At 46.1% G+C, this 69,187-nt stretch overlaps 1 protein-coding gene and 16 non-coding genes across 17 annotated transcripts; 4 read left to right on the top strand and 13 right to left on the bottom strand.

Annotated features, from left to right (window-relative positions):
- The first annotated feature begins 2,493 nt into the window (after nucleotides 1–2,493).
- Nucleotides 2,494–2,612, top strand: LOC138245361 (5S ribosomal RNA). Its single transcript, XR_011193971.1, has one exon. It is a non-coding gene; the product is annotated as a 5S ribosomal RNA (ribosomal RNA).
- A 7,611-nt stretch (nucleotides 2,613–10,223) lies between these two features.
- trnap-agg (transfer RNA proline (anticodon AGG)) lies at nucleotides 10,224–10,295 on the bottom strand. The gene has a single exon. It is a non-coding gene; the product is annotated as a tRNA-Pro (tRNA).
- A 15,345-nt stretch (nucleotides 10,296–25,640) lies between these two features.
- On the bottom strand, nucleotides 25,641–25,722 carry trnal-uag (transfer RNA leucine (anticodon UAG)). The gene has a single exon. It is a non-coding gene; the product is annotated as a tRNA-Leu (tRNA).
- Nucleotides 25,723–30,832: 5,110 nt separating this feature from the next.
- trnay-gua (transfer RNA tyrosine (anticodon GUA)) lies at nucleotides 30,833–30,920 on the bottom strand. Its single transcript is given in 2 exon segments — nucleotides 30,833–30,868; nucleotides 30,884–30,920. It is a non-coding gene; the product is annotated as a tRNA-Tyr (tRNA).
- Nucleotides 30,921–31,674: 754 nt separating this feature from the next.
- On the top strand, nucleotides 31,675–31,986 carry LOC138243180 (histone H4-like). Its single transcript, XM_069198695.1, has one exon. It carries the CDS (start codon nucleotides 31,675–31,677, stop codon nucleotides 31,984–31,986), a length of 312 nt encoding a protein of 103 aa, XP_069054796.1.
- A 310-nt stretch (nucleotides 31,987–32,296) lies between these two features.
- On the bottom strand, nucleotides 32,297–32,352 carry LOC138243800 (U7 small nuclear RNA). Its single transcript, XR_011192418.1, has one exon. It is a non-coding gene; the product is annotated as a U7 small nuclear RNA (small nuclear RNA).
- An 8,831-nt stretch (nucleotides 32,353–41,183) lies between these two features.
- trnav-aac (transfer RNA valine (anticodon AAC)) lies at nucleotides 41,184–41,256 on the bottom strand. The gene has a single exon. It is a non-coding gene; the product is annotated as a tRNA-Val (tRNA).
- A 109-nt stretch (nucleotides 41,257–41,365) lies between these two features.
- Nucleotides 41,366–41,441, bottom strand: trnaf-gaa (transfer RNA phenylalanine (anticodon GAA)). The gene has a single exon. It is a non-coding gene; the product is annotated as a tRNA-Phe (tRNA).
- A 1,705-nt stretch (nucleotides 41,442–43,146) lies between these two features.
- Nucleotides 43,147–43,219, bottom strand: trnav-cac (transfer RNA valine (anticodon CAC)). The gene has a single exon. It is a non-coding gene; the product is annotated as a tRNA-Val (tRNA).
- Nucleotides 43,220–43,913: 694 nt separating this feature from the next.
- trnah-gug (transfer RNA histidin (anticodon GUG)) lies at nucleotides 43,914–43,985 on the top strand. Its single transcript has one exon. It is a non-coding gene; the product is annotated as a tRNA-His (tRNA).
- Nucleotides 43,986–44,559: 574 nt separating this feature from the next.
- trnav-aac (transfer RNA valine (anticodon AAC)) lies at nucleotides 44,560–44,632 on the bottom strand. Its single transcript has one exon. It is a non-coding gene; the product is annotated as a tRNA-Val (tRNA).
- Nucleotides 44,633–44,741: 109 nt separating this feature from the next.
- Nucleotides 44,742–44,814, bottom strand: trnaf-gaa (transfer RNA phenylalanine (anticodon GAA)). The gene has a single exon. It is a non-coding gene; the product is annotated as a tRNA-Phe (tRNA).
- Nucleotides 44,815–46,047: 1,233 nt separating this feature from the next.
- On the bottom strand, nucleotides 46,048–46,120 carry trnav-cac (transfer RNA valine (anticodon CAC)). Its single transcript has one exon. It is a non-coding gene; the product is annotated as a tRNA-Val (tRNA).
- A 1,340-nt stretch (nucleotides 46,121–47,460) lies between these two features.
- On the bottom strand, nucleotides 47,461–47,533 carry trnav-aac (transfer RNA valine (anticodon AAC)). The gene has a single exon. It is a non-coding gene; the product is annotated as a tRNA-Val (tRNA).
- A 109-nt stretch (nucleotides 47,534–47,642) lies between these two features.
- On the bottom strand, nucleotides 47,643–47,715 carry trnaf-gaa (transfer RNA phenylalanine (anticodon GAA)). Its single transcript has one exon. It is a non-coding gene; the product is annotated as a tRNA-Phe (tRNA).
- A 1,228-nt stretch (nucleotides 47,716–48,943) lies between these two features.
- On the bottom strand, nucleotides 48,944–49,016 carry trnav-cac (transfer RNA valine (anticodon CAC)). Its single transcript has one exon. It is a non-coding gene; the product is annotated as a tRNA-Val (tRNA).
- A 694-nt stretch (nucleotides 49,017–49,710) lies between these two features.
- trnah-gug (transfer RNA histidin (anticodon GUG)) lies at nucleotides 49,711–49,782 on the top strand. Its single transcript has one exon. It is a non-coding gene; the product is annotated as a tRNA-His (tRNA).
- Nucleotides 49,783–69,187: the final 19,405 nt, after the last annotated feature.

Genomic DNA, 69,187 nt, shown 5'->3' with positions numbered 1-69,187 from the left:
TTTGGCAGCATTGAACAGTCAGAGGATAAATGTCCCTGTTTGCCACAGGTCTTGCAGCATTTCACAGTGCAGGACAATGCCAGGTGTCCCACAGCACCACAGCGCTGACACACCTTTGGTTGTCCCACATAAAAAACATAGCCATTGCAGGTGCCCAGCCGGATTGTAGAGGGCAGGTGCCTTAAGCCTCCATTTACATTGTCCGGTAGCAAACGAACCTCGAATTTCCTTGCCTCCTGTTTTTATACTGTCAACATCTCTAACCTCAGTTCCATGGTGGACGGTGCAGTACTGGTTAAGCCAGGTTTGAATGTCCTCCGTCTTTGCCAGATTCGAGAACATAACAACATGCACTGTTTTCCTCTCTCTCTGTGTCAGAGGCTGCAAGTTGATCTTCTCAAGGGCAGGAACTTTCCCTCTTTTTGCCTCAAACACATCCACACATCGTTCAAACAGAGAATAGGTAGCAAAAACAACCTCAAATGCTTTCTGACCTGGGAGAGCGAAGATGAAATCCAAGTGCCGAGGTTCAAAGCCAAGTTCCTTCTGCAACACTTTTCTACTGAACTGCATGCGATCCATGAAGAGGTCATCCAAAACCTCAAAACGCACAGCATTCTTGCGGGATCCAAAAGTTGCCATTTCGTAAACTGCAAAACAAACACTGCTTCCACAAAACAAGCAAACAATCCAACTACTCCACCTACAGGATGATCAAGGTATCTCCACTGCCAGGTAAGTATAAGTTATATAAGGCCCTGCAAGCGGCCCGGACCCACAGCACAAAGTGCGCAGCCTAGCCCAGCTCCTCGCCCCGCACGCCACTGCCTCCTGCTGGGCCCACTCTTTCGCACACTCACACGCCACACTAACACTCAAAAGGGTGGGCAAAACGAGAAAACGAGCACGCCGTTTCCTACACATCTGCAGTCGCCAATGCGCATTCGCTGCATGTCCCGGGATGCAATTCGGCCTCATTTGCATAACACCAGACCCACAAATCGCTACGCAGGCTCGCGTCGTGCGCCTGCCACGCACCGAACAAACACTGGAGCCTTTTCAGCAATTTCCAAAAAATGGGCCTGCTCGCCTGCTCGCCTGCCCACAAGGCTCCGTCTCTTACCCGCTTTCCAGAGCCTGCTGCCTTCTGTGCTGTTCTCTCGGCACCACTGCAGCGCACACAACACGCTCCGCCGCAGGGAAGGCTCGCTCCGTGTGCACACGTCCTTTCAATGCCAGTTCAACAAGTGCTCCGCATTAGCGGCGTCAGGGCTCCGGCGTGCCACACCTCACCTCGCACAGCCCCCTCTTCGAATGTCTGGTGCTGGGCATGCCCCACTCTCCTCCACCTTATCTTATCGCGTGTGACCACCGACAATGGCCACAATGTCGGGGAATGGCACCTGTAAAGTGTTAATTGGGGCACAGGAACAGCCCGTCTCGTCCTGGGGGCCGGCTTCAAAGACAATAAAGCAAACACAGCGTGGCGGGGGAAGAAGACGACACGACACATGCAGGTACATTCAGCTCCGGCGGGAACGAGTCATTTGTCGGTCTTTTCAAGTGCTGGGAGCCGAGTAATCCTTCGCTTGTATCGTTTCTCCCCTGTGACTAGATCTCACCCTGCGACTCTCGACTGGGCTCACCCACGGCAGCCCAGCAGGTGTGAGCCTAGCCGGCACCCGGATGGGAGATTCCCCCCGGAAAAGCTCAGGTTGCTGCTGCTCCTGCAAGAGGTGTGACTGGGACCAGTAGGGAGCGCTCACCCTGCGGTTTGTGTGGCTTTCTTATGCCCCAGCATCCTGATGGCGACCCTCCTTGGCCATTAAGAAATCCCAGGGCGTCTCTCAAAAAGAGCCGCCGGGGGTGTCACTCTGGTGTTAGTGTTCCCCTTTACCAATCAGTCGGGGTCTCCTCCTAATCCCCGTCTCTTATGTAACAATCAATGACGAGGCCCCCCTGTCCCGCGATATTGTATTTGTCCCCTGGCCGCTGGCTGGCGCCGTGAGATTTAGTACTCGCGCAAGAGAGCGCGAACGCGGTCCCCTGCCCCCCACAAAGTGTGCGCTCCAGGTTCCCTCTCGGGGCTCTGCAACACAGCGGAAAGGCAGCGAGAAGGAGCCTCTTGCTCTGACGCCGCAAGGCCACAAGAGGGCGGAGGTGCAGAGCGCCCGGCCGACATGTTGGACTGGTGTGCTTTATGTGCTGAAATAAACACGCGACAGCCCAGAAATGTTTTGAGTGCTGTGCACTGGAGGTTTTTGTCTTGTGAAGACTTGCCTTGTGCTCCTCCAAGCAGTTTGTTTGTTCTCCTCCAGTGCGGGACAAGCCAACACAAGGGAGCACATTCGCCAACATCCAGGTACGCAATGTGATTTGGAAAGCAGCTCCTTTCCAAAGAGTTGCACACGAACGATCCTTCAGTCCCGCTCGGGGGGCACGGAGCCCCAGCCACACACAGCTTCAAGTAGCGAGTCAGGCACCATAGCTTTCGCTTGTGGCCACACCACCCTGAATGTGCCCGATCTCGTCTGATCTCTGAAGCTAAACAGGGATGGGCCTGGTTAGTACTTGGATGGGAGACCGCATGGGAATACCAGGTGCTGTAAGCTTTTAAGCGCAGGAGGCGCCCTATCCCCGCTCGCTCGCTCATTCCCCTGTTCACACGTGCAGTGCGGCTTGTCCGTCTGTTTATTTGTCAGCTTTGGCGAGACACGGGTGCTTGTGTATTAGCGTGAGCGTTTTTTATTCTGATCATGAACAGTTTTACAAGTCCGCAAAGGATCGAGGAAAGGTTTATCGCCAGCTGAAAAGAGACACAGCGCTTCGGCTGTGGAGACTTGTTCGGCTGGCGTTCGGGGAGTCGCGTTTTTCAGAATTGTATTGAGATCGTTTTCCACAGAGCTCAGATGTCAAAGCACAGCAGCAGCTCTCCACAGCGATCCTCTAGAGCGCCCTTTCAGCTCCGTCCTCATTGGAAGGAAGCAAGAGTGAAAGGCTGAAGTGAAATAGAGCGGGGACGAAGGCAGTGAAGAGAGAGAACGTGGGAAGAAGAGAAAAACGCAAGGGAAAAAAAGCAGCGTCGCAAAAGAGGTGACGGAGCTGTCCTCTCTATAAGAAGGAGAAGAAGAAGAGGATTTGTTTGTCTTTAGTAAGACTTTGTTTTTTGTGAATTTTTGTGTTTTTTTGGTGTTTTTTGTTGATTTTTGAAGCCCTCCCCTTCAGCCTAGCTCTGTTTGGGGAGGGGAGAGACTTTTGGTTTTTTTTTTGTTGCTTTTTTGTTGCTTTCTGAGTCCTGTTTGTGTTTTAATGGAAGGAAAAAACATGGAGGCAGAGAATGTTATTGTAGTGGAGGAGGAGAGTGGTGTAGGAAAGAGAAGGATGAGGAATTCGGACCGACCCCCCCGGCGGGTTTTTGCAAGGGCGCATACTGTTGTGGTGGATGTGAGCGGTGTGGAGAAACCATCTGTGGGTGCTATTATCGCAGCTGTGCACGGCGTCTGTGGGGAGGGCTCTCTTTTTGCCTGCCACCCCCGGACGCCAAAAGAGTTTGAACTGACTCTGGACTCAAAGGAACATGCAGACGCGGTGGCTGTGGGGCTGGATGTGCAGGGCACACCCTGCTACTGACGCTGGCTGGAGCGGAAGGAGGTAGTGGTGTCCTTCCTCCATTTCCCGGCATATATCTCAAACGAGACTATCAAGGAGAAGCTGAGTAGCTGGGGGGTGAGAGTGATTTCGGACATCAGGATGCGCCACTACCCTGGGACCACCATTGCTGATGGCATGAGGTTTGTTCGGATTCGCTTTCCCGAGCATGTACAGATGCAGCCATTCAAAATGGGTGAGGTATTTCGCGGCATACCCCGGTGGGCGTGTCGCGGTATCACGCGGTATCACGCAGTTCACGTGTGTCACGTGACTAACTATCCGGCGTCGCCTTGTAAAACCGCCAGGGGGAGCTTAACCTCTCATGTACAGCATTTGAGCCTTTAATTTTGAACTGTGTATTACAGCATGTTAATCATCAGTCATTAAAATGTTGGTATATTTTATGAAAGCAAGATTGCTCAGTTGGACAAAAGTACACAACCTACCTTTATCAGAAATATTTATGCATCAAAGCCTTTACTGAAGATATTACTAATAGTATTAATAATGGATGACTTTGGACAAGCTGTATACTCAAAGTATAATTTCTTTAGCACATTTGTACAAGCACTTGGAATCTGTCCAAGCCATACTTTGTCAGGCATTTTGTTTTACTTCAACGGGCATAAAAACTTCCTTGCTTTTAACAGGGCGTTTCATAATTTCTAACTACGAAAATGATTTAAAATGCGACACCTATCATGAAAAGAAAAAAATACACACCAGTATTCCATTTCTCCCTAAACATTGTAAGCTTCGAAGTCTTTAACTAACGTGATACCGGAGTCAACAAGCATACTTTTAGAATTTGATTAAAAGGGAATATAATATGGAATCGCGTATCTCAAGAATTTAATAACGGTATGATTATATCCGTGTACTGCGGCAGAGCTGTGTAGGGCTGTTTCGCCTGCTTGTTTATGCGAGCTGTCTTGTAGCCTACTGGTCTAGGTGCGTGACTACCAACTGGTAGTCTGTGTGTTCGAATCCAGCTGGTGCTGGACCTTCCAGTTTTATTTATTTATTTTTTAATCGCGTAACACAAACATATTACCGTATGCAAACTGTACTGTATACAATATGTATATGTATATTTAATGTCTTAACTGTGCCCGTTTAAGTATTGGATATTCATATCTAATTTTACCACTGAAGGGAAATCTTAACATAAACATACAGTATATGGCTGGTCTCGTTACTTTAAAGAAAAAAATACACACCAGTATTCCATTTCTCCCTAAACATTGTAAGCTTCGAAGTCTTTAACTAACGTGATACCGGAGTCAACAAGCATACTTTTAGAATTTGATTAAAAGGGAATATAATATGGAATCGCGTATCTCAAGAATTTAATAACGGTATGATTATATCTGTGTACTGCGGCAGAGCTGTGTAGGGCTGTTTCGCCTGCCTGTTCATGCGAGCTGTCTTGTAGCCTACTGGTCTAGGTGCGTGACTACCAACTGGCAGTTTGTGTGTTTGAATCCAGCTGGTGCTGGACCTTCCAGTTTTATTTATTTATTTTTTAATCGCGTAACACAAACATATTACCGTATGCAAACTGTACTGTATACAATATGTATATGTATATTTAATGTCTTAACTGTGCCCGTTTAAGTATTGGATATTCATATCTAATTTTACCACTGAAGGGAAATCTTAACATAAACATAATAATTAATAATAATAATTCCTTACACTTATATAGCGCTTTTCTGGACACTCCACTCAAAGCGCTTTACAGGTAATGGGGACTCCCCTCCACCACCACCAATGTGCAGCATCCACCTGGATGATGCGACGGCAGCCATAGTGCGCCAGAACGCTCACCACACATCAGCTATCAGTGGGGAGGAGAGCAGAGTAATGTAGCCAATTCATAGAAGGGGATTATTAGGAGGCCATGATTAGTAAGGGCCAATTGGAAATTTGGCCAGGACACCGGGGTTACACCCCTACTCTTTTCGAGAAGCGCCCTGGGATTTTTAATGACCACAGAGAGTCAGGACCTCGGTTTTACGTCTCATCCGAAGGACGGCGCCTGTTTACAGTATAGTGTCCCCATCACTATACTGGGGCATTAGGACCCACATGGACCGCAGGGTGAGCGCCCCCTGCTGGCCCCACTAACACCTCTTCCAGCAGCAACCTTAGTTTTTTTCCCAGGAGGTCTCCCATCCAGGTACTGACCAGGCTCACACCTGCTTAGCTTCAGTGGGTTGCCAGTTGTGAGTTGCAGGGTGATATGGCTGCTGGCCATGTTGCAGGGTGATATGGCTGCTGGCCATACAGTATATGGCTGGTCTCGGTACTTTAAAGAAAAAAATACACACCAGTATTCCATTTCTCCCTAAACATTGTAAGCTTCGAAGTCTTTAACTAACGTGATACCGGAGTCAACAAGCATACTTTTAGAATTTGATTAAAAGGGAATATAATATGGAATCGCGTATCTCAAGAAATTAATAACGATATAATTATATTCATGTTGCAAAAGAACTGCAACGGACATAAAAACTCCCTTGCATGGTTTCATTACGACCAGAATCGGTCTTGAGATATTTTTAACTTGATTTACAGTTTTTGAGAGGTATGTCTTAACACCGATACTACAGTGCTTAAGTACTGCTCACGTTTATGTTTCTAGGTTTATATTATGCATTTCATACGGTCAAATTACTTTTGAGCAACTAATAAGAAGCGCGAAACGGTATGCGTTTTACTTTCGTTTTGTGCTGGAACCCGTGGATTGATTAGAGATATCAAGTACATACAAGTCATTTTTTAAATGTTGTAGTTCGTCTTGAAAAAATGTTACGAGTACATCATCTATCAACAATCACACAGGTTCTGTTTCCATATTGCGGATTTTGGTTAGGTATTATCAAATCCGGTGGCGCTGTTAGTTTACTGAGTCCCATGTCACATGGTCTGTGATTGAAACCTGTAAAACTGGTTTAATTCATCACAGCCAGCACTCTTCAGGTGTGAGGGTCAAGGGGACAAGGGGATCGTGAGCTGTGTCTAGGTGAATGGTTCCCTCACGAGCTTCTTTCCAGTGACCTTGCCTGGGGGCACCGCCACCTCGTTGATCTACCAATATGCTGACGACACCAGACTGACGTTGGCGGAGATCTCGGCCATTTTAGAGGTGGTGCAGGCCTACTGCGCTGCCTCGGGCGCCAAGGTAAACTTGGAGAAGTCTGAGGTCATGCCGGTGGGGAGGGCAGACCTTGCCCCGCTCTTCGGCTACCCTTTCAGGGTTGAGACGGGTCACCTGAAGGTCCTTGGCGTCTACATTAACGCTGATGAGCAGGCCACTGGGCTTCTCCTGTGGAAGGAGAAGCTCATTAAGATGAGGGCCAATTAAATCGGTGGAGACACAGGTCCCTGACCCTAAAGGGAAGGGTCCTGCTCGTTAACACACTGTGCCTGTCCCTCTTGTGGTACCCATTGTCTGTGATGCCTCTTCCTGAACGGGTAGAGAATGAGATTAGGCAACTGGTGGTTGGATTCGTGTGGGAGGGGAAGCCTCCGCGGGTCACTCATGACATCCTTATTGGGGAAATCTCCAGGGGTGGGCTGAAGCTGTGTGATGTAGGCCTGAAGCTGAAAAGCTTTAGGCTGAAAGTAGTGAAGAAGTTCCTTGACCTGGATAATGTCAGCATTTGGAAGCTTGGTATGGCAAGCTACCTCGAGACTTGCGGGGGCTTGGGGCAGGAGACCCTCCTGGTGAGGCTCACTCCGGGGTTGATAAAACATCTGCCCTCCTTTTACAGGGAGGTCCTGCTGGCGAGGGGGTAGTTCATGTCCCAGCATGTCTCCTACACGTCGGAGACCCGGGCCCAGCTTCTGGAACAGCCTCTGTTCCTCAACCCCCTGCTGGTGTCTCGATGGAACAGGCAGCTCTACGGGGCTGGCATATCCAAGGTCAAGGATCTTCTTTATGAAGTAAAGGACGGATTTCTGCCCACCCAGGCTATTGTCGACGCTGTGCGAGAGGTCGACGACAAGCTGCCTGTCAGTAAGATCCGTCAGGATTACGAGCAGCTCAAACTCGGTCTCCCGGACAGTTGGCTGGAGAAGCTCCATCTACAAGACGGGGCAGCAGGCCCGGGCTGGCCGGAGCTGAGGGTGAAGTGGGGGGACCGTGGGGTGGACCTCCTGGGGTGCACCACCAGCATGTTCTACAGGCTGATGATGGCGAAACGCTTCAGAGTGCCGGTCTCAGAGGTGTTCTGGGGTAAGATCTTCCCCCAGCTCGAGCCAGGGCGTACTTGATGGTTCTGCTGGATGGCCTGTTTCGCTCTGTTCGAGGAGCTGTTCTTGACGGGGTGCCCTAGAAAGAGCTGTTCCTCTTTGGGTACCGCGGGTCTGAGGGGGGGGGTTAACGCCATTTTAGTGAACCTCCTCCTCAGCCTAACGAGGACAGCTGTCTGGGAGAGGAGGAACCTCATGATGTACAATGGCCTGAAGCCAGACCTTGTCAGGCTGTACATTGCCAGGGTGAAGGATTGCTTCTCTCTCAGCCTGGACTACTGCAGGGCTGAAAGGCGGATGGCCGACTTTCGCAGGATCTCCTTAAACAATAACATCTTTGTGGACCTGCGGGAGGAAGGCTTGTACTTCCGGCTCTGAGATGGGGGTGTCTTTGAACAAAAGACACACACGGCTCCACCCTTTTCCACCCCTGAATAGAATTGGACAGTTGAATAGCATTTAATTCACATCGAATAGCATTGGTCCCTGAATAGCATTGGTGAAGCTCAGCAGTGGGCCACTGGGCACAATTTCCCACCGTTTCCATAGTGTAGTGGTTATCACGTTAGCCTCACACGTGCAATGTCCCCAGTTCAAAACAGAGCAGCTTTTTTTGTTGCCACGCACACTGTTTGGGGATTCGCCTATGCGCTGTGATCGAACAGACCCACTCACCTCTTAGTGTGGCGGGATCTGCACAGTGCATGTCGCAGCGCTTTCTGCTTTCACTTCAATGTGCTTCCTGATGTCGAGTCGTGTGCTGTGCAGAGGCTCTGAAAGCGAGAGCAATGAAAAGGTGCACAGTGCTGTGAAAGAAAACACAGAGAAGTGAAAGGCAGTCCTTTCTCTAAGACCGGAGTAAAGTTAGCTTGAAGTTCGAAAACGATTTTGGCACGCCTGTAGTGTTTTCGCGAAATCTCTTAGAGTTACAAAAACACTTGCTTTGTGTATAAAATGCATTGTGAATGCTTTCTCAGCCTTCACTTTGTCATTTTTATGACTTTTTTTTACCACGCTCAAATATTGTTTTGTCCATATCTTCACAATGGAAGCACAGAACGTCTTCAAACCAAATGCATTTAAAAGACCACAACTTCTGGAAATTTCCACATTCTCTACATCAAACTTTCAGTGAGCTAATTTCGTTTTTCATTGATGCATAATTACGCACTAACTGGAACCCGGGGGACCGCTGTGTGCACATATTCACAATGCGAGAAATACTGTTCAATACGGCTTCATGCGAAAAACCCGTATATTACCTTAGGAAGCAGAACAGTGCAGTCTCCAATTACCCAGACTGTAAGATGACAAGATGAGTTGATGGAAAGAGCACAAAAGTTCAGCTCGTACAATAGGCAACGAAGGTCCCAGCGTCGTCATCGCACTTGAAAGGACTGCCTTGCAGACCAAGGGCAGTGGGCAGTGCCCGGTAAGAGGGGCAGAGGCGGTAAGACATGATGCCGAGAAGCATGAAGCGAGGAGGATGAGCTCAAATGGTAGAGCACTCGCTTAGCATGCCAGAGGTAGCGGGATTGATGCCCGCATCCTCCAGGTCTGAGTTTTGAGCTCCAGGAGCCTGGTGCTCTCATTTAGCCTCTGTGACTTCTGACAGGTGCTCCTCCGTTGCGGAGAGAATGTCCTTCAATTGTCAAGCGTTGAAGGGCCACACCTCCTTCCCAACCTCAGTCTGCACTGAGTGCGTCTCCGGCATTTTCTCGTCCAATTTGTCAGCTTAGCAAGTGAAAAGTATATCCGAGTGAAAACAGTGCTGATAATACTCTCAGGAATTGTTAGAAGACGTGCTTTTGATCATCGATTGCTTAACAATCACATTCGTTCGACTTGAGCAATCAAGCTCGTAGTTTTCCTTCAAATCTTGAAAGCTCTCAGTGAGAACATCATAGGCTGCAGGACGCCCCGTAACTTGATTACTTCAACAGAAAGAAGAGCAGACAGCTCCACAAATATGCGAGGCGCAGAGAGCGCAAGGCGAGCCGCACACGTTTTGGTGGCTGAGAGAGGGCAGTTTTTGCTTCTGCATTTCCCAAGTAAGGACGCATGACAACAAGCGATCGCGGTGCTCATCTACGACATAGTGGTGATGAGTTTTCAGTACGTGTTCTTTTGAACGAGCAATGAGGTTGCCGCCTCGGACAGCTGACTGCACGCTCTCATTGTGCCATGTGATGAGAATTCACCAGGCTCGTTCAGTCATTAGTCACATTCCATCGTTTGCCATAAGCAGATGCTGCGAAGTGATGTGGATATCAGTTCCCAGTCTTGTGGAAGAGGAGGAAAAGAGCACACAAGGGCTCGTCCGGGAGTTGAACCCGGGACCTCTCGCACCCTAAGTGAGAATCATCCCATTAGACCAACGAGCCACAGCAGCACTTTCCGTTTCAATCTGTCAGCGAGCTTGAGGATGGGGGAGAGGCGTCATTCGCTCGTCCAGTCAGACCTTCATCAATAAGTCAAGAAAGCCGCAATTACACGACTGCCTTGTAGACGAAGGGCAGTGAACTGTGCCCGGTAAGAGGGGAACAAGCGGCACTAGGTGACACTGAGGCATAAGCCCCAGCGAGGGGGATTGGTTTGTATGGTACAGCGCTTGCTTTGCATGTGGGAGGTAGCAGGATCAATTCCCGCATCCTCCAGGTGTGTGCTTAGAGCTTGATGAGCATCGTGCAGCTGTCAAGCGTTTCGCTGCCACTCCCCCTTTTCATCTTCTCTCTGGCTTAAGCGTCACTCCGCCCCTCTCTCTTGACATTTCATGTCAGCTTGTCAGAAGTCCGAGTGACATTTTTAATGGCTGAGTGAGGGCACGATGCTGAAGCAGAGAGGCCACTTCAGCCAGAGAGACTTATGCTAGGTGAGATCTGAAAGACGGACTCGCAACAGAAACAGACCAAAAATGTATCGGTGAGATCAAAAGGCAAATGCAACATTCAGCAGAGGGCGTCTAAAGATTAGGGAACGGGCGACTGAAATCCATGTGAGGCAAACTTTCCGGTGTGTGTCCTGCAGCTGGGCTTGTTGGCGTAATTGGTAGTGCGTCAGTCTCGTCATCTGAAGGGCCTGAGTTTGATCCTCACACGGGGCAGGGCTGCTTCCTCTCTTGCTCTTTTCAAACACTTGCGGCAACTGTTCGCTCATAACCACGTCTGGAATGCGTGACCTTTACACGGGCGAGAAGCAATGCCGCATCCCTTTTCTAAAGAACATTCACATTCAGAAATAAGTCAAGAAATTTGCCATTACTTTCGCTCGCACTGCTGTCAGCCTGCCCATGTTGCCAAAGAAAGATTCACTCGGCGTCACCATGACAGAACAGCGATCACTTGAAAACAATGTTCCACACTCCGTAAGCAAGAACTTCAGTGTTTGCAGTCACCCGATATGCCAATAGTCAAAGGAGCGCAAAACACGAAGCGTCAAAAGACAAGATGAGTTGATGGAAAGAGCGTTGAATTGATGAGCACAAAAGTTCAGCTCGTACAAAAGGCAACGAAGGTCTAGGCGTTGTCATCGCATTTGAAAGGACTGCCTTGCAGACTAAGGGCAGTGGGAGGTTGCTGTTTTGAGACTGAGGCATTGGGATGGTGGGCCGAGATCTATTCTTCTTAAGGAATTCTTCATCGTGAAAGATCGGTCCACAGGTCATCCAACGAACTCAGGGAATCATGTGCTACTGAAGGGAGTGAAGTGCTGAAACACATGACATGCCCCCATGATCTCACATGCACAATTCTGCTGCAATATACACAGCTACCGTCCACACCAGGCAGTGGGGCTTCAGCAGATTCTGCTACGCCACCTGTAATTACATATCCAGCTGCACACATATACATGGCCCTTCTGTCCTTTTCAGGATCTCAAAAAAAAAGCATAGCGTGGTTTTCCTGCCACATGATTGACCTCATCTCCCTCAGAATGTGCCCCGCCACATTCATTGCTGAAGCAGGACGGAGGCTAACGGACATGTCAGAACAGTGAGGTTCAACGATCTCTCCAAAATATTGTGGTTGTAGTGGAAGAGATATGTTTTAAATTGTACCTTGGTATTTCAAACTCTCTCTAGAATGTTATCCATTTCTATTTTATTTTGACAGGAACTGTTAAAAGGCTAATGACACTAGATGAAAAGAGAAGAAAGAAAACACAACGTTTCAGCTGTGGAGCCTTCTTCAGGTGTGAGGGCTCCACGGCTGAAATGTTGTGTTTTCTTTCTTTTCTTTTAAGCATGGAATAGACCTATTACTTGTTCCTTTGCAGCCTACACATGGTGATGCAGCTCCCCACCTGAACTGCTAATGATACTAGATGCCTGGTAGTTTGTGGTACTTGGTTATTGTCTTATGTTTGCTCAAACTGCATATGTGTTGTAGCAGCGAGGCTTATTAATAAGAAAGAATTAAGTGTTCTGAGCCTTCCCAAATGAGGCCCCATCTCTGTTCATCTCTGTGGTGCAGCCACAGAGAAACTATTCATGCAGGCTGATTTAAGGTTTCCTTTGATAAGGGACAGCTCCCAAAGGGGGATGCACTTAGCTAAGCCTGGCTATCATGATCAATGGTCATCCATTGGCGCCTATCTGTCTAGGGAGTGCCAGATGGACATCTGGACTGCATTCCTAGGTGTCAGGAGTAAATGACTCATATCTCACCTTGATCAACCAATCAGGGACTGGTAGGGCCAAGTAACCCACGTGGGACTCTGATGCCCATGGAACTTTCACCAATCAACGAGCTGAAGTTCCTCCAGGTAAAAACAAGAAACACAGAGAGCCTGTAGTAAGATTCAGGAGAATTCTGTGGACTTTTCTAAAGGGAATTCAAAGGAGAATTTCAGGGCAGGACGGCCCAGGAGCAGAAGGCTCCCAAGGGCAGGACATTCTCGCAGAGCGCCTCCTGACCATCCTGAGACTCAGCCCAGACAACCACGGAACAGCCAGTGTGTCCGAGTGCCAGAACTTTCCTTTGTTCTAAGAGTCTAGAGCGGAGGTTGCCAGAGAGTAACCAGAGGATCCACCCGAGGTTAGCACCAGTAGCAGGCCTCGTGAACAGGTTGGAACTGTGGACAGCTGAATCACTATTCAGAACTAGCGCTTCATCAGGAACGAACTGGTCTTCTTCCTGACTTGCTGGGACCCACAGTCATCTTTTCTCCTGTGCGCAAACTTTGCTAGTTAAAGCCAACACTAACTAGCCGGTCAGTGAGCATCAGCAGCGCACCGTCGCAAGCCGCACAGCACAGCCTGGCACCGAGCCAGAGAGCGCGGATTGGACAGCAACAGCCTGCAACTGTTTCTTTGAGTCCGCAGGATATCTGAATCCCCAGAGATTGGATGAGTATTCAACTTCACTGCATTACTGCTCGAGAATTCAATTGTTATCCCAACCAGTTGATATCAATTTAATTCCTAAGAGTTATGTACTTGTTTTGAGTATCTAATGTAGAAGTTATAACCAAGTTCATTTACGAAACGGTCTAAATGAATGATATATTGAACGTATGTCCTTTTGATATGTGTAACACTTTGTAACTGATTGAATATATACCTTTTGTATTCTGATAACCCTCTCGATAAGATCTGTTAGGTTTATATGCATATTCTATGTATTAATAAATGTATCCTCGTGTATTAGTACCTGTGTGTGTGCGTTGTTTGAGTTATGTCGCATGGTTGGATTCTAAAGCCATCAAAAGAATCAATTTTGTGATTTACTGCTACAATTAATAATTGTCCCAGTAAATGCCCAAACCCTACAGAACTGGTGCCTTCAGAAAGCACACTACAGTGTGATTGCATATTTTTGTGTATTTTCATATGTCAATATTTAATTCACTCACATTCCTGTATGATTGGAAGGAAGGCAGATTGGATTTGGCACAGGACGCCTGCTCATATATGTTGATCTTTGTTGGGCTGGAAAAACAATGATAAAAAGTGAATGAAAAAAGCTCTCCCCAACATTTCCCTTCTCTTGGCCATGGTTACACTGCCCTTTCTTTCCTTCTTTTGTCCTTCTACAAAGATTCCAGGGCTCTTTATCCACCATAATATCAGAAGCCAAAAATAACCATCTAATGTGTAAACAGCATTTGTAATGTTGGTAGCTGGAAGAGGTTAAGTATGTTTGCAAGACCTAGTTGATTACACCACAGACTTACCTTGTTTTTTTTTCTCTTTTAAAGGCTGTGCTGGACTGTACCACTATCATAGAAGATTTTTTTCAAGACACATCGCAGTTCCATAGTAGAATTTATCAATAGTAGAATTCCATAGGACATTATTTATCAACATCTAACATTACCCAGTGTGAGACTCTGCCAGTAAACCTCAGAGCATTGAGTTCTCCACTGGTGAAGATGGCTTTCTGAAGTCATGAAATCCACTGCTGGGATGCCTGAGAGACAGTGATTGAATCCTGTCTGGAATTAGGCTCTCTGTTAGTGTTGATCTGTGGGAATTATGTGGTAAAAAGGGAAAACTCCTTTACTTTAGTCACTTTGAAAGTTCAAATGTACAGATCTTCAGAAACCCCAGTCTGAAGGATGAAGCAGGTTCTGCTCAAGGAGTTGCCTACGTTTTGCTCCATTCAATCCAAGCAGATAGTCCAACATTTGCCTTCTCTTGGCCATGATTACACTGCCCTTTCTTTCATCTTTGTACTTCTACAAAGATTTCAGGACTCTTAATCCACCATAATATCAGAAGCCAAAATTAACCTTCTAATATGTACAAATCATTTGCAATGAAAGGAGGTGGAAGGGTTTAAGAATGTTTGTAAGACCTGGTTGATTACCACACATAGACATACTTTGTTGTCAGTTTTTTTTTCTCTTTGAAAGGCTATAGGAGGGGTGTGATGGACTGTACCACTATCATAGAAGATGTTTTTCTTCTAAGGACACTTCTGTAGCGGCAAGGCGTATTTAAAATACAGGAATTAAGTTTGCTGCTCCCTTGCCAGTCCCTCTCTCCCTCATCTCAGTGCAGCTGGATACAGAGAGGCCATTCCATCTGGTTCACATTTAAGGTGTTTTTCTAGCTGATAGAGTTTCCTGATAAGGAACAGCTCCCAAGGCTGAGATTCACCAGCCACCCTAATAAGTGGTCATCTCTGGCGCCTTACTGTCTGGGAGATTCCATGGGAGAGGTTCATCCCAAGGTTTACAACCCTAAGGTCAGAGGTCACTGTTACTCATCCTCCACCTCAATCAGCCAATCAGGAACTGGTAGGGCAGGGTAACCCCACGTGGGTCTCGAATGCCTGCGGAACTTTAAGCCACTGAACTACCGTAGTTCCTCCAGATAAAACAGGCAGCACGATGCCCAGAAGGTGCCCCTCCAGGACGTTCTCAGACTCAGCTCGGACAATCACATGACGGCCAGTGTGTCCGAGTGCCAGGACTTAACTTTGTTTTAAGAGTCGAGAACGGAGGTTGCCCACGCATAACCAAAGGATCCGCCCGAGGTTAGCCCAGCAGCAAGCCCCGTGAACCACGGGTAATCCACCTTCAAAGCTCGCCTGATCAAAGAGTGAACTACGGTTGGAACTGTCGACAGCTGAATCTCAGGATTCAGGACTAGCGCTACATCGGGAACTAACTAGTCTTCTTCCCATCTAAAGAGTGTGACTGGCTTGGACCCATAGTCACTTTCCATGTGCACAAGCTCTGCTAGTTTCAGCCAACACTAACTAGCCGGTCTTCAAAGAGCATCAGCAGCGCATCGCAGCAGGAATCTCTCCCTATTCTCCTTCTCACCAGCCGCACCGGCCACTGCCTGGCACCGAGCCAGAGAGTGCTGATTGCTTCTTTGTGTCTGCGGGAGATCTGAATCCACACAGATCGGATGAGTATTCAACATTCTGCATTACAGCTCGAGAATTCAATTGTTACCTCAACCACAATTGATATCAATCTAATACCTATGAGTGATGTACTTGCTTTTGAGTATCTAGTGTAGAAGTTGTAATCCCAGTTCATTTACGAAACAGTCTAAATGAATGGTATACTGAATGTATGTCCCTCTTGGTTTGGAACTCTTCATGATTTAATATATACCTTTTGTATTCTGCTAACCCACACTCTTAAGATATGTTATGTTTATATGCACATTTTATGTATTAATAAGTGTATTAGTATCTGTGTGTGAGCGTTAATGAGTTAACCCGCAAAGTCGGTTTTCTAATAGCCATCAAAGAATCATTTTGTGACTTACTGCTACAATTAATAATTGTCCCAGTAAATACAGAAAACCCCTACACACGCATGGAAACCAATATTTACCTGCTACTCCAGAATGCAGCAGAGAACAGTTGGACAGAAGGTTAGTATCTGTCGATACTGCATCACAGAAGTCAGTCTCTTCCCCCTCATTATGCAGGCTGACTTGTTCACGATGAACTGTCCTCCAGTGACAGTCAGCTGCAATCACTGACTCAAACATGGTGTTGATACACTGAGGGCACTTTGGCTGATTTGGTTAACATGCTTTCCTCTTAAACAGGAGATGCTTAAATCCCAGCAGTGCTTTTCTTCCTGTCTTGTCTTACAAAATGTATCACTATGGATGATTACGTACAGCTTGATTTTGTTTAACGCAAGTTTTCATTTTCTTTCTGGAACAACTTGCTTTTCATGAAATTCATACAGCTTGTTAAAGATTTAAAAGTTAAATACAAATCTTGCCTTGTATATCGCAGGCTGGTAAGAAAAAAGCATTATTTTCTTTTTTTAAGCTTGCAAATGGAGAAAAGGGACACACGTGAGTCTCTGTTAATTAAAAGGTTAGTGGTTTGAGCCCACCCAGAAATGCACTTCTCATTATTGCAATGTAAACCTCATCTCTACTTATTCGGATTTCTTAGCAAAACCTTAACCCACTTGATATTTGCAAGAAATGTGAATGTTTTTGTTAAACAATTAAGTATGTAAGTCAATATCACTGGGAATGGCCAATAATGACCAACATTCAAGGACATCATATTCAGCCAAGGACTTTGATTTTCGAACGGCTAGCAGAAGAATTCATTTATGCTCTCGATGCATTCTTAGTTAGAATATTTAAAATTACGACACAGATTTGTTGGAGAACTTGACAAGCAAAAAAGACAGTTGGACAGCATGATTATGCTAGGACTGTACATTTGTATTTTAATACTTTTGTATATTTATCTTAATTGTAATATACATGTAACCATAAATGCTGTTCTATGTAAATACATTTTGTTGTATTTTATCATATTTTAGCTGAGGGCACAAGGGGGTCTATTATACCTTCCGAAACTTCCAAGACAACTATAACAGAGGCTCATATTTTAATATAATTTGCTTTAAAAGAAAACCACAATTTGTACGATATCATCCCTCAATATCGACGTTCAAATGAAGGATTTAAAGAAGCAACAGCGATAGGAGAGTACATTGATTTTGGACCAATGTTTGAATCTGAACAATCCTTCCTCCTGGAAAGAAGAAAAAACAGGTATGTTTTGAGTCTCATGATGATGCTCTTCTGGATTAAAAAAAAAACAGTGCAAATTTGTTTCGGATGTATTTTGGATAAAATTATAACTGTCATCGAAGAGAAATTTGATCAGTTGAATGCAGTCGAAACTTTTGACATTTTATATGATGACAGGACGTACATTTAGGACTCAGTACCGATAACGCTGCTGATATTGATGGAGTAGAAATTAAGTGTATTGGCAATTTTATCTGAGGCAAGAAGTACTAGAACACCTCCTATAAAAATGTTAGGATTCAGAGCAAGAAATATTTTTCCACCTCACCCAATGGTATTGCATTAACGAGGCTGAAGCTGGCTTCTTATTCGCCAGCTTCTTCTTCTGCCTTTAATGCTGCTGCTGTGTTGTTATGCCGCCTTTCGCCTGTAGATGGCTCTTTACAGTAATTTTTAAAAGTACTAATCAGGATGGATTACTGTATTTATCCTCAGTAAATGGGAATATGTAAGTAGTGACTATCCAAATAACATTTTTGTGTGAAACACATTTCAGAAAATTGTAAACCAATTTTCAAAACTCACAATAACACAAACACAATAAGTAAATAAGACAAAGGCAAAACATAAGTTCACAGGCACTTTCTGCATATTTACCACAACCTTGCCTTCTGATCATAAAAAGTCTTAAAATCTTGCATTTTACAAGAACTTTTTAATATAAATGGGACATTTAGAACATGGCATATGAGAATATATGGTTAACCGAGGATGAGCAACGGGTGATGGCACTTCCTGCTTCTTGCTATAAACCTACCCCCTGGTTATAAAAACATCTAAAAATTCTGACACTGAGGTGTGAGAGACAATGGAACAGACTATCAAAATCCTGAACTTTAGGAAATTTTACAGTGCCATTTTTTCAAATATGACCCTGTGAACATGGCATGTCCCTCCTTCCTCATTACCAAAACATCTCAATGTTCCAACACTATGTACATTGGTAATTACAACACTTCACTGTTGCATTTCTGAGTTGTGACATTGTGAACATGGCATGTTAAAGTATATAGAAACTCTAGATCAGAACAGGCTTAATGCAATTCATAGTGATTTATCATTTTCTGACTTTCTAAATGAAAAAAAAAAAAATTCGGTGATTATGACACTTCGGTATGACATAAAATATGCTTCAATGATAGAATAAATAATCATGGAAAAAATACCCACAGTGGACATTCATAGTTGTGATTATAGGAATGTTAAATATCAGGTGAGTAGCTGCGTCAGCATGCGTAGGCTGCAAAGGAACAAGTAAAGGGTTATTCCATGCTGAAAAAAGAAGAAAGGAAACACGACGTGTTGGCCGTGGAGCCTTCTTCAGGTGTTAGAAAGACAGGGCAGTATGCACAGATAATTTTCTTTTTATCTTTGCTTACTGCAGTTTATCTTTGATGACAACATCAAAGACATTAAGGAATTCTTACGGCTTACAGCTCCACATCAACTTCCTTTTATAACTAACCTCATCAGATCTCTCAACTGCACTCTTCCAGTTTCTCACTTCAGAGAAGGATAAAAAACTCAATCATCCTCTACAGAGAAAAACCATCAACACCCCTACCACCTCCACCAATCCTAACCTTGTTTTTACTATGCCCTCTGACCTTTCCCTTTCACCCCTTTGCATCCTCAGCTAACATATTTTAATATTACAACACAATTACAATAGATTGTACAGTATTTACAGTTTAAAATTAAGGTAAATATGTCCAAATATCAAAATCCAACTGCACAGTGCTAACAAAACAATGCTTGTCAAGTTCTCAAACAAATCTGCATTGTATTTTTAAAATATTTCAGCAGAGGATGTGACGGGAGTATAAATGACGATTCAACGATCATTTTTCTTGGGTGAATATGGTTTTCTGGGGAGTTGCGATGTTGGGCATTATTGGACATTTTTGACAAGTGTTGAACAGTCACATTTCCTACAAATATTAAAATGGCTATGGTTTAGCTGAGAAATCCAATCGACCTATGTGAAAACAATGTTTACATCACAGAAGAAACCCATCCCTGGGTGGACTTGAACCACCAACCTTTCGGCTAATAGCTAAACACGCTAACTGATTGCGCCACAGAGACTGACTGGTGGAGTCTCTTCTCGAATCAAAAAAAAAAAATCTCTTACCGTTTATTTTGCCAGCCGGTAATATTTCTTCTGCACTGATAACCAAAAACTGAATTTCATGTTTCACAAGCTGTGTGAATTTAATCAAAAACAAGTTTTCCAGAAAGGAAATGAACACATGCATTTAACGAAATCAAGCCCTTTGTGAGTGCCCAAGATGGTACGTTCTGTACTACAAGATAGGAAGAAAGACACGGCTGGGATTTGAATCACAGTTCTTTTGTTCAATAAAGAGGCACTTTAACCAAATAAGCTACGGTGACAGGACCACCATCGCCTTTTACAGCCTCTTGGACACACCGCTCTGAGACATCTGCGTTCAGTAAGCGCTGAACCTGCGCTCAGAGCAAATTGCCTCTTTTACATAGCAGCCCCGACACTGAGAAACGAAGAGAACTGGCTTTTATCTGCCATTTTCATGTCCAATGCGTTTGACATCTCCCAAGGGCGACAGAGTTCTTTTGCGACACTATTTCTTCTTCTTTTTTATTTCTGTACGCTTTGATAAAAAAGGAGAAATCGTGCAACGGAAAAATGTCTTTTTTTCATAGAGAAAACGTGCACCAGGAAATGTTGTGTTGAGAAGAAATGATTTAACATGATACGTGACCTAATTTATCGGAGCAATTGCTCGACCAGCAAGATCTGGAGAGGTTGGAGAGTCTGGTGGATGTGATAATTATACGGTGTTGTGGAAGAAAACAGTCTTTCTTTGAATTCTCAGTCAATCGGAATTTCAGTGCGAAACATAAACCCCTTGTCTGTATTTAAAGAGATTATATTTTAAAACTCATAAAAAATCAGAAAACACATGTTTCTCACTTTGAAATTTTAGACGGAGCGGTGCATTACTAGTAGCGGCGCTGAGCACACTATGGGGGAATTCAGGTCATGTGAAATGCCAGCGGTTTAATAAACAACGCGTCTGATTTCGGATCATAAGATTCTAGGTTCGACTTCTACCTGGCTCGTGTAAATTTTATTCAAGCTCCTCAGTAATAGATGTATATTATGTAATGAACCGCACCTGAAAGCAAACGTTGGGTCTGTTTCCTTTGTTTTCCAGCATGAAATAGCAAATCGTTACAAAAAGCACCTGCTAATGTCCAATAGCGGGTTTTGTTTTCAAATTACATTTTCAGGCTTCAGACACTTTTTAATAAAACAAAAGTGTCCGGAAACTCATTAACTTTCAGGTTTGCTTGAACCTGTATTAAAAAAAGTTATCTGAAACTTCCGGGATTCCATTATCTGATGTAGCTGTCTCTAAAGTTGGACGTGATGTTAAGCAGATGTGAACTGTGCCTTTTCTCTTAAAAAAAAAAGTTCTTTTTTCCCCTCCACTCCAATGCTGGAGACTGTAAGCCTGTGTGAGCTCCACACTGCGTGTCCTGTACTGCTCTATTTTGTTTTGATTATCTATGTGGTGTACAGATAGAACTCAACTGCATGGGGTGAATTCGGTGTTCAGGACCAGCAGAACCTGAAAAAGTAACAGCTGACCTCGACATGATTTGAACACGCAGCCTTCTGACCTGGAGTCAGGCGCGCTACCGCTGCGCCATGAAGTCACGGTTGTCAGTACTGTTGAATTTCCCATAGGAGACAAATCAGCTTCACAAAAAAAAAATCTGTGAAGAGCGCAGCTCTGCGAAGAGAGTCTCTTCTTCCCAGACCACATTTTATTCTTCCTGCGCAGCTCTTGTGCAGGTGTTGTTCTCAATTACAGTTCCAGGAACACTGATTTTTTTTCTATTTTTTTTTAATTAAGTACCCCATGGTGCAACGGTAGCACGTCTGACTCTAAATCCCCAAGTTCATTTTCAAAGTATATCGGAGTCAACTGATATTGATCAGGTTCTGCTGCTACTGAACCCCCAGTCTTCACCTTAAGGTTCAATTCCTCAAGCCTTTTGACCTTATATGTCCATCCCTTCTCGTCAAAACTCGTATTTTCACAGAGTACCCTTCAGAAATCGCAGTATAGAATGAAAAAACTCCAGTAGATCTCGGCCGCTGTTGGTGATTTTCCTTTAAAAATAAATGAATCTCTGGAAATTTTACGGAGTGTATCACTTTCACTGAGACCGAGAAGTGTTAAGCTGTACATGAGTCTTTGTGGTTCGGTTGTTAACCAAAAGGGTGGTGGTTTGAGCCCTCCCAGGGACACTATGAGCCTTTTAATGTACACACCCGTCTCACTTTATCTCCACGGCCGGTCTTGTACCGCAATCAAATACAGAGCCCGTAGGAGGCAGTAAGCTCGCATATATAGCTCACTGTGTATATAATGAAGAAGCAGAGGTTAGTTTCTCATCTGCGCGTTACAGAGCCTTACGCAACTCGTACTGTACCAACAGCTAGGGTTTGATCCCTGCACGGGCTATTAGTTGAAAAGCCATTGTAAATGACGTGTAAGAGATTTATAGATACTGTAGATCAGTGGTTCTCAAACTGTGGTACGCGTACCGGCAGTGGTACGTGGAGTGCCACCAGGTGGTACGCCAAATGACCCTGGAACTGTGTAGTGTGCACTGAAAAATCGGGATGGGTTTTCATATTTTGTATTTTAATACGTGTCGAATACGCAGCCTACATACTACGATACAGTGCGTGCTAATACTTCAGTGGACACAAGAGATACTCTGTAATTCTATACCACTCTATAGGAATGCGTGCTACGGATGCAAGTGACCAATTGTATTTAAAAAAAGCTATTGTATCTCCAGCAAATAGGGAGAAAGGAGAATGTGCGTGATTTTGGAACAATGCCAACATTGTAAACACAGGAATGCATAGAAATACGTGCTACGAACGCAGGCAATCTTGTGAGCACACGAAAGCGTGATAGAAAAATATTTAAGAACTGTTCGAATTTGAGAAAAATACACCGAGCGTCTCTGTGTTTCGCTCCCATGCGCATGAAATAAAAACTTTAAATAAATACGGAAATAAAAACGGAAACGCGGAAAAAGCTTGCGGATTGCTAAAGCAGGTAAGCTACACTATTTTTGAAGAACCTTATTTACCGTTGGCAAAAGAGCTGACACGTATTATGTGTGGAAAAAAAGCTGCTAAACAGCTCGACCTGCTGCCCCCCTCCCCCTGAAAGACACAGTCATTCATAGAATTATTGAAATGAAGGATTATATCAAACGTACACTGATAGAGCGCTTTAAGATGAGCAGATGTTTTTCACTGCAATTAGATGAGTCTGTAGTTGATTTGGCCAATTTGCTCGTTTACGTTAGATACGAGTTTGAGGGTATGTCCCATGAAGACTTTCTGTTCTGTAAACCGCTACCAACAGGAACTACAGGAGAGCACATATTTCAGCTTCTGAATGAATTTATCGAAGAGAATGACCTCGACTTGATAAAATGCGTCTGAGTTTGTACAGACGGTGCTAGAGCAATGACAAGCCGACATAACGGTGCAGTTGCACGAATTAGAGAGGTTGCTCCAGAAATTAATGTACGCATTACAACATCCACCGCGAGACCTTTGCCGTCAAGAAAATGCCTGACGATTTAATATCTGTTAGACTCTGTTGTGAATTGTATCAAGGCTCGAAAAATTAATTCACATCTCCTTTGCTCAACTAAATAGGCTCACTCCTCTCACTGAAATGGTGCTTTTTTATTAGTTGTTGTTAATGTTTTTTTTTCTGTAAAATACTTTGAGAAGCCACCTTTAAAGGCGCTATATCAAATAAAGTTCATTATTATAATATTTATTATATGTATGTGTGAGTATGTGCACGTACACTCATGTTGGTCATTGAGAATTTCTGGGGTTCCTATGAGATGATGACTTGTAGGTGGTACTTGGATGCTTTGGTTGGATTAGGGATGGTACTTGGTCCAAAAAGTTTGAGAACCACTGCTGTAGATACTTTATTGATCCCATGAGGGAAATTAATAAAGCTTATCCAGCTGGCTTTTATGTTTCACACTAAATTGCGATCTTGAAACCAAAATAATTAGAAATATGGAACACAACCATTGTTCTCCAAGAAGGAAAGCTGTTTAACACTGACGTCACTCCTTTTTATTTAACCCAGATTGTGAAGACAACTCCACCCTATCAAAGGAAAATGTTGCACAAAAGTTGGAAAGGACACTCTGAATCCATCTGTACTCTATATTTGATTTCCGCGATCCGTTCAAGGCTGCTTGGTGCTTCGCAAGCAAGTCATGTTCAGGGAAGAAACTCAGCTTAGAGAACTACTGGTGCATTTTCACTCATTGAATTTGATCTTTGTACTCTCTTTTCATTCTCAGCTATAATATTTCAAAATTACAGTTTGGATTTGTTGGAAAACTTCACAGGCATTATTAAGTTAGGACTGTACAATTGTATTTTAATATCTTGGTATATTAACCTTCATTTTAATATGGATGTAACCATAAATGTTGTACTTTTGTCGTACATTTTAACTGAGGACGCACGACGACTATTATACCTTGTGATACATGCAAGACATCTGTAAACGAAGATGTAATTAGTCAAATTGGCAATTAACAGAAAACCACAATTGTATAATATTATTTCTCTATGTCGATGATCAGTTGAAGGATTTGAAGAAACTATATATTATTCCTCGATATCGATGATCAGTTGAAGGATTTGAAGAAACAGCAGCGATAGCAGGTGATTTTGGTTTTGAACCCATCTTTACACCTCAATAATCCATTTGTCCTCGAAAAAAGAAAAGACAGGCATGTTTTGAGTCTCATAATGATCATCTTCTCGATCCAAAGAAACATATAAATTTGATTCCTTCCGTAGTATTTTGGATTTTCTTACGAAGATCTCACGAAGTATTGCCAGGATCTATATTTAGCGTTCGGTAGTGATAACACTGCTGATATTGATTGAGTAGAAATCTATGATGTATTGACAACTTTATCTGAAGCGAGAAGTCCTAGAACGCTGTCTATGAAGTGTTAGGATTCATACCAAGATATACTTTTTGTTTTCAACCCAAAATGCTGCTATTGCATTAATCATTATATGAACTATACCCGTTTTGGTAGCTTCTCTGCATGATTTTTCAAAACTGAAACTAATTACAAAATTATTTAAGATCAACCATGACAAAAAATTATAAATCAGGACTAATATTAATATCAACTGATGTTACTACAGAAAAAAAGATTTAACTGAAATATTAATAAGACTATTTGTGATTATGTCACTTCTCTGCTTCAGCAAGGTCAATATAAGACTCTGAAAGTAGTAAAGCAAAACTGAACTCAAAATCATATTAGGAATTCTGAGTGATATCTCCATACAGGTAATCCAACAGAACATTGAAATATTTGAATATCATCTCTCTGTATATTGCGCTGCTTTTAACCTAGAGTAAAACTATTGGATTGAAGGAATGCTAACCGCTGGGTTGAAATGTATAGTTGTTATTTGGAGAAATCTGTAAACTCGTGATCTTATATGTTTTAAAAGACAGCACAGGAAAAAACAGTGCTGATTATTTTCCGGAGACGGAGCACTGATGACCTATCCGAGCTTATCGATAAAACCCACCCAGTGGATACTCTAGCAGAACGTCAAAGAACATTCACCTTTGTATCCAAAGAAACCACAGGAACAACATCAGGTAGCACAATCAATTCCCCTTTTAAATCTTTCCTGTAAGGTATGCTATGTGAATTCATGAAGTTAATCCTCTGATCTCTTTTGAGCACGAACAAAGTATTTCTGATGGAGCGATCTGTTCAAAGATAAGCTATTACCCCTGCCAACGATTCGGCGTGAAGAATTAAAAGTTTCACAGACAAAAGCAGCTCACCACCACAGCCAATATTAAATTTACTTGCTGGTACACTATCATGTGCACTGCCTCAAAAGTGATCTCGGCAGATGTTGTTCCCTACATAAAGCTGAACGTGCCAAAAATAATTTTTGTTGAGAAAACAAAATATTTTTTCTGCCTTGATGTTCAGCCTGTCTTTTAGAAAGTCTATCTCTAAACACCTCCCGCAGCCTAACAAAAAGTGGTTTTACTGATCGTATTGCAGGTCTTAAAACACTAACATTTGGCAGCGGTGGGATTCGAACCCACGCCCCCAGAGAGACTGGAGCCTAAATCCAGCGCCTTAGACCGCTCGGCCACGCTACCTTCCTCCATGCCCATCTTCCTCACATTCCTGGCTTGGAAAATGCCGGGGGCTTCAGCTCTTGTCGTCGGATCTAATGATATCATGACATGTGGAAGTGACTGCACCTTCATCTTCCGAGATGCTTTCAATAGCACAAATGCTACTTTCACCGGCACAAACATAGCAATAACGAAAGAGGTGGGTTTCATCCTTTGTGCTGTTTGTAGGGGTGCAACTCTACATCGATCTACTGACTTGAAGAGCAAAAATCAAAATCCTCTGCTATTACTGTTGCTTTTTTCATAGTTTCTTTAAATCCTTCATTTGAACATAGATTTTGAAGGATATTGCTGATAATACCACATAAATTGTGGTTTTCTTGTGATCGCCAATTTTTTTCAAATACCAGCCTTTTTTACAGTTCCTTGCGTGTTTCACAAGGTATAATAGCCCCCCTCGCATCCTCAGCTAACATATTTTAAAATTACAATAGATTATACAGCATGCATGTTTACATTTATATTAAAATTAAAGTAAATATACCAGAATACATACAGTGCTAACCCAATAATTCTTGTTAGGTTCTCCAACAAATCTGCGTTGTTATTTTAACATGTTTCAGCTGAGGGTGCAACAGGAGTATAAATGAATTTTCCCGCCAGCCGTTCAAAGACCAAATTCCATGAGTGAACATTATTTTCTCAGAAGCTGCCGGTATTGGACTTTGCCGGTGGTAATGAATTATGTCCACAACTGTTGTAGTAGTTCCTTCTTGAAATTCGACACGTGCAAAGCACTTGTAATATCATAGGTGTTAAAGTTCGCTGAGTCTATTCGAGTCATGGTGTGTATCCCTGCCTATCATTGGGAGACGGGTAGCTTTTTTACACTCAGATTCCAATCTTCAATGCTTTGTGTCAGAGCTTACATAACTTTCATTTTCTCACATTTTCTGACGACTGTTCCAAAGGGGCACCCTGTCAATTCTGAATACTTTTAAAAAATCTGCCTGCATGTTTGATTATTGTCATTTCATTTCGAAAAAGTTCAATATTGATCATAACTAAAGAAAATAATGATCACGAACAAAAAAGGGATAAAGATGCGAGTCGATCTTGAATCACAGCTGGGTGACACGGTCTTCTGTTCTGATATGGTTGTATGAGAAACAGGAGGAATCGCCAATCTCCTATAGAACATAAGTTGAATCAGGAGTGAGACATTTCATATACTCGTGCATATGTCAACACCTGACCTACATCGTAAAACTAACATTAAGTTGTCAGAGACATTCATTTATATACAAACAAGAGACAGACCAAGTAATAATTCTACATTAGTTCAGGTGGGTAAACCTGAACTAACTAACTAATAAACCTATTAATAATTCTACATTAACGTGTCCTACACTGATCAGACTAATTGACATGGTCTGATTCAGAGCCTGTGCAGTTCGTGCTAATTACAACAAGGACAGTTCTGAACCCTCATCACCGAACTGAGCACAAGTTCAGCTGTTCTCCAGTTTTGTTACGCATGGTTTTTCATTGCAATTGAGTTCAGAGCTGGAGCTGAACTCCAGACAGTACAGTGTTTTGGGTAAGTTGTCGAAATTCGCATGAGGCTGCAGACAACTTACCTAAAGTGTGTTCTATAGCTTTCAGGTGGAGTTCATTTATATAAAAGAATGTAAGTGGTATAAACGAAACAAGCCAGACGGCAGTCCAACCTACAGTATAATTTTCTGATGGAAGTCCTGACACGTTATTCATTACGCCACTGACCCTGCTATTGTAGTGCTAAAATAAAACACGTTTTCTACATTTATGTCTGTTTAAAAATTACTATCTAAAAAAGACAAAGGGTTTGTGTGTCGCGCTAAAATTCCGCTTCATTTCGAATGCAAATAAAAACCATTTTGTTCCAAGAAATCATAAATTTGTCACATCCTTCATACTACTGATAAGTATACGAATAAATACTCGGAAGAAGCCGCTCAGGTATTAGAGAGATTTAAAATCGGATCGGAGGATTTAGAGTCCAGACTGCAAACCAACAGCTGACACAGGTCTTTTATAGAACCGTTTTGATTTCCTCTACTTTGTCCCCGTGACGTCACTGTCCTGCTCACAGCCGAGCCCGACACACGTCTGGTTTCTGTCGCTGGGCGCTCACCCTGCAGTCCATGCGGGTCCTGATACCCCAGTACAATGACGGGGACACTAAACTGTAATCAGGTGCCGTCCTTCAGCTGAGACGTAAAACCGAGGTCCTGAATCTCTGTGCTCATTCAGGAGAATGGTGGTGGTGGAGGGGAGTCCCCATTACCTGTAAAGCGCATTGAGTGGAGTATCCAGAACAGCGCTATATAAGTGTAAGCAATAATGATGATGATGATAATTATTATTATTATAATGTAAAATGCAATAAAAAAATCAAACTTTGATTCAAAATAGATTAATGTAAAAACTGATAAAGCTAATGCTTTTTTCAGGGCTATATCTACTTTTTTTTTAAAAAGCGAAGTCTGTCGCGATTGTGAGAGTTAGAGAATGTGTTCCAGCGGGTGCCTTCATATCATGAGCGTCAGTCTCGCCCGTAGCTGCGAGAAGGTTAAAAGCGCACAAGTGATCTGTAGACGATGTTCGGGGAAGAAATAATTCTGTTTTCAGCACAGGGAGTGAGAATGAGCTCAGCCCGGCTCCCAGCAGAATCCATTCTGGTTTGGTTACTGTTAGACTGTGCGTCTGAGGCTCTTTGGATCGCAACGTAAAAAAAACAATTGCTCACATCGTGTGACTTTCACGACAGGAAGGAAAGATATCACTTTAAAAAATCAGAACTGAAGATTTGGATCCTGGGCCTCAACTTCGAACCCCTCCAATCTGGCTTCCGTCAACTTCACAGCACAGAAACCGCCCTAGTCAAAGTCACCAACGATCTCCTAATAGCTTCTGATTCTGGTTCTCTTTCCATACTCATCCTTCTTGATCTCAGTGCTGCCTTTGACACTGTTGACCATAACACCTTGCTTTCTCGTCTTGAGACTGTGTTTGGAGTCTCTGACACTGCCCTCAAATGGTTTAAGTCTTACCTCACTGATCGCTGTCACTTTGTCTCTCTCAATGGGTACAGGTCTGAAATCGGTCTTGTCAAGTCTGGTGTCCCCCAGGGCTCAATACTGGGCCCCTTGCTCTTCAGCATTTACATGTTCCCACTTGGTCAGCTTTTAAGATCACATGGCCTCAGCTTTCATTTTTACGCTGACGATACTCAAATATACATCCATACCAAACCCGACACTGACGTGGCTGTCTCTATTCTATCTAAATTCATCTCTGACATAAAAATTTGGATGACTCAAAACTTCCTTCATCTTAACTGTGACAAGACTGAAGTCATGCTTATTGGTACCCCCCATCAACTTCGTAAAGCCAGTCCTGTAACCCTGTCTGTAGATGGCTCTGTACTAGAGCTTCAATCAAAATTGAAAAACCTTGGGGTTATATTCAATTCTGGCTTAACATTCGACCCACATGTACAGCATACTGTCAAAACATCTTTTTTTCACCTTAGAAATATCGCAAGACTACGCCCTATGCTATCATTAACTGTGGCTGAAAAGCTGATCAACATATTTGTATTCTCCCGAATTGACTACTGCAATGCTCTGCTCCCTGGTGTATCTAAATCTACTCTGAACAAGCTGCAGTATGTCCAAAATTCAGCAGCCAGAATCCTGACCAGGTCTAGTACAAGTGTTCACATTACTCCTATCCTGGAGTCCTTGCACTGGCTTCCGGTCAAATTCCGCGTAGACTTTAAAATCCTCATGCTCACCTACAAGGCTTTACATGGCTTGGCACCTCAATACCTGTCTGAACTTTTATCGCCCTACTCCCCACCTCGCAACCTCCGCTCTTCAAATTCTGCCCTCCTTACTGTCCCCCAAGCCCGTCTACATTGTATGGGCGACAGGGCCTTCTCCTGCTATGCCCCCAAGCTCTGGAACTCTTTGCCCAAGGATATTAGAGAGACACCTTCTCTAAACTCCTTCAAATCCAGACTCAAAACCTTCTTCTTCAGAAAAGCCTTTACTTAACTGGTTCCATTCTTCACCCCTCTGCTCTTCTTAATACCATCTTCCACGGTCTCCTCTATTTTTATTGTTGTATTGTTGTAATTATAATTGTGTCCTGTCTTGTGAAATTTTCTTATTTATTGTTGTAGTCTTCTTATTTATTGTTATTGTCATCCTGTAAAGCGCTTTGAGAAGCCACCTTTAAAGGCGCTATATAAAATAAAATGTATTATTATTATTATTATTATTATCAACTTAAAAATAAACAGAGTTTAACGACAGGAAATTGATTCCAGTTGTCAGATCACGTATACGCATACCTTAGCTTTGTGCAACAACCTGAAACTTTCAGGTACCATAAATAATATTATTGCTAAACATATGCCATTCTAATCTGCAATCTGCATTCTAAAAATGCATTAAGTCCTGTTCTACACCTGCATGCTTTGGAAGCGCTGGCCTACCTGTATCAAAATATCAGATTGTGTTTCTGCAACATTTCGTGCATAGTACGCCATCTTATCTAAAACAGTCACAACAAGGGCTTTACATGCAGTCTGGGGTATTTTCCCCTTTTATATTTTTGCCACTTTATATCGAACCTGTTATACTCCCAGAAGTGCACAGTAGCTTGTACTTAATAAAAATGTACAATTCACCGCTGGTATAAACAGATGTGTGCCGTGTTTGCCTTTGTAAGCATTTGTTTAAAAAATAAGTTCACAATACGATAAAAACACAGAAAGCACAAACTTTATAATACAACGATACAAAATCAATACCAAATCATTATGCCAATGAAGTAACTATCCTTTGAAAACAGAGAACACCTTTATATCTACAAAAAACTTGACATTTGTATGTATTTTTGAATTACAAAGCAGACAGTCTAGTCCCTTAATTCAAAGATCAGATCTTGGCCAAAACAAGACAATCAGACGTGGGCTGAATTCGGAACAGGAGCCTTTGCTTAGTCGATTATTGAGCTTTTGATCAATGTCTGAATAAAACGTTTTTAACTCTTTGATTAAATTACACAAAAAGCACCTTCCTTCGAGCCAGAATCGAACCAGCGACCTAAGGATTCCTTGTTGACTCCACTACAGTCCTCCGCTCTACCAACTGAGCTATCGAAGGGATGCTGTGGCATTGCTCTCTGGCACATACTGCCCAATGAAGTAAAATGTGAAATGGGTGATTTAAATCCCACTTCGACATCAAGTTTCCAACTCGTTTCCTTAGTCTCATTTACCTTGAATTTAAGCCACGAACCAGAATTCTACTGTATAAACTTCCAGGGATATTACAAAATGTTTGATGGGGCATCAATCATTACAGGCGGAAATTGATTCCTTTTTTTTCTCGAGGGATCATATTAAACATTTCATTAGTCTCGAGAGGAGGATCACCATGAGACACAAAACAAACAGTTTCTTTCTGTCTTTATTAGAAAGTAGCGTTTGTGCTACATTAATAATATTTTCGTGAAAATAAAGAAGTTGTAAATTTTAAAAATTTATATCTGAATCGAAATGTGGTTTTGAGTTAAATATTAGCGTGTTCATGTAATTAGTTTGTGTTTGTCATTAATATATATATATATTGCCATGTTACTAGAATTTTTAACTGAAGTTTACTAGTTGTGTTTTTTATAATGATTAGACATTTGAATACAATATTGTATATAATGTATAATTTGAACTACATATTGTTAAGGTGTGAATAATTGTATATTTTAAGAATACATTTCTAAAACAAATCATTGGCTTTATTTACTAGTTTCTACACCTATAAAAATCTTTCTTTGATGTCTAATAGACATCAAAGAAAGATGTCTATTATACATCAAAGATGAGCAGTGTGTGTCGTGTTCACAGCTGATAACTAGAAGATGTCTGGAAGAGGCAAAGGCGGAAAGGGACTCGGGAAAGGAGGCGCTAAGCGTCACCATAAGGTTCTCTGTGACAACATCCAGGGAATCACCAAGCCCGCCATCCGCCGCCTGGCTCGCCGTGGGGGAGTGAAGCGGATCTCCGGGCTGATCTACGAGGAGACCCGCGGGGTGCTGAAGGTGTTCCTGGAGAACGTCATCCGCGACGCCGTCACCTACACCGAGCATGCCAAGAGGAAGACCGTCACCGCCATGGACGTGGTGTACGTGCTGAAGCGCCAGGGCCGCACCCTGTACGGCTTCGGAGGCTAAACAGGAGCGGAGCTTCACTACCGGACCCCGACGTATAAACCCAAGTGACCCAGTGACATTTGTCACTGCTGAGGTTGCTTTATGGGTCTATTTTCTATGCTGATCTGTGCTGATCAATTGGAAATCAAATGCAAAAAAAACCCGTTCCCACACCTAAGGTCAAATATTAGGAATCAAAACTGCTCGAGTGTATGGAAGCACACAGCTTTATCAAGATTTCCAAGTGCAAGATCTTTTTATTCATAAAAGACCCTATTTATGTTGTATGAGCAATATTAATATTAATACAGAATCTTTTTTCACCAAATAAATGGGCTTCCTGACTTCAGAAAGCCTTCTAGACAAATACTAAAAGAGCAAAAATTCAATTTGGTAAATGAAATGAAAACACATTCCCTACCAAACCTTGAGTACAGGCCATTCAGGATGATAATACAAAACCATTTATAATTCAACAAATAAAACCTGTCAACTGGTAATCACCACTTATCATAAAAAAATAAGTAGCAATACACAGTAGGGGACTCTTGGGTGCAAGTTAAATCCATGCAAGAAGGGGGTGTAGTGTTATATTTCCAAATCAGATATGCAAATGAGAGATCTGGCCCAGCCAATCTCAAAGCTCCCTTGGTCTGGAGTGGAGCTGCTCCCCTCTTCTAGTTATTCACACTGGAGTTAGGTTACATATTAGCACATTTCATCTAACAGTTGCTGCAGAAACAAAAACGTAAACAAATGACCTGGAATGTGACCACACCTATTAGAATGTAGTTCAACAGATAACTTGTAAACCTTGTCATAAGATTTTTTTTGTGCTACAAAATATACTTTATTCCGCAAAAAAAAAAAACATCTCAAAAGGAACATCTCACTCATATTAGCACTCCATGGAATAAAAAACAACGGCGGAACGGAGATTGATTGTCCGTTATCAATCTTTGCAAGTGGGGGCGGATTTGCGCAATTAAGAGAGTCCCTCCAAACCTACCACTTGCTATTGTCCTTTAATCCCTGTATAGGGCCCAAAGTCCATTCCAGCACTCCCTCGCCGTGGGGAAACCCCATTTGGCGACGTGGTGCTTCGTCCTCCTCCTGAGGTCCGCCAGGATCCTCTCCTCCAGCTCCCTCGCCCCCCACTTTATGTTGTGCCGGATGAGAGTGTTCCTCGCCTTCCACAGTCATTGTTTTGTGAGGGACAGTAGCAGCCCCCACAGGTCCTGTGTCCCCTTGTCCAGTCCGGTGGGTGCCAGCCCCCAGCAGAATGTACTGGTAACTGAGCACCGCATCCTTTCCCAGGAGTTGCATAATGTTGTCCATTCTGCCCCACACCGCCTTGGCGAAGAGGCAGCTCCAGAACACGTGCTCCTGAGTCTCCTCGACAAAACACGTGTCCCGGGGGCAATGCGGATTCCTGGTTAGCGAGTGTCTGTAGAGAACCTCTCTGGTAGCCAGTCTCTTGTGTACAGCCATCCAGTTGAGGTCCTTCAGTTGGTTGTCAAGTTCTTTGGGCTGTGTCCTTTCCCAGACTTGTCTGGGAAGCTGCAGCCTTTCGTCAGCGACCAAATGCCCCCTCACCTCTTTGTACAGGGCTCTGTGGTTGGTGCAGAGCTCTGGCTGTCTCGTGGCCTCGTACCTCCTGCTCCACTTGACAGCGTGGGTGTAGAACTTCGGTCGCCTCTCTGCCTTGGGCCCAGTGTTTGACCACTGGACCAAGTGCCTCATCGGGACGGAGAGCCACAGCCTGACAAAGTACTGGTACTTGTGGCCAATGGGCTCCTGCAGCGCCCGACAGAGGTTGCAGTAGAAGATGCAGTCGAGTTTCAGGGGGAAATGTGGGACATCTCGAACCCCTTCCTCGACCGGCTGACACATCCGGTTTCTCGTGATGTACTCGTACTTGCCACCCCAGACGAAGCCGAAGATCATCCCTTGCGGCGCTCGTCTGAGTCTGGCCGGCAGCGGGTACACCACCGCCAGGTAAACCAAAGCCGGCAGGATGTCTGCTTTCAACACCATCACTTTCCCTGTGTAGGACAGCGACCGTGTTTTCCACAGACCCAGCTTCGCATTCACCTTGGCGATCATCTTGGTCCAGTTGTTGGTCTCGTTGTCCTGGCTCTGGAAGGAAACCCCCAGTATTTTGAGGGGCTCCGTGCAGAGCTCGAGACCCTCCGGCGCTGTCGTCCTGTGCTTCCAGGGCCCGAAGAACTTCAGTTTGCTCTTTCGGCCTCGCCCCCCACTTTCGACCATGAGGCTCTGGAGTATTGCTCCATGACCTGCAGGGCCCTCCTTAACCCCCTGTCCGACCTCAGGAACAGCGTCGTGTCGTCGGCGTACTGGGAGATTTTCAGGGTTTCCCCCGCGCCTCCCGGTATCTCCAGGCCGTCGATGACAGGGTCCCATCTCACCGTCTCTGCTAAGGGCTCTTGAAGAGGAGATGATGCCCTCCCTCATGGTGTCTCCGATTTTCCCCCGGCGGAAGATCTACTGCGCCACTTCCACCAGATCTGCCGCCAGGGTGTCCCAGAAGCAGGTGTAGAATTCCTTGGGGAGTCCGTCCGGCCCTGGCACCTTGCCATTCTCCATGGACAAGTACGCCGCCTTCAGCTCCTCGGCCGCGATCGGACCCTCCAAGTCCTCCCTCACCTCCTCCGGTACTCGTGCCTTCAGCTCCTCCAGAAAAGCATCGCCTGCCTCCACCTCCGTCTGCTTTTCTGAAAACAGCTCCGTGTAGAAAGCGGTGGCCGCTTCTACCTTGTCGCTTTCGTCCAGCACTTCCTCTCCATCTCCCCGTCTCAGGCCGTGGATCACCCTCTTTTTCTGGGCTCCTCGGACCTGATTGAGTTTGCGGAGCCTCTCCTTCAGGTCCCGTGCCCGGCTGAATTGAAGGCTCCTCCCCCGTTAGCCGAGCTGTACTCCTCCTATAGTTGTCTCTGGAGTCGTGCAGCTTCCTTCCTCTCCCTGGCCGCCTTCCGTCTGCAGTACGTCTGCGCCAGGGTTCGGGTCCTGTCCTTCACCGACTCCCACCATTCCACCATGGAGCTGTAGCCGTCTCTCAGATTGACCCAGCTCGCGTAGTCTTTACGGAACAGTGCCTTGAAGTCGTCTTCCTGCAGTATCTCCCGGTTCAGCTTCCAGTACCCACGACCGAATCCCGGCAGGTTGGTGTTAGCCACCACCGTCAAGCGCTCGTGGCTGGAATACCACTCCGGGGACACCGTCGCCGATTCCAGGGAGCAGGTCGTGTGCAGAAAGATGTAGTCCATGCGGCTGCACACTCCCCGGGAGTTTTTCCATGTCATTCCGGCGTCGTTAGGGCGGCACCGTCTGAAACCGTCTACCAGGGAGAACTGCTTGAGTAGCGACTCCAGCTCTGCCGAGCTAGCGTTGCTCCCCTTCTCCCGGTCAATGTTGAAGTCCCCGCCAAGCACCACCTGTCTGTAGGTGGTGCAGCAGCTGGCCAGGTCAGCAAACACTTCCTTCCGGATAGAGGGTTCCGTCGGAGCATAGACATTAATTGCTCTCAACTTCTGCCCCCTCCAGTCGATGTCTGCGACCAGGATCCGGCCCTGCACCACCGAGAAGTTGGAAACCAGCGTCATCTCTGGGTTTCTGAGGAGGATTCTCACTCCGGAAGAGTGGACCCCTCCTACGCTCCAGCATGATTCTCCCTTCGTCCATTCCCTGGTGAATGTCAGCTTGTCCCTTTCATCTTTCAGGTGGACCTCCTGTAAGAAACAAACTGAGAAAGACTTTGAGACCAGATCATGAAAGACTCCCCATCTTTTCACCGGGTCTCTTAGCCCTCTCACGTTAGTTGTTAGAAAGGTAAGTTTCACAATCATGATTAAACAAGTGAAAGTTGAACCTCCTCTCTTTGTGCTTACAGTGGAAAACTTGGGAGTCTACATCTGGGCACTGTTTAGCCTAGATGTAACTCCTCTCGTTCGGGTCCTGGGGGGAATATGCTGGGCTCCCTCCAGGTCTCGCTGGGGACTGAAAGGTAAACATGCTGGACAGGTCCAGCCCTACCATCAGTCCCAGCTCCAGGGCGGCTTCAAAGTAATCTTGTCTTCCTCGAGGATACTCTCCGCCACCGCTTCGGGAAGGCTTTTTTCTTCCCTTTCTCCAGGAGTTTCGGGGACCTCCAGTTGCTCCTGGGCCTTGGGGGAGGGGGGCTCCACTTCCTGGGCTGCCTCTTCCTGTTGTTCCTGGGCCTCAGGGGAGGGGGTTCCGACTTCCTGGGCTGCCTCTTCCTGTTGTCCCTGGGCCTCGGGGGAGGGGGTAACCTCTTCCTGGGCTGCCTCCTCCTGTTGTCCGTGGGACTCGGAGGAGGGGGGTTCCGTTTCCTGGGCTGTCACTTCCTGTCATCTTTGGGCCTCGGGGGGGGGGTTTCCATTTCCTGGGCTGCCTCCTCCGGTTGTTCCTGGGCCTCGGGGGAAGAAAGTTCCGTTTCCTCTAGGACGAGGAAACGGTTCTCCCTTACCACTGTAGGAAAACCGGCTCAGGGACGCCAAATATGTAAGAAAACCGGCTCAGGGACGCCAAATATGTAATCATAGTGGCTCTCTGAAGGCACCAGTTCTGTAGGGTTTGGGCATTTACTGAGACAATTATTAATTGTAGCAGTAAATCACAAAGTTGATTCTTTTGATGGCTTTAGAATCCAACCATACGACATAACTCAAACAACGCACACACACAGGTACTAATACACGAGGATACATTTATTAATACATAAAATATGCATGTAAACCTAACAGATCTTATCGAGAGGGTTATCAGAATACAAAAGATATATATTCAGTCAGTTACGAAGTGTTACACATATCAAGAGGACATACATTCAGTATATCATTCATTAAGACCGTTTCGTAAAGTGAACTTGGTTACAACTTCTACATTAGATACTCAAAACAAGAACATAACTCTTAGGAATTAAATTGATATCAACTGGTTGGGATTACAATTGAATTCTCGAGCAGTAATGCAGTGAAGTTGAATACTCATCCAATCTCTGGGGATTCAGATCTCCTGCGGGCACAAAGAAACAGTTGCAGGCTGTTGCTGTCCAATCTGCGCTCTCTGGCTCGGTGCCAGGCTGTGCTGTGCGGCTTGCGATGGTGCGCTGCAGATGCTCACTGACCGGCTAGTTAGTGTTGGCTTTAACTAGCAAAGTTTGTGCACAGGAGAAAAGATGACTGTGGGTCCCAGCAAGTCAGGAAGAGGACTGGTTCGTTCCTGATGAAGAGCTAGTTCTGAATAGTGATTCAGCTGTCCACAGTTCCGACCTGTTCACGAGGCCTGCTGCTGGTTTCTCTCTGGCAACCTCCACTCTAGACTCTTAGAACAAAGGAAGGTTCTGGCACTCGGAAACTCTGGCCGTTCCGTGGTTGTCCGGGCTGAGTCTCAGGATGGTCAGGAGGCGCTCTGCGAGAATGTCCTGCCCTTGGGAGCCTTCTGCTCCTGGGCCGTCCTGCCCTGGAATTCTCCTTTGAATTCCCTTTAGAACAGTCCACAGAATCCTCTCCAGAATCTTACTGAATCTTACTGAATCTTACTGAATCTCGTGTTGCCTGTTTTTACCTGGAGGAACTTCAGCTCATTGATTGGCTGAAAGTTCCATGGGCACCAGAGTCCCACGTGGGTTACTCGGCCCTACCAGTCCCTGATTGGTTGATCAAGGTGAGATATGAGTCACTTACTCCCGACACTTAGGAATGCAGTCCAGATGTCCAACTGGCACTCCCTAGACAGATAGGCGCCAATGGGTGACCATTGATCATGATAGCCAGGCTTAGCTAAGTGCATCCCCCTTTGGGAGCTGTCCTTATCAAAAGAAAACATCTTAAATCAGCCTGCATGAATAGTTTCTCTGTGGCTGCACCACAGAGATGAACAGAGAAATGGGGCCTTAATTCTGCCTTATTATTAAGCCTCGCCGCTACACCACTCTTTTCTTTTGTCCTTCCGAAGGTGGATCCTCTTTCCCTTCTTGCTGGGAGTTATCCAGGGCCCTTCCTCCGGTCAGCCATTTTGTCCGTCGTCCTGGCGATCATCTTGAGGCACTGGTGCGGCTGGGGTGTGGCCTCGGCAGTTTCGGTTCTCTGCGGGGGAGGTGCGGGTTCTTTGTTCTCACCTCTCTCCCTTTGTCTTGAGACCGGTTTCTGCTGGTCGGCTTCCACCACCTGCGCAAACGAAGGTTTGCTTACCTTGCATTAGTGAAGGAGGTGTCCCTCGGCGCCGCATCCATCGCACTTTTTGGCTGCCCGGCAGGTTTTTGCCAGGTGCCCCTCTTTGTTACAGTTGTGACATCTGACGATGTCACACGTGTTCTCCTTGTGGCCGGACTGTCTGCACTTCTTGCAGAAATCCGGCATCCTGGGGTAGTAAAGGTACCCCCTGTCGGCTCCGATGTTGAAGCGGGCCAGGGGGTGCTGGAAACCGTCGACGCCCTCTAGGTCCTCTTTCAGGAGGACTCTGTACTGGCCTTTGCCGTACCAGACGCCGCAACTGTCCCTGATCTCCGTCGGTTTGCCCACCACAGTTACATACCTCCCTAGGTACGCTGTTACCAGTGCCATTGGTACGTAGGGGTTGTACGTGAGGATTGTGATGGTCCTCTGGTTTGTCTTCCTCATAGGCTCCGGCCTGAAATCAGAGAAACGGGGGTGCTTACCTTTTTCTCTGATCATTTTCGTTGCCTTTTCATATGAGGCGTCCGTGGCTATGTAGGCCTCCATGTATCTCTCTGCCTTGTTGTCTTGCAGGCAGTAGAGATCTCCGGCCACCAACTGCAGGATCCCTCTCAGGAAGGTAATGAAAAAGGATTTCGCAGTTGGCATCGTCTCTGTTTTCTTGGTCCAGTGGAACCGGATCAGTGTCTTCTTGTCTGCCATCTGGAAAGGAGAAAAAAGAAAAAAGGAGAGAAAGAGAGAGAGCAAGGTCCTGTGGAGAGGACGGTTTAGCTGCTAAAGGAGCAGCGAGTGAGCCCTGGACTTTGTCCTTGTGGGCAAAGCCCAGCTAGGTGCAAGCGCAGGAGGAGAGAGAGAGAGGGAGCGGATAGCGCTTCTGAGTCTCGAGGAAGAAAGCAAGCACCGCGGGCAGGCCACGAGTACCTACTCCCAGCCAAGAGGCCAAGGAGGTGGAGCAAGAGAAAGGGGGAGGGGAGAGGAGAGAGCAGAGAGAGAGAACGTTGCTGCCGGATCCCAACCAGCTCAGCTGCTGATTGGCCTTAACCCCCTAGGCTCAACCTAGGGCGATACCAGCTCAAGCACTCTTCAGGATCTTCGATTGCCTTCTAGAACTTTGGAAAGACAAGAACTGCGGGCATGCCACTTGAACTTGATCTTAGCCAAAAGGCCGATAAAATTGGATTCCAGCTCACTGGCCCTGCAAAACTTAGTTCAAGACTTTAAACTCTCAGACACATATAGATGTATATATCCCACAACAGCAGGATATACATGGTCAGGGAGGAATAGCAGCTCCAGAATTGACTATTGCTTTGTCTCAGAGAGAGTGAAAGTTGTTGGGGTCACTCTTCACCCTGTCTTCTTCTCAGATCATCAGGCTTTAGGGTGTAGAGTGGAACTCCAGGGCGGGACTGTCTTTGGCCCAGGCCTCTGGAAACTCAACACAAAGCTGCTAGAGAACGAGGGGGTAGTATCCCGCTACAAGGAGAAACTATCACAGTGGCTGTCCTTGCAGTGTCTGTACGGGTCAGTAAGAGAGTGGTGGGAGGAGGTGAAGGTGAGGACAAAGGCCTTTTTCATGGCTGAGGGAAGGAAGGCTGCTGCCAGACGGAGAGGAGTGCTAGCCAGGAAACAGAGGCAGCTGCAGCGTCTCTACACGATGCTGCACAGTGGCTTCGATGTGCTTGAGGATATCACCCTTTTAAAAAAGGACATCCGGAGCATAGCCGAAGAAAGCAGTCGAGGAGTGCTGTTAAGAAGCAGAGTGCAGTTCTTGGAAGAAAATGAGAAGTGTACCTGCTTCTTTTTCAGGAAAGTGGTAGGCTCCAAGTCTGTTCTCTCTCTTCCCTCCTCATCAACTACACTTTCCATGACAGAGCTGAGTGCTATCCTCTCCTGCATCGAGGCCTTCTTGTCACGGACGTCCAAAGGGACTAACTGTGGGGAGCAGGAGTGCGGAAAAAGACCCATATGCGTAGCGGCGAGACGGGAAAAAGGCCCGGGCTCATTAGTGCAAAGAGTTCAGGAATGCCGTATAGAAACCTGTGCCCTCAGGGAGCGGACGTGGGGCGCCCTGGTGCTAGGCGGGTCTCAGGACATCCGAACGTCAGTGCTGAGCAAGGACAGAGTGCAAGACCCGGAAATATATAGCCCAAGGGAAAGAGAGGGAAAGGAAGGACAGCAGACCAGGAACTAGGGACAGGACAGAGAAGGACCGCCCTCTGGCTGCAGAGCGCGTGACACTTCTACTCAAGACTGTACAGCTCTACAGAGGTAAAGGATGAAGAAATTAATTTTTTTACCTCAAAGCTAGAAAACGTTTTGAGTGAAGAAGATAGGGAAGTACTTGAGGGGGATTTGACAGTAGAAGAGCTGAGAGGCTATGGAGAGCTTACAGAAGGGGAAAACTCCGGGTGCTGACAGGCTCCCTAAAGGGGCGTCTGCTTTTACTACTTGCATGAATGAAGGCAAAAAAAAGCCAATCCATGTGAACGAACGGCGCTTTACAGAGGAGTACTGCCTGACTGGATCGTTGATGAACGACAGAGGTCACTCCGACCTCTTCTCGGTTTTCTTCAATGACTTACTAAGGATCTTCTTCACATTCGCCCATGCAGGGGAAGCCAGTTACACCAAAGCAAACGCAGGAAAGTGCAATTCAAGCAGAGACCAGGAGAGACTTGTTTACACCGAGAGTGGGCGGAGAATGGAACAATGCGCCCAGCCCTGTTGCTGGAGCCGATTCTTGATGAGATCTTGGGCTCACTAAGAAGCCCCCGCTGGATGCTAATCTTTCTGTTGTTCTTGCAGGTCCTGCACTGCATTTGAGCCAACAGAGCTCGTCCTCGTCTGTCGGCACAGCCCAATTGCGAATGATCTGCTCCGTGTACAGAAGGAACGTGCGTTTGGTACAAGAGTGCATGAAGGCACCGGAAATACATTGGCAACAAATGACCGGTCGCTCAAGACCTCTGTGAAGTACAGGAGCGTGCAAAACGAGGCTGTTTCCGCCCGGTCTCGAACCGGGGACCTTTCGCGTGTTAGGCGAACGTGATAGCCGCTACACTACGGAAACCTGTAGGGACTGCTGCTGGTGTCTCGCTTGCGTTTCGGGCTGAGAAAGGGACGCGTCACTTTAGGCAGATGGCGCTGGAGAGAGGAACAAAGGGCGCGATGAAACAAAATGCCAAAACCCGGGATCGAACCAGGGACCTTCAGATCTTCAGTCTAACGCTCTCCCAACTGAGCTATTTTTAAAGCCCACAGCCACCTGCTCCAGCCTTCCTGTGTTGTGGCATGAGCGCACCAAGAGTAGCGGGAGAGTGTTGCAGGAACGTCACTCAGAAGGAAAGCCACCCAGCTGCGCCCTCTGAGCTCTGTCCAGCGCATCTTCCTCGCATGGACTCCTGCCTGCGACGGGCAGGAAACAATTAGCAAGAACAGAACGACACCCCATGGGTGTCTCATGACCGCACCTTAGGTTGTGACACGTGCAGGTGTGAGGGGTTGCCGGGCTACTTTGGAGCAGAGCTTGGGCGGAGGGGGGGCGGGAAAGCAGACAAAGAGGTGATACCTCAAGGTCTGCACGATCACAGCTCTCCGCCGCCCCAGGCTTCCGCTCGATAAGCTACTGGACACACCCGCCCCTCCTCACACAGACCGTGGAAAAGCCCCCGAGTGGGAGGGCTCTCTCTTCCTCCCAGGAGCTCTTGGACACGACGCCCAGACAGGGCGCGGGGAGCCGCCGCCTGCAAACACGGCTCCAGGCAGGACTCCACTCCGCAGGAGCCGCAGAGCAGAGGAGATGAGGGCAGCTTAGCTCCTGTGCAGAGACCTGAGCTGTTGTTGCTGTGGATGCTGTCTTTTCTGCACTCGGGGTAGGAGTGAATGTTGAGTTGCCCTTAGAAATGAAGCAGAGCACTTCAACGGCACGGGTGTGTGTGTGTGTGCGCCCTGGTGATTCTGGGAGACAGATCGAACCTGGGCTAAAAGAGAGGGGGCTTAGCCCTCTTCCATTTGCTACTTCAAAGTTGTACAACCCCTTTGTATCTGCTAGGCGGCGCAGTCGTCGTGCACAAAGAACAATTTGAAAAGCGTCAAAGGCAAGTCATTCCGAGTTGGTCGTTTGTGTTTTCCGTTCAGACGCGAAATGCTGACATGATCTCTCGGCTCCTCGGTTGTCATTTCTGCTCCGTAAAGGGATCACAGCACGCGTCGGCTTCCAGCATGCTGGGTCGGGACACGATGCCGGGGGTTGGAGAGAGCGATGTCTTCCTCGTCAGTATAGTGGCCAGTATCCCCGCCTGTCACGCGGGAGACCGGGGTTCGATTCCCCGACGGGGAGTAGCTTTTCTTTCACTTCCTTAGAGAAATTACTGCCTTTCACTTCTCTGTTTTCTTTCACAGCGTCGTGCACCTTTTCATTGCTCTCGCTTTCAGAGCCTCCGCACGGCAGTCGACTCGACATCAGGAAGCACATTGAAGGGAAAGCAGGAAGCGCTGCGACATGCACTGTGCAGATCCCGCCCCACTAAGAGGTGAGTGGGTCTGTTCGATGCACAAAGAACGCTTTGAGAAGCGTCAAAGGCAAGTCATTCCGAGTTGGTCGTTTGTGTTTTCCGTTCAGACGCGAAATGCTGAAATGATCTCTCGGCTCCTCGGTTGTCATTTCTGCTCCGTAAAGGAATCACAGCACGCGTCGGCTTCCAGCACGGTGGGTCGGGACACGATGCCGGGGGTCGGAGAGAGCGATGTCTTCCTCGTTAGTATAGGACCTGTCACCTGTCCCCACCTGTCACGCGGGAGACTGGGGTGCATCAGGACGCGCCTTGAAGTGAAAGCAGGATGCGCTGTGACATGCACTGTGCAGATCCCGCCACACTAAGAGGTGGGTCCAGTGGGTCTGTTCGATCACAGCGCTAGGCGAATCCCCAATCCCCTTTTGTGCCTGGCGACAAAAGATGTCTGTTTCCGCCCGGTTTCGAACCGGGGACCTTTCGCGTGTGAGGCGAACGTGATAACCACTACACTACGGAAACGGTGGTAAGACGTGCCCAGCGGCCCAGCGCTGAGCTTCGCCAATGCGATTCAGCTGCTTCCAGTGCCTTTATTGGAGTGCGCTGATGGACCGTGCTCTCTCTCCAGAGACCAGCACGCCTGTCATGGACGGAGCAGGAAAGGCGGCGCCACATTCTACAGCCCTCTCCACGCAATCGACGAAATCGGGCTACTGAAGTGGAGAAAATCGCCTCTCCAGAAAGTGCAAATATCATCTTGGAGACTATAAATCCTATTGCCGAAGGTCAGCCCTGTCTACCAGAGTAACCCTCCCACAGCGATGATCAGCTCGTCTCACACGCGAGAAGTTTCGGTTGGAAACAAGCGCCCCCTCTTCTCGCACGTTTTGCACGTTCGAGTAGTTTTAATGCGGCTCTTTCGTACACGGTGCTGATCTTTTGGAAAGCAGGAGGCAAAACCGAGTCGAACCGCCTGGGTGAAAACCAGGAACCCTAACCGCTAGACTATATGGCAGCGAACAACCATGCTGTTCCCGGCATCATGCAAGCAAACTGCATAAATATGAGAAAACACGCAAGAGAGTTGTCACTCAGAGTGTCGAAGGGTCGATGTATACTGGGGCTCAGTTGAAATGCAACGTCAGGACTTTTCCGAATTATGTCACACGAAGAGAGCACAGCCCTTTCCGCCCTGCCGCGTGTGTCTCGGTAACTCGCTGTGATCGTATAGTGGTCAGTACTTTGCGTTGTGGCCGCAACAACCCCGGTTCGAATCCGGGTCACGGCAGAATAGGGGCGTCTGCTTTTACTACTCGCACGAATGAAGGCAAAAAAAAGCCAATCGACGTGAACGAACGGCGCTTTACAGAGGAGTACTGCCTGACTGGATCGTTGATGAACGACAGAGGCCACTCCGACCTCTTCTCGGTTTTCTTCAATGACTTACTAAGGATCTTCTTCACATTCGCCCATGCAGGGGAAGCCAGTTACACCAAAGCAAACGCAGGAAAGTGCATTTCAAGCAGAGACCAGGAGGGACTTGTTTACACCGAGAGTGGGCGGAGAATGGAACAATGCGCCCAGCCCTGTTGCTGGAGCCGATTCTTGATGAGCTCTTGGGCTCACTAAGAGGCCCCCGCTGGATGCTAATCTTTCTGTTGTTCTTGCAGGTCCTGCGCTGCTTTTGAGCCGACAGAGCTCGACCTGGTCTGTCGGCACAGCCCAATTGCAAATGATCGGCTCCGCGTACAGAAGGAACGTGCGTTTGGTACAAGAGTGCACGAAGGCACCGGAAATACATTGGGAACAAATGACCGGTCGCTCAAGACCTCTGTGAAGTACAGGAGCGTGCAAAACGAGGCTGTTTCCGCCCGGTCTCGAACCGGGGACCTTTCGCGTGTTAGGCGAACGTGATAGCCGCTACACTACGGAAACCTGCAGGGACTGCTGCTGGTGTCTCGCTTGCGTTTCGGGCTGAGAAAGGGACGAGTCACTTTAGGCAGGTGGCGCTGGAGAGAGGAACAAAGGGCGCGATGAAACAAAATGCTGAAACCCGGGATCGAACCAGGGACTTTTAGATCTTCAGTCTAACGCTCTCCCAACTGAGCTATTTCGGCAGTGCGCAAAGCCCACAGCCACCTGCTCCAGCCTTCCTGTGTTGTGGCATGAGCGCACCAAGAGTAGCGGGAGAGTGTTGCAGGAACGTCACTCAGAAGGAAAGCCACCCAGCTGCGCCCTCTGAGCTCTGTCCAGCGCATCTTCCTCGCATGGACTCCTGCCTGCGACGGGCAGGAAACAATTAGCAAGAACAGAACGACACCCCATGGGTGTCTCATGACCGCACCTTAGGTTGTGACACGTGCAGGTGTGAGGGGTTGCCGGGCTACTTTGGAGCAGAGCTTGGGCGGAGGGGGGGCGGGAAAGCAGACAAAGAGGTGACACCTCAAGGTCTGCACGATCACAGCTCTCCGCCGCCCCAGGCTTCCGCTCGATAAGCTACTGGACACACCCGCCCCTCCTCACACAGACCGTGGAAAAGCCCCCGAGTGGGAGGGCTCGCTCTTCCTCCCAGGAGCTCTTGGACACGACGCCCAGACAGGGCGCGGGGAGCCGCCGCCTGCAAACACGGCTCCAGGCAGGACTCCACTCCGCAGGAGCCGCAGAGCAGAGGAGATGAGGGCAGCTTAGCTCCTGTGCAGAGACCTGAGCTGTTGTTGCTGTGGATGCTGTCTTTTCTGCACTCGGGGTAGGAGTGAATGTTGAGTTGCACTTAGAAATGAAGCAGAGCACTTCAACGGCACGGGTGTGTGTGTGTGTGCGCCCTGGTGATTCTGGGAGACAAATCGAACCTGGGCTGAAAGAGAGGGGGCTTAGCCCTCTTCCATTTGCTACTTCAAAGTTGTACAACCCCTTTGTATCTGCTAGGCGGCGCAGTCGTCGTGCACAAAGAACGCTTTGAGAAGCGTCAAAGGCAAGTCATTCCGAGTTGGTCGTTTGTGTTTTCCGTTCAGACGCGAAATGCTGAAATGATCTCTCGGCTCCTCGGTTGTCATTTCTGCTCCGTAAAGGAATCACAGCACGCGTCGGCTTCCAGCATGGTGGGTCGGGACACGATGCCGGGGGTCGGAGAGAGCGATGTCTTCCTCGTTAGTATAGGACCTGTCACCTGTCCCCACCTGTCACGCGGGAGACTGGGGTGCATCAGGACGCGCCTTGAAGTGAAAGCAGGATGCGCTGTGACATGCACTGTGCAGATCCCGCCACACTAAGAGGTGGGTCCAGTGGGTCTGTTCGATCACAGCGCTAGGCGAATCCCCAATCCCCTTTTGTGCCTGGCGACAAAAGATGTCTGTTTCCGCCCGGTTTCGAACCGGGGACCTTTCGCGTGTGAGGCGAACGTGATAACCACTACACTACGGAAACGGTGGTAAGACGTGCCCAGCGGCCCAGCGCTGAGCTTCGCCAATGCGATTCAGCTGCTTCCAGTGCCTTTATTGGAGTGCGCTGATGGACCGTGCTCTCTCTCCAGAGACCAGCACGCCTGTCATGGACGGAGCAGGAAAGGCGGCGCCACATTCTACAGCCCTCTCCACGCAATCGACGAAATCGGGCTACTGAAGTGGAGAAAATCGCCTCTCCAGAAAGTGCAAATATCATCTTGGAGACTATAAATCCTATTGCCGAAGGTCAGCCCTGTCTACCAGAGTAACCCTCCCACAGCGATGATCAGCTCGTCTCACACGCGAGAAGTTTCGGTTGGAAACAAGCGCCCCCTCTTCTCGCACGTTTTGCACGTTCGAGTAGTTTTAATGCGGCTCTTTCGTACACGGTGCTGATCTTTTGGAAAGCAGGAGGCAAAACCGAGTCGAACCGCCTGGGTGAAAACCAGGAACCCTAACCGCTAGACTATATGGCAGCGAACAACCATGCTGTTCCCGGCATCATGCAAGCAAACTACATAAATATGAGAAAACACGCAAGAGAGTTGTCACTCAGAGTGTCGAAGGGTCGATGTATACTGGGGCTTAGTTGAAATGCAACGTCAGGACTTTTCCGAATTATGTCACACGAAGAGAGCACAGCCCTTTCCGCCCTGCCGCGTGTGTCTCGGTAACTCGCTGTGATCGTATAGTGGTCAGTACTTTGCGTTGTGGCCGCAACAACCCCGGTTCGAATCTGGGTCACGGCAGAATAGGGGCGTCTGCTTTTACTACTCGCACGAATGAAGGCAAAAAAAAGCCAATCGACGTGAACGAACGGCGCTTTACAGAGGAGTACTGCCTGACTGGATCGTTGATGAACGACAGAGGCCACTCCGACCTCTTCTCGGTTTTCTTCAATGACTTACTAAGGATCTTCTTCACATTCGCCCATGCAGGGGAAGCCAGTTACACCAAAGCAAACGCAGGAAAGTGCATTTCAAGCAGAGACCAGGAGGGACTTGTTTACACCGAGAGTGGGCGGAGAATGGAACAATGCGCCCAGCCCTGTTGCTGGAGCCGATTCTTGATGAGCTCTTGGGCTCACTAAGAGGCCCCCGCTGGATGCTAATCTTTCTGTTGTTCTTGCAGGTCCTGCGCTGCTTTTGAGCCGACAGAGCTCGACCTGGTCTGTCGGCACAGCCCAATTGCAAATGATCGGCTCCGCGTACAAAAGGAACGTGCGTTTGGTACAAGAGTGCACGAAGGCACCGGAAATACATTGGGAACAAATGACCGGTCGCTCAAGACCTCTGTGAAGTACAGGAGCGTGCAAAACGAGGCTGTTTCCGCCCGGTCTCGAACCGGGGACCTCTCGCGTGTTAGGCGAACGTGATAGCCGCTACACTACGGAAACCTGTAGGGACTGCTGCTGGTGTCTCGCTTGCGTTTCGGGCTGAGAAAGGGACGAGTCACTTTAGGCAGGTGGCGCTGGAGAGAGGAACAAAGGGCGCGATGAAACAAAATGCTGAAACCCGGGATCGAACCAGGGACCTTTAGATCTTCAGTCTAACGCTCTCCCAACTGAGCTATTTCGGCAGTGCGCAAAGCCCACAGCCACCTGCTCCAGCCTTCCTGTGTTGTGGCATGAGCGCACCAAGAGTAGCGGGAGAGTGTTGCAGGAACGTCACTCAGAAGGAAAGCCACCCAGCTGCGCCCTCTGAGCTCTGTCCAGCGCATCTTCCTCGCATGGACTCCTGCCTGCGACGGGCAGGAAACAATTAGCAAGAACAGAACGACACCCCATGGGTGTCTCATGACCGCACCTTAGGTTGTGACACGTGCAGGTGTGAGGGGTTGCCGGGCTACTTTGGAGCAGAGCTTGGGCGGAGGGGGGGCGGGAAAGCAGACAAAGAGGTGACACCTCAAGGTCTGCACGATCACAGCTCTCCGCCGCCCCAGGCTTCCGCTCGATAAGCTACTGGACACACCCGCCCCTCCTCACACAGACCGTGGAAAAGCCCCCGAGTGGGAGGGCTCGCTCTTCCTCCCAGGAGCTCTTGGACACGACGCCCAGACAGGGCGCGGGGAGCCGCCGCCTGCAAACACGGCTCCAGGCAGGACTCCACTCCGCAGGAGCCGCAGAGCAGAGGAGATGAGGGCAGCTTAGCTCCTGTGCAGAGACCTGAGCTGTTGTTGCTGTGGATGCTGTCTTTTCTGCACTCGGGGTAGGAGTGAATGTTGAGTTGCACTTAGAAATGAAGCAGAGCACTTCAACGGCACGGGTGTGTGTGTGTGCGCGCCCTGGTGATTCTGGGAGACAAATCGAACCTGGGCTAAAAGAGAGGGGGCTTAGCCCTCTTCCATTTGCTACTTCAAAGTTGTACAACCCCTTTGTATCTGCTAGGCGGCGCAGTCGTCGTGCACAAAGAACACTTTGAAAAGCGTCAAAGGCAAGTCATTCCGAGTTGGTCGTTTGTGTTTTCCGTTCAGACGCGAAATGCTGACATGATCTCTCGGCTCCTCGGTTGTCATTTCTGCTCCGTAAAGGGATCACAGCACGCGTCGGCTTCCAGCATGCTGGGTCGGGACACGATGCCGGGGGTTGGAGAGAGCGATGTCTTCCTCGTTAGTATAGGACCTGTCACCTGTCCCCACCTGTCACGCGGGAGACTGGGGTACATCAGGACGCGCCTTGAAGTGAAAGCAGGATGCGCTGTGACATGCACTGTGCAGATCCCGCCACACTAAGAGGTGAGTGGGTCTGTTCGATCACAGCGCTAGGCGAATCCCCAATCCCCTTTTGTGCCTGGCGACAAAAGATGTCTGTTTCCGCCCGGTTTCGAACCGGGGACTTTTCGCGTGTGAGGCGAACGTGATAACCACTACACTACGGAAACGGTGGTAAGACGTGCCCAGCGGCCCAGCGCTGAGCTTCGCCAATGCGATTCAGCTGCTTCCAGTGCCTTTATTGGAGTGCGCTGATGGACCGTGCTCTCTCTCCAGAGACCAGCACGCCTGTCATGGACGGAGCAGGAAAGGCGGCGCCACATTCTACAACCCTCTCCACGCAATCGACGAAATCGGGCTACTGAAGTGGAGAAAATCGCCTCTCCAGAAAGTGCAAATATCATCTTGGAGACTATAAATCCTATTGCCGGAGGTCAGCCCTGTCTACCAGAGTAACCCTCCCACAGCGATGATCAGCTCGTCTCACACGCGAGAAGTTTCGGTTGGAAACAAGCGCCCCCTCGTCTTGCACGTTTTGCACGTTCGAGTAGTTTTAATGCGGCTCTTTCGTACACGGTGCTGATCTTTTGGAAAGCAGGAGGCAAAACCGAGTCGAACCGCCTGGGTGAAAACCAGGAACCCTAACCGCTAGACTATATGGCAGCGAACAACCATGCTTTTCCCGGCATCATGCAAGCAAACTACATAAATATGAGAAAACACGCAAGAGAGTTGTCACTCAGAGTGTCGAAGGGTCGATGTATACTGGGGCTCAGTTGAAATGCAACGTCAGGACTTTTCCGAATTATGTCACACGAAGAGAGCACAGCCCTTTCCGCCCTGCCGCGCGTGTCTCGGTAACTCGCTGTGATCGTATAGTGGTCAGTACTTTGCGTTGTGGCCGCAACAACCCCGGTTCGAATCCGGGTCACGGCAGAATAGGGGCGTCTGCTTTTACTACTCGCACGAATGAAGGCAAAAAAAAAGCCAATCGATGTGAACGAACGGCGCTTTACAGAGGAGTACTGCCTGACTGGATCGTTGATGAACGACAGAGGCCACTCCGACCTCTTCTCGGTTTTCTTCAATGACTTACTAAGGATCTTCTTCACATTCGCCCATGCAGGGGAAGCCAGTTACACCAAAGCAAACGCAGGAAAGTGCATTTCAAGTAGAGACCAGGAGGGACTTGTTTACACCAAGAGTGGGCGGAGAATGGAACAATGCGCCCAGCCCTGATGCTGGAGCCGATTCTTGATGAGCTCTTGGGCTCACTAAGAGGCCCCCGCTGGATGCTAATCTTTCTGTTGTTCTTGCAGGTCCTGCGCTGCTTTTGAGCCGACAGAGCTCGTCCTGGTCTGTCGGCACAGCCCAATTGCAAATGATCGGCTCCGCGTACAGAAGGAACGTACGTTTGGGACAAGAGTGCATGAAGGCACCGGAAATACTTTGGGAACAAATGACCGGTCGCTCAAGACCTCTGTGAAGTACAGGAGCGTGCGAAAAGAGTCTGTTTCCGCCCGGTTTCGAACCAGAGATCTTTCGCGTATGAGGCAAACATGATAACTGCTACACTATAGAAACGGTGAGTATTCAACTTCATTGCATTACTGCTCCCAACCAGTTGTTATCAATTTAATTCCTAAGGGTTATGTACTTGTTTTGAGTATCTAATGTAGAAGATGTAAACAAGTTCAATTTCGAAACGGTCTAAATGAATGATATACCAAACTTATGTCCTCTTGATATGTGTAACTCTTTGTAACTGAATGAATTTATATCTTTTGTATTCTGATAACCGTTACGATAAGATCTGTTAGGTTTACATGCATATTCTATATATTAATAAATGTATCCCCGTGTATTAGTACCTGTGTGTGCATTGTTTGAGTTATATCGCATGGTTGGATTCTAAGACCATTAAAAGTATCAATTTTGTGATTTACTGCCACAAATAATAATTGTCCCAGTAAATGCCCAAACCCCTACAATACTGGTGCCTCGTGAGAGCACACTACAACAGTGTGTGATCTCCTGTACTAGCCTGAGGAACAGACAGTGAGCCTGTCTCTCAATAACAAAAATACAGTGTGTGACCTCCTGTCCCATCTTGGGGAACAGTGAACCAGACTCTCAATAATAATAAAACAGTGTGATCTACTGTCCCAGCCTGAGGAACAGACAGTGAACCTGTCTCTCAATAATAATAATAATAATACAGTGTGTGACTTCCTGTCCCAGCCTGAGGAACAGACAGTGAACCTCTCTCTCAATAATAATAACCTAGTGTGGAATGTCCTGTCCCAGTCTGAAGAACAAACAGTGAGCATGTCTCTCAATAATAATAGAACAGTGTGTGATCTCCAGTCCCAGCAAGAGGAACAGACAGTGAGCCTGTCTCTCAATACTAATAATACAGTGTGTGATTTCCTGTCCCAGCCTGGGAAACAGTGAGTCAGACTTTCAATAATTATAATACAGTGTGATCTCCTGTCCCAGCCTGAGGAACAGAGAGTGAGCCTTTCTCTCAATAATAATAATACAGTGCGTGATGTCCTGTACTAGCCTGAGGAACAGACAGCAAGCCTGTCTCTCAAGAATAATAATACAGTGTGTGACCTCCTGTCCCAGCTTGGGGAACAGTGAGCCAGACTCTCAATAATAATAATACAGTGTGATCTACTGTCTCAGCCTGAGGAACAGTGAGTTTATCTGTCAATAATAATAATACAGTGTGATCTCCTGTTCCAGCCTGAGGAACAGTGAGCTTGTCTCTCAATAATAATAATACAGTGTGATCTCCTGTCCCAGCCTGAGGAACAGTGAGCCTGTCTCTCAATAATAATAATAATAATAATAATAATAATAATAATAATAACAATAATAATAATAATACAGTGTGTGATTTCCTGTCCCAGCCTGGGGAACAGTGAGCCAGACTCTCAATAATAATAATACAGTGTGATCTCCTGTTCCAGCCTGAGGAACAGACAGCGAGCCTGTCTCTCAATAATAATAATACAGTGCGTGATCTCCTGTACTAGCCTGAGGAACAGACAGCAAGCCTGTTTCTCAATAATAATAATACAGTGTGTGACCTCCTGTCCCAGCTTGGGGAACAGTGAGCCAGACTCTCAATAATAATAATACAGTGTGATCTACTGTCTCAGCCTGAGGAACAGTGAGTTTATCTGTCAATAATAATAATACAGTGTGATCTCCTGTTCCAGCCTGAGGAACAGTGAGCTTGTCTCTCAATAATAATAATAATAATAATAATAATAATAATAATAATAATAATAATAATAATAATAATAATAATACAGTGTGTGATTTCCTGTCCCAGCCTGGGGAACAGTGAGCCAGACTCTCAATAATAATAATACAGTGTGATCTCCTGTACTAGCCTGAGGAACAGACAGCAAGCCTGTCTCTCAATAATAATAATACAGTGTGTGACCTCCTGTCCCAGCTTGGGGAACAGTAAGCCAGACTCTCAACAATAATAAAGTGTTCTGTAGTGTCCCAGCCTGAGGAACAGTGAGTTTATCTGTCAATAATAATAATACAGTGTGATCTCCTGTCCCAGCCTGGGGATCAGACAGTAAACCTGTCTCTCAATAATAATAATCCAGTTTGTGATCTCCTGTCTTAGCCTGAGGAACAGACAGTGAACCTGTCTCTCAATAATAATAACCTAGTTTGGAATGTCCTGTCCCAGTCTGAGGAACAAACCGTGAGCATGTCTCTCAATAATAATAGAACAGTGTGTGATCTCCAGTCCCAGCCAGAGGAACAGACAGTGAGCTTGTATCTCAGTAATAATAATACAGTGTGTCATTTCCTGCCCCAGCCAGAGGAACAGATAGTGAGCCTGTCTCTCAATAATAATAATACAGTGTGTGACCTCCTGTCCCAACCTGAGGAACAGACAGGAGTGAGCCAGTCTCTCAATAATAATAAAGCAGATTATGATCTCCTGTCCCAGCCTAAGGAACAGTCAGGAAAGAGCAGGTCTCTCAATAATAATAATACAGTGTGACTTCCTGTCCCAGCCTGAGGAAAAGACAGTAAGCCTGTCTCTCAATAATAATAATACAGTGTGTGACCTCCTGTCCCAGCCTGGGGAACAGTGAACCAGACTCTCATTAATAATAATACAGTGTGTCATCTCCTGTCCCAGCCTGAGGAACAGTGAGCTTGTCTCTCAAGAATAATAATACAGTGTGATCTCCTGTCCAAGCCTGAGGAACAGAGGGCCTGTCTCTCAATAATAATAATACAGTGTGTGATCTCCTGTCCTAGCCTGAGGAACAGACAGTGAACCTTTCTCTCAATAATAATAATCCAGTGTGGAATGTCCTGTCCCAGCAAGAGGAACAGACAGTGAGCCCATCTCTCAATAATAATAATACAGTATGTGATCTCCTTTCCCAACCTGAGGAACAGTCAGGAGTGAGCCAGTCTCTCAATAATAATAAAGCAGATTATGATCTGCTGTCCCAGCCTAAGGAACAGTCAGGAAAGAGCAGGTCTCTCTATAATAATAATACACTTTGTTATCTCCTGTCCCAGCCTGAGGAACAGACAGTGAGCCTGGCTCTCAATAATAATAATACAGTGTGTGACCTCCTGTCCCAGCCTGGGGAACAGTGAGCCAGACTCTCAATAATAATAATACAGTGTGATCTACTGTCCCAGCCTGAGGAACAGTGAGCTTGTCTCTCAATAATAATAATACAGTGTGTCATCTCCTGTCCCAGCCTGAGGAACAGTGAGCCTGTCTCTCAATAATTAAAATACAGTGTGTGGTCTCCTGTCCCAGCCTGGGGAACAATGAGGCTGTCTCTCAATACTAATAATACAGTGTTTGATATCCTACCCCAGCCTGAGGAACAGGGACCCTAACTCTCAATAATAATAATAAAGTGTGTCATCTCCTGTCCCAGCCTGAGGAACAGTGAGCCTGTCTCTCAATATTAATAATAATAATACAGTGTGTGACCTTCTGTCCCAGCCTGAGGATGAGACACTGAGCCTGCCTCTCAATAATAATAATACAGTGTGTGATCTCCTTTCTTAGCTTGAGGAACAGACAGTGATCCTGTCTCTCAATAATAATAATCCAGTGTGGTGTAGCGGTGAGGCTTATTAATAAGGCAGAATTAAGTGTTTCTGTGCTTTCCCAAATGATGCCTCATCTCTCTGTTCATGCTATTCATACACGCTGATTTAAAGATGTTTTCTTTTGATAAGGGACAGCTCCCAAAGGGGGATGCACTTAGCTAAGCATGGTTATCATGGTCAGTGGTCATCCATTGGCGCCTATCTGTCTAGGGAGTGCCAGATGGACATCTGGACCGCATTCCTAAGTGTCAGGAGTAAGTGACTCATATCTCACCTTGATCAACCAATCAGGGACTGGTAGGGCCAAGTAACCCACGTGGGACTCTGATGCCCATGGAACTTTCAGCCAATGAACGAGCTGAAGTTCCTCCAGGTTAAAACAGGCAACACAGAGGGCCTGGGAGAATTCTGTGGAATTCTGTGTACTTTTCTAAAGGGAATTCAAAGGAGAATTCCAGGGCAGTACGGCCCAGGAGCAGAAGGCTCCCAAGGGCACGACATTCTCGCAGCGCGCCTCCTGACCATCCTGAGACTCAGCCCGGACAACCAGGGAACGGCCAGTGTGTCCGAGTGCCAGAACTTTCCTTTGTTCTAAGAGTCTAGTGCGGAGGTTGCCAGAGAGTAACCAGAGGATCCACCCGAGGTTAGCATCAGCAGCAAGCCTCGTGAACAGGTCAGAACTGTGGACAGCTTAATCACCATTCAGAACTAGCTCATCATCAGGAACGAACCGGTCCTCTTCCTGACTTGCTGGGACCCACAGTCATCTTTTCTCCTGTGCATAAACTTTGCTAGTTAAAGCCAAAACTAAGTAGCTGGTCAGTGAGCATCAGCAGCGCACTGTCGCAAGCTGCACAGCAGAGCCTGGCACCGAGCCAGAGAGCGCGGATTGGACAACAACAGCCTGCAACTGTTTCTTTGTGCCCGCAGGAGATCTGAATCCCCAGAGATTGGATGAGTATTCAACTTCTTGTTTTTTAGTATCTAATGTAGAAGTTATAACCAAGTTTATTTATGAAATGGTCTAAATGAATGATATACTGAACATATGTCCTCTTGATATATGTAACTCTTGGTAACTGACTGAATATATACCCTTTGTATTCTGATAACCCTCTCGTTAAGATCTGTTAGGTTTACATGCATATTCTATGTATTAGTAAATGTATCCTCGTGTATTAGTACCTGTGTGTGTGCGTTGTTTTAGTTATATCGCATGGTTGGATTCTAAAGCCATCAAAAGAATCAATTTTGTGATTTACTGCTACAATTAATAATTGTCCCAGTAAATGCCCAAACCCTACAGAACTGGTGCCTTCAGAGAGCACACTACATAGTGATGACATCTTTCTGTATGATCAGGACAGGAGCTGCAGGTCCACTGTGTTGTGGCTGCAGTACAGTTTTAGCTTATTATTACAATACTTTTTAACAGCGACAGATTCTTAAGATCACGAGGTGTTTATATTATTTCAGTATTAAGCTGTTACTACATTCGGAACTGTCCCATAGGATTCAGTGTTCCATTAGTTTGGCACTAAACTGCTTAGTCTATTGCAGGAATTGTACTTAGTCCTGTCTCCTGTCCTGTAGTGTCCTCTAGAGGGCAGCAGCTGTTTCCTTGGGCTCATTGCAATTGGGAACATTGTGATTACTGAGCAGGGCACTTAAGTCAGCAGACGAGCGCGTTGCAAATCGGTATTAATCTGGCGTACAGAGCTGCATGCTAATCTCTGGATCATCTCCAGTTAATGTGATACTGTTCTTACCTTGCAGTTGACCCAATCTGAATACTGGCACCAACCCTGTTATTACAAAGAAACTTCTTGTGTATCTACCGTGATACATAAGTTTGGTGGAGAGGTTTGGCAGCCCATATTCAGTCAAAGATTTGTGTGCAGATCACTGTGATATATAGGCATCAACAAACTGACAAATACAATATTAAATGTTTAACTGATAAAACCCAAATGAACCAAACATGTATAAATTAGTGGTGGAAAGGAGTCTTTTTATATAGCAAAAGGTCTCTTATCCTTTGGTAAGAACGTTGGGTATATAACCCATTGTCCTCAATATTAGAAATGAACCCTTGAGCATTGCCGTTGTACCAACGATCCTCAAAAGTGCTGCCATTACCACTGTTCCATAAAATCCTAACATTACCTGTCTTGCATAAATTGTAGAACATGCCATCACATTTCAGTTGCTTCTCAGTAGCAGTTTGATCTATTATCACCCTACTCCCCACATCATAACCTTCACTCTTCTAATTCTGGTCTCCTAACTGTCCCCCAAGCCCGTCTACACTGTATGGGTGACAGGGCCTTCTCCTGTTATGCCCCCAAGCTCTGGAACTCTCTCCCCAAGGATACCAGAGTCACCTTCCCTAAACTCCTTCAAATTCAGACTCAACAGCTTGTTCTGTAGAAGAGCCTTTACTGAACTGGTTCCATTCTTTACCCCTCTGCTTCTACTTTCCTTAGTACCACCATCCATGGTCTCCTCTGTCTATTGGAATAGTTTTATCCTGTGTATTCTTATTGTAATTCTGTCAAGTGCTTTGAGAAGCCACCTTTGGAACCATTATATAAAATAGTTTATCCTAAATCATTGAAGCTTTAATAGGGCAGTGCAGTAGGGCTAAAGATTAACTGTTAGTGGGCCAGCAGGATTTGTGTTAATTATAGGTAGTCACAAAGGAAGACTAGGATTCACTTGAAATTCATGACATGGGACACTGAAACAGTGGAGAGTCTTTGTGTAGTAAGCGTTCAGTCTCAATCTACACCGTCTGTACTGCTGGTAGAGGTAGTTGTGAACACCTGTCTTCCGGATCAAGTGCTGGGATCTCCAGTCTCAATCCTAATACTTCTCATGACTGTCCACTACCACTGCTGTGAAACCAACACCCATAAGACAAGACCTCCGAGATTCTAACTGCACCATTATTCACTGATGTTCACACACCAGTATTGTTCCTCTGCTAAGGAAGGGAAGGCCTACTTTACACCAAGCCCCTGTTGACAATCCCTTCCTTGTGTTTCTTTTAGTCAGTTTGTGCAGCCTAGAATAGGACACCAGATCTCACTCTTACTGGGCACTACAGTAGCAACTCACTCTATAACCACTACCCATCTCGGAAACAGGAGGATTTCCAGTATATTGAACACCTCTGTCTCTCCCACAGTAAAAAAAAGTCACACTGCCCTGCCCAAAGGAATAGTGCGGCCATCTTCCCCCAGTACAATGCTTTATTACTCCAGCCATTTTCAGTCCTCATTGGCAGAAATACGGGAAGCATTCTTGAAAGTGGAACCCCCACAAATACTTCCATTTATTAATGGGTCTCACTTCCCTTAAATTCCTCCACCCCATTCAAACCTATAAACCATAAAGAAACAAGGGCAGGCAGAAGGGTCACAGCTTTATTGAAATGTTGCCATTACAAGGCGAGTGGAGGCAGGAGAGTCACAAGGGCCAGGCTGGAGCCTTCATTCAAGCACCTGGGATGGAAGAAGGAGAACAACCCAGCTGAACTGCAGGACACCCACCCCTACAGGAGCTCCTCCTGCCAGACCCTACCTGTCCACTGGCCAAAACCTCCAAAGTCCCCTGCTCCCTCCACATCTTCACTGGAGCTCTGAGGGTCTCCCTCCTCATCCTCAGTCCAGTCAGCTCCCACATCCAGAGGAGCTTCTACTGGTGCCACAGCCACCCGACTGCTGGTCACCAGGCTCCTGGTACCTGTGGACAAGCAGCACCCAGGAGTGAGGGATCTGCTATACCCAGAGACCCACAGTGATGCTACTCACCTAAACATTCCTTTTGTCCAGCATGAGATCATTCCTCAGTTGTCCAAGCATGGTTGTCTCTTGGGCAGAGATGCATCCACAAGGGATAGAGAACTAGACCCACCTTCATTCCGGCTGCCAGCACACCTGGACTCACAGCAGGCACAGACCTCATGGTCACCATACAGCTCCTCCCACCTGGAGGAGAGGAGGACAGGTGAGGCCTCCACCTGGCATGTCCCAGAGCACCAGAAGGCTCCTTGCAGAAGTACCTCTTCGCCTCCCTGTTGTAGGTGCAGGACTTGGTCCCTGGTGCTGCTTTAGCAGGAGCCACAGCCATGACACAGTGCATGTACAGCTCAATCACTTCATGCTGCAAGAGGGAAGGTCACAGCATTAAGGGATCAAGGCCAATAGAGGGACAGAGAAGGACCTTCTGCCATCAGTGAAGGCAAGCTGGCAGCTCTAGGCACTACAGCTGCCACAGTCTGGTTCACATCTAGATCATGGATGGAAAAGCAGACAATGGATCAGTAGAGCAGGAAGGCTGAGCAGCCTTTGAGAGCAGTACCTTCCTGGACAGCTTCTTCTGGAAGAGGAAGGCATCAATTGTGAAGCGGAGCACATCCTTCTGCTTGGAGGGGACAAACCTGGACAGGCAGCCATCTGCCTTGCTGTCCACCATGCACCTGGGGACAAGGACAAGGATGAACCCCTGCAGGCTCTCGGGGCTCCTGTCCACCTCTCCTCCCAGAAGGGGCCGTACCCCAAGTTGTCGATCACGGGGAAACGGGGCTGGGAGTGCTGGTCCGGTTTCTCCGTTACGTAACACGAGTGGATGTACAGCCTCTGCTCCACTGTGGCAAAGTAGGCAGTGGCCTGGAAGTACATGGGCTGACCCAGGAAGTACTCATCCTTAGGAGAGAGCCGGACCCAGTGGGCTGGAGAGAGAGAGGCAGCATTACACCTGCACACAGCACCCTCTGCAGGCAGGAGGAGCCACTCGCTCAAGGAGCTTACAGTTGGTGGTGAGCAGCACAAAGCTGTGCTTGTTCTTCAGGTCCTTGAAGAAGGTCCTTCTCCTGGCCCACGTGGGGACATAGCCAACCTTGTAGGAGTAGTGGAACCTGCAGGACAGAGGGGATGAGGGGCATCTGGACACTTTCCCAGCGGCTTCTCAGCAGCAGAGCCCTGCCTACCTGTTGTAGGAGCACTTGACCGGCACAGAGAAGGGAATGAAGCGATGCACAGGTGCACTGGAGGAGGGCGGGGCATAGCGGAGAGTGTTGGAGTACACCAGGCGGCCCTGGACAACCTCCAGGGTCACAGAGGAAGGGATATTCCCAGGAAAGGCAACCTGGCCCTACAGCTCACATCGATACACTGCCTGTAGATGAAGACCCGCTTACCGATCGCTCGGTGCCGCACTCGTGAAGCCCGTAGATGAAGTAGAAGTAACTGCGTGTGGTTCGGCTGACGCTGCAGTTGCCCAAGGTCACCTCCGATGGCCGACAGCTGAAGCCGAACAGGAGCCGACTGACCCTCACGTACATCCTGCTGGAGTCGCACCACACGGCCACTCCTCGGGTGCCCCCGATGGCCGGGCGAGCCGGCTGCCGCCCTCGCTGGGGAGGAAACAGGACGCTCTTGATGTAGGCGGGTAAAGGGCGGCTGCCGGCTTCGGGCTTCATCTTCTCCTTGTCGAAGTAGGGCGAGTACGCGTCTCTGGACACGGGAAGGCGGCGAAAGTCGGGAGCCAAGGACTGCGAGTCGTTCTCGCTTGCAGACAGGTCTTCGGAGGGCGCATCTGCCAGGTTCAAATCCTCCAACTGGGCTGCGTCTTCAGGAGCCGGGAGGTCGGCCTGGAGCGCCAATTCCCGAGAGTCCCAGCCAGCCGGCCCGGCGGAAACCAGTGCGGGGAGCCCGGCCCCTGTGCACAGGCACAGCATAAAGAGAAACGAGCGCATTGCCAAATTAACGTCCCGCTCAATTGCTACAGGAGTAAAATAAGTAAACCACAAAACTGTGACCGGGGTAAAGTTAGCTCGAAGTTCGAAAACGATTTTGGCACGCCTGTAGCGCTTTCACGAAACCTCTTAGAATTGCGAGAATGCTTGTTTTGTGTATAAAATACATTGTGGATGCTTTCTCAGCCTTTACTTTTTCGTTTTTATGACATTTTTTTGACCAAGCACGAATATTCTTTTGTCCATATTTTCGCAATGGAAGCACAGAACGCCGTCAAACCAAATGCATTTTAAAGACCACGACTTGTGGATATTTCCACACCCTTTATATCAAACTATCAGTGAGCTAATTATCTTTTTTAAAACCTCCGGTTTTTCATCGATGTGTAATTACGCACGAACTGGAACCCGGGGGACCGCTGTGTGCACACGTTCACAACGCGAGAAATACTGTTCAATACGGCTTCATGCGAAAAACCCGTATATGACCATAGGAAGCAGAACAGCGCAGTCTCCCATTACCCAGACTGTAAGCACGGGAATAAAGCTTTGTTTGATTTCTGAAACCCTTCCTTTACGCCCTGTTTTCATTCAGGTAAGGGTCAACTATATTGAAAATACTACTGACAGCAGGAAGATTAAAATATTCTTTACTCAGCAGCTTATTAAAAACAGCTCCCATGATGTTCAAACCGATTTTTTACACAGAACACTGACACAGCTTTGTGTTCTGAATCTCTTTTTCTCTTGCTTTTATTTAATGTGGCACAATGCACTGGGATAGGGGTATTCTGTTCACAAACCAATAGCATTTAAACCACAGAACCCACAATGCTGCAGGTAAGTGTTTTGCACACTAAGCAGGTCATCTGACTATTCCCAGCTTTGTTTTGGGTTATGGAACCTTTATTTTTATATGATTGTCTGAAGATAACACTACAGGTGGGATGGGTGGGTTGTCTTCATGGCTCAATAGCATTTCAAATACAGCACCCACTCTGCTGAAACCAATTGTTTTACACACCAGACAGGCCCCCGGACCTCGTACAACCTTGCTGTGGCTGTGGCCCCTTTCTTTAATTTTTTATGATTTTCTGAAGATTACACTACAGGTAATACACTGGGACAGGTGGGTCGTCTTCATGGCTCAATAGCATTTCAAATACAGCACCCACACTGCTGAAACCAAGTGTTTTACACACCAGACAGGCCCCCAAACCTCATACAACCTTACTGTGGCTGTGGCCCCTTTCTTTATTTTGTAATGAGTTTCTGAAGATAACACTACAGGTAATACACTGGGACGGGTGGGTCATCTTCATGGCTCAATAGCATTTCAAATACAGCACCCACACTGCTGAAACCAAGTGTTTTACACACCAGACAGCCCCCAGAACCTTATACAACCTTTCTGTGGTTGTGGCCCCTTTCTTTATTTTTTTAATAAGAATTTTAGTTTTTCAATATGGCACCATTAGATGCCATATTGCCGTATGGCGGTACATGGGGATTGGGCGGTGCTATTCATGAGTCAATAGCTCTTCAAGCACAACAGCCACAGTGCTGCAACCAGGTGTTTTACACCAGACATTTCCCCTAACCTTATACAACCTCGCTTTGAGTTGTGGAACATTTATTTATTTTTTAATTGTTTTTTTGACTGTAATCAAGTGTTGTGCTCACTAGGCAGGCCTCCTGACCTTTCACAGTCATGCTTTGTTGTGTGCAACTTTAATTATCTTTTTAGGATTTTTTGAACATGGCAACTTCCACCGAGACGGGTGGGGGGTGTGGGGGTGCTCTTCAATAGCTTTTTCATCTATACACACAAACGGATGTAACCAAGACACTCAGAACCTGTCACGCAGGGGCTGACTGCTGAGGATAGGGATCCAATGCGGTGCCCTTGGTAGGGTTGGCGCGAGACGCAGGCGTAGTCGGAGTAAACAGGCAGGGGCCCGAGTCCGGGAAGGCGTAGTACAGGCGTAGGCACAGAATCGACAGGCGAAGGCGTAGTCGAGGGACTGGCAGGGGTCGGAGTCCGGGAAGGCGTAGAAGTTGCGTCGGTAGGCAGAGGCGTAAATGAAGAGACAGGCTGGGGTCAGGATCCGAGAAAGCGTAAAACAGGCGAAGGTACAAAATCGAGTGGCTAAAGCAGTTGTCGGAAAAGCGGGGTCGAGGTCCAGGGGAGAAGTCATAGTAAGGCAAAGGCGTAGTTAGTAGGTAAGCTCCGGGAGAGAATCTCAATCGTGAGCAATGACCGGGGGACAGATGAGGGTTTAAGTAGAGGACTGATTGACATGTGCACGTTTGGTATGGGGAGAGCTCGAGGGAATGCGGGAGCGCTTGCCTGCGTGAGGGAGATTCATGACAGAACCAACAGAATCAACCTGAACTCATAGAAAAACAAGAATGCCCCCGAGACACCTGAATCCCCCTCCTGGACCACTCTGGTATCAACACCCCCAAACCCATCCATACCAGCTTACAAGATTCAGAATCGGTGCAACCCTCCAACCTGGACCAAGAGCAGGATGGGACAAGAACCTGCACCACACTACGTACACAGGTTTGTATTTTTGGCTGAAGATGAAAATGTCTAACATAGATTGTTTTGGTTCTAGCAAACAATAAAAATAGTTGTTAAAATCCAAACACACATAATGAGATCACTCTCTGTCAGTATGTGTAACATTCTGGGTCTGGGCTCCTCTGTATTTGGGCTAAAGAGAGTTCAACAACATTTATTAAATGCACTGACATCATAATCTGACAAGATCCATTGTTTAGGGGAGACTTGACCACCCACTGTCCCCCTGGTATCGTGAAGCTCATTGTCCTTTAGCTTTCCAAAACCAGAATCACTTGGGACTCCGGGGGGATCGGTGTATGCAAAATATGAATTCCTTATGCAAGAAATTGTATATGGTCAATATAGCTATCATATCTTATCAGCAGATGGTAATCTCCAAGGAACAAGTAATAGGTTTATTCCACGCTGAAAAATGATCAAATGATTGATGAACCCAAGTGATTTGAAAGAAATGTTAAACAACTCAAAGCGAGGTTGTATAAGGTTAGGGGAGCTGTCTGGTGTGTAAAACACCTGGTTGCAGCACTGTGGCTGTTGTGCTTGAAGAGCTATTGACTCGTGAAGAGCACGATGTACTATCCCCATGTACCGCCTGTCTAATGGTGCCATATTGAAAAACTCATAAAAAAATAAAGAAAGGGGCCACAACCACAGCAAGGTTGTATAAGGTTCTGGGGGCTGTCTGGTGTGTAAAACACCTGGTTTCAGCAGTGTGGGTGCTGTATTTGAAATGCTATTGAGCCATGAAGACGACCCATCTGTCCCAGTGTATTACCTGTAGTGTAATCTTCAGAAAATCATAAAAAATTAAAGAAAGGGGCCACAGCCACAGCAAGGTTGTACGAGGTCCGGGGGCCTGTCTGGTGTGTAAAACACTTGGTTTCAGCAGTGTGGGTGCTGTATTTGAAATGCTATTGAGCCATGAAGACGACCCATCTGTCCCAGTGTATTACCTGTAGTGTAATCTTCAGAAAATCATAAAAAATTAAAGAAAGGGGCCACAGCCACAGCAAGGTTATATAAAGTTAGGGGGCCTGTCTGGTGTGTAAAACACTTGGTTTCAGCAGTGTGGCTGTTGTATTTGAAATGCTATTGAGCCATGAAGATGACCCACCTGTCCCAGTGTATTACATGTAGTGTTATCTTCAGAAACTCATGACAAAATAAAGAAAGGTGCCACAGCCACAGGAAGGTTGTATGAGGTTTGGGGGCCTGTCTGGTGTGTAAAACGCTTGGTTTCAGCAGAGTGGGTGCTGTATTTGAAATGCTATTGAGCCATGAAGACGACCCACCTGTCCCAGTGTATTACCTGTAGTGTAATCTTCAGAAACTCATTACAAAATAAAGAAAGGGGCCACAGCCACAGTAAGGTTGTATGAGGTTCGGGGGCCTGTCTGGTGTGTAAAACACTTGGTTTCAGCAGTGTGGGTGCTGTATTTGAAATGCTATTGAGCCATGAAGACAACCCACCCATCCCACCTGTAGTGTTATCTTCAGACAATCATAAAAAAATAAAGGTTCCATAACCCAAAACAAAGCTGGGAATAGTCAGATGACCTGCTTAGTGTGCAAAACACTTACCTGCAGCATTGTGGGTGCTGTGGTTTAAATGCTATTGGTTTGTGAACAGAATACCCCTATCCCAGTGCATTGTGCCACATTAAATAAAAGCAAGAGAAAAAGAGATTCAGAACACAAAGCTGTGTCAGTGTTCTGTGTAAAAAATCGGTTTGAACATCATGGGAGCTGTTTTTAATAAGCTGCTGAGTAAAGAATATTTTAATCTTCCTGCTGTCAGTAGTATTTTCAATATAGTTGACCCTTACCTGAATGAAAACAGGGCGTAAAGGAAGGGTTTCAGAAATCAAACAAAGCTTTATTCCCGTGCTTACAGTCTGGGTAATTGGAGACTGCGCTGTTCTGCTTCCTATGGTCATATACGGGTTATTCGCACAAAGCCGTATTGAACAGTATTTCTCGCGTTGTGAACGTGTGCACACAGCGGTCCCCCGGGTTCCAGTTCGTGCGTAATTACGCATCGATGAAAAACCGGAGGTTTAAAAAAAGATAATTAGCTCACCGATAGTTTGATGTAAAGGCTGTGGAAATATCCACAAGTCGTGGTCTTTAAAATGCTTTTGGTTTGAAGGCGTTCTGTGCTTCCATTGCGGAGATATGGACAAAAGCATATTCGTGCTTGGTCAAAAAAATGTCATAAAAACGAAAAAGTAAAGGCTGAGAAATCATCCACAATGTATTTTATACACAAAGCAAGTGTTTTTGTAACTCTAAGAGATTTCGTGAAAGCGCTACAGGCGTGCCAAAATCGTTTTCGAACTTCAAGCTAACTTTACCCCGGTGCTGATTCCACTACACTCCTCCGCTCGACCAACTGATCTATTGAAGGGATGGCGGTAGGCTTTCTGGCACATACTGCCCAATGTAGTGAAGTGTTCCGGGTGATTTAAATCCCACTTCGACATCAAGTTTCCAACTCGTTTCCTTAGTCTTGTTTACCTTGAATTTAAGCCACGAACCAGGATTCTACTGTATAAACTTCCAGGGATATTACAAAATGTTTGATGGGGCATCAATCATTCCAGGCGGAAATTGACTCCTTTTTTTTTCTCGAGGGATCATATTAAACATTTCATTAGTATTGAGAGGAGGATCACCATGAGACACAAAACAAACAGTTTCTTTCTGTCTTTATTAGAAAGTAGTGTTTGTGCTACATTAATAATATTTTCGTGGAAATAAAGAAGTTGTAAATTTTTAAATTTATATTTGAATCGAAATGTGGTTTTCATGTAATTAGTTTGTGTTTGTCATTACTATATATAGTGCCATGTTACTAGAATTTGTAACTGAAGTTTACTAGTTGTGTTTTTTTATGATGGTTAGACATTTGCTGATTACAATATTGTATATAATGTATAATTCGAAATACATATTTTTCATGTGTAAATAATTGTATATTTTAAGAATAAATTTCTAAAATAAATCATTGGCTTTATTTACTAGTTCCTACACCTATAAAAATCTTTCTTTGATGTATAATAGACCTTTAACTATATATGTATAATAGTCTTCTAAATTTATCTGTATAATAGAACTCCAACCATTTATGTATAATAAACATATAATCATAGATGTCTAATTGACGTATAACGATATACGTATATTAGAATTTCATTCTAGACCAGTTACAGAGCACATTTACACGTCTGGTATGCGTTTAATAGTCGTATATTCTACATCTTTTACCCACTGGGATGTGCCGATTTTAACTTGGCAAACCAAGATACACGTTTTCTAATGAAGCCTTAATTAAAAGACAGTTTGTTTCTCGAAAGCGTGTTATGTAAAATAAGAGAAAAACGAAAATATATGGATGGTAATCTTTCAAAGCTGAAGATTTTACTTTTGAAAAATTGACATTTTATGTGATGTATTCGCTGGTTTTAGAACTTTGCTGTACTTCTTGAATCATTTTCAGTATTATAAAGTGGGTGTAGATTTTTCTTTCAGGTTAGGACGCGAGTGTGTACATGTGTTTGATTTTCGTTTCACTGATTCTCATTGAAGATTTGGGAATTAACGACGAAAGAATCAGTTGCCTCAGAAAGCAGAAGGTTTGGTTCTCAACGATATTGAAGACACGCCCATGTAGAGCAGCGTGTGATGATTCGTACTATAAAAGACCAAGTGCTCAAAGTGACGTCTGCGTTTACTGTTTAGACTTTTCATCTCGGGCGCACTTTTAGAAAGCAAAGATAGAGCAGTTGTGTTGAATCACACCATGACAGCTGTCAGCAGAGTGGTGCAGCGGAAGCTTGCTGGGCCCATAACCCAGAGGTCGATGGATTGAAACCATCCTCTGCTATCTACACTTTATGCACGATTGATAAGCACACCATCAATTTAATGAAGTGCATTAAAACTGTTTTTTTTTCTCTCGTGTGTATGAAAGCTTCACACTTAAGGTACTCTTTCATCTTTACCAATAGCAGATGCCCAAATGTATCTTTGGTTGTTCTGTGATCCTTCATAGTTTCCTCAATTCCTTCAAATGAACATCCATATCAAAGCAATTATGTATATATATATTACAATTAAGGTACATATTAAAAATATCAACGCACATTTGTATAATGCTCATTTAATAATGATTGTCAAGGATTGTCAAGTTCTCCAACAAATCTGTGTTCTAATTTTAAAATCATTTTGCTAAGGATACAACGGGTGTATAAATGAATTCTCCCAACAGCCAGTTAAAGAAAAATTCCACACGTGAAAATGGTTTCTTGGACATTGACTTAGGTACTTAATTGTTTACTTGTTGTAGTTCCACACGAGTAAAACATGAAGATTTCCTGCAACATTCAAGAGGGTTTGCGAAGAAATCCCTTCAATTTTTAGCAGAGATTATGTTTACATCATCACAATCTGAAGCACATCCCTGAGTGCGTTTGACCCACCAGCCCTTTGTTTAACAGCTGCACAGGGACACATTCCCGTTGCTTTTCACAAATCACTTGCATTTTTTAGCAGCATTTCTTCTGTCCTGAGAAGCAAGATTTGTATTTTATCTTTCAGAAGTTGTATGAATTTCTTGAAGTTCAGAAACAACTTGTTCCAGAAAAGAAATGAACACTTGCTTCAAAGTAAATCAAGACGTATATCTCTCTCGCTGCGTTTGCTCTAATCTGTCCATCTCTCTCTCCTCTTCTCTCTGGCAGTCTGTGCAGAGTATCTGAAGGGGATGTAACACCCCTTGGAAAAGAAGAAAAATTCTGAGCCAGAATAAAAAAAAAAACATTATTCTCTTTTCAGTCAGATTCACAGCTTAGACTCACACTCAGACAGAAGCTGAACTCCGTACTGCTCTCTATCCTCACAATCCAGAACCAGAACATATTCAGACAATCAGTGCTGCTACATGAACAATATCAGACAGAACAACCTGGACTCAAGTCACATCTCCCCCCTTTTCTCCTTTCTCCCAGCCCTCTTAGAGACATAAAAGAGCTCCTGGTTCTCCTCTCTGTGAACTGGGCTCAGGGGTCACTGATCTGTCAGCTGTGGGCTCTGTTCCAGGTCAGAAGCAAGAAGCTTCTATTAACCCTTTCCAGGACTTCCAGCCCTTCAGTATTACTTTCTTTACTGTATATCACCCTCCAAACATGTTTTTTAAGTGTTCTATAACACAAGTGTGAAATTATCTTAGTATTTATGTAATAAACACCAGTATTGACACTCTGATCAGTATATTGATTATTAGTAGCCGATGGTCTGATGGTCGTGACTACAATAGTGACTAATTGACCAGTCTGTAGCTCTGAGCAGTGGGACTCAGATCACACAGAAGAAGACCTGTCTGTGTGTGATTCTACAGCAGTCCTGGAATTCAGCTGCTCTCACAAGTGTCTCACAGACAGTCTTATAAATGTACAATTAGATGAAGTCTTGTAACAGTTATACAGTTAATTTAAATCATCAGACTACCTATAGAGCTGAGATTAGTGTGTGTTCCAGAGCCACTTGCAAATAAAAACACTTTCTAGAGTCCAGGCCAACTTCCAGAGAGCTGTGAGTTCTCTGTTTTTATCAGTATTAGTAATAATGACAGAAGTAATTCCCACGCAAATGATTATTAACGAAGACAGACATCAGAAAATATCGCCTTTGCAATGATGTCACTCCTCTTCTTCATGAATTTTCTTTAATGACAGGACATTTCTCTGTCTGAGTGCCTGCTGCAAATAGTGTGACTAGCCATTTCTCTCCAATATTTTCTAGTTCAGTTATTTATCGCATATGAAATATTATTCTCATTAAGAATATTTTACCTGCAAAGTCACAGTGAAACTACCACGGCGAATGAACGTTTTATGGGTGGAAAACGTTCAAAAGACTTAATGCTCCAGGGAAGGTTTGAATTATAACTCCACTGTGCACAGCTACATGCATACCACACACTGACCAACTGTGCCACTGGACCTCTGTAAGGCAGGCTCCTACACCGATTGTAAAACTGGCACAAACGTAGGGCGAAACACTGGGTTTGGGCTGTGGATACATCTCCACATGGGTGAAAGGGACAGTCAAATAGTAAGGTAAATAAAAGATACTGAAATATACAGTATGTGCTCACTGTAATGTAGGAAGAGGTGGTCAACAAGCAAAACAGCTTTGTGGATAATGTGAAGTGACATTGTTTTGTGTCAATTAGCCCACGAATTGTGCTTCATGTGCCTTAAGCTGTGCAATTTGTATGGTTGTTGAATGAGATTGGTTTCTTCACAAGCCCGGTCAATTGCCAGAGGAGAGTGTTGTAACAGAAGAAATAAGGTTCTTGATCCCGAGATGAAGTAAAACAGATGAGTTTATTGCATGCAAGGAACAATAAAGCCGAAGTCTTGTTTCCCGCAAGAAACAACAAAACCGAAGTATTGTTCAACGTACTGTTACAAACTTTTGGGTTATATAGTGTTTTCTTCTCCGTTTCTGACGTCACTCGGTCTGATGGTAAAGAGGGGGGTTCATGGTATTTGGCCAGTTTACGATGTTCTGGACAAATGGTCAGTTTAACATTACACCCAGGGGGGTTCCTAGCTTGCATCTGCAATCCTTATCAGTTAACCCCCTTTCCTGCCATAAACCCCAGCTTGTGACTTAGAAGTCTAAACCCCCTACAGAAAGGATTAAATTCAAACCCCCGTCTTCACATCTTTCTTCATTCCCCCCTTATAAAATATGGCATACGTCAGTGTAGCCTATTTTTATACATACAATGTCAGGGCAGATCTTTCCTTTCTTGGCGAACAGGTATGTATTGCCATGTCATTGTACGTTCC

This window comes from Lepisosteus oculatus, chromosome 14 (genome assembly GCF_040954835.1).
Source record: "Lepisosteus oculatus isolate fLepOcu1 chromosome 14, fLepOcu1.hap2, whole genome shotgun sequence".
NCBI classification, from domain to species: domain Eukaryota; kingdom Metazoa; phylum Chordata; class Actinopteri; order Semionotiformes; family Lepisosteidae; genus Lepisosteus; species Lepisosteus oculatus.
The sequence above is the reverse complement of the archived record's forward strand: the minus strand, read 5'-3'. Positions and strand labels throughout refer to the sequence as shown.

Excerpts from the sequence above, each read along its gene's own strand:
- LOC138243180 (XM_069198695.1), top strand. The coding sequence starts at position 31,675 with ATGTCTGGAAGAGGCAAAGGCGGAAAGGGACTCGGGAAAGGAGGCGCT.